At 41.9% G+C, this 72,089-nt stretch overlaps 2 protein-coding genes across 2 annotated transcripts; both read right to left on the reverse strand.

The window, feature by feature from the left end:
* Positions 1–31,998: 31,998 nt before the first annotated feature.
* On the reverse strand, positions 31,999–34,657 carry LOC131218416 (probable receptor-like protein kinase At5g61350). The gene has a single exon (XM_058212995.1). It carries the CDS (start codon positions 34,646–34,648, stop codon positions 32,072–32,074), a length of 2,577 nt encoding a protein of 858 aa, XP_058068978.1. The 5' UTR covers positions 34,649–34,657; the 3' UTR covers positions 31,999–32,071.
* Positions 34,658–43,023: 8,366 nt separating this feature from the next.
* On the reverse strand, positions 43,024–53,588 carry LOC131219275 (uncharacterized). Its single transcript, XM_058214336.1, has 5 exons — positions 53,413–53,588; positions 53,277–53,326; positions 53,061–53,166; positions 52,826–52,884; positions 43,024–43,314 (listed from the first exon to the last, which is right to left on the reverse strand). Exons 1-5 carry the CDS (start codon positions 53,530–53,532, stop codon positions 43,263–43,265), a joined length of 387 nt encoding a protein of 128 aa, XP_058070319.1. The 5' UTR covers positions 53,533–53,588; the 3' UTR covers positions 43,024–43,262.
* Positions 53,589–72,089: the final 18,501 nt, after the last annotated feature.

Below are 72,089 nucleotides of genomic sequence, written 5' to 3' on the forward strand. Positions count from 1 at the left end.
ATAAAATTGGCTTGACATGCCTCTATTGAGAACATGTCCAACCTTCCTCGAACAGGACACCATTGAAATTTATGAAAAGTTATTTGATTGGAAGCTTCATCTGCACCAAAAGTAAGCTTCCTCTAGTAGCGCCTACATCAACACATTCTAACAAAAAGCAGATCTTCTTTAGCAGGTCCTACATCAACACATTCCAACAAAAGACAACTTACACAGCTTATTCCACTTGAAAATACATGTCCTTTATAGCGATGGGCATGAATATAACAACCACCTCTTTTCTTAATTTCTTTCTTTCTTTCTCAATTTCTTTCTTTTCTTATCGCATAATAATTGCATGTCTAGAAATATTATGGTATTTTGACCATCCAATCTTTATGTAGATCATATTCTTCCTATGAAAAAATATTGAATTAAGTAAAATTGGTATTTGGTAGATCATAGAATTGTAATTAATGAACCAGATTCACAACTGATATTGGTCACTTGTACACTTGAATGTCACATGTGAAGGGTGCATATGGATGAACGAGCGTGGATAAAACACATGCATCAATGTGGGGCCAATAGATGTAATGGAATTCAAGTTACAACATTTATTGCCTTGATAGTTTTTGACTTTTTAAGGACAGAGGATTAGAGGATTGATTGTTTTCCATGCATCAATTTGTTGATTGCTACTTTTTGACCTTTTTTTTTTTACTTGCATGCAGGATTTTAATCAATTGTGCTTAAATTTAGGCCCACAAGCACTTCAGCCTTTTGACGCCACTCGTGCTAGGAGTAGACCCACATAGAGGATTTGTGTTTTTTTTTTTATTCAAGACCATTTTCAATTTATTATTGTAAATATTATATATTTTTATTGTGAAGTAATATAAATTTTGTTTAATATTCAATTTTAATTGTATTGCAACATTTTTTATGTTTCAAATATTAAAAAAAAATATAGGTTTCAATTGAAATATATATAATAAAAAAAATTACTAGCCCGTGCTAGGGCCTCTCAAATCTATACAAAGACTTTTATCGGCGCTTGTATAGATTTTTATCGGCGCTTTTCCGTAATTAAAAGTATCCAGAAACCGCGCTTTTAACGGCACTTGGATAGACTTTTGCCAACGCTTTTTTACTTTTATCGGCGCTTCTTTCAGAAATACCAGCAGCCACCAAAAGCGTCGGTGAAGTTAGAGGGGGCGCCGAAAAAGAGTACATAATTACCGGCGCTTGAAGTGGCTTACCGCCTACAAATGTTTTGCCGACATGCCCCTTTAGCTAGCGCCGATAAAGGCAATGCTGGCAGTTTTTAGGGCTTTTATTGGTGCTTTTGACCGCCAGTAAAAGTCCCTTTTTCTTGTAGTGATGGTTCAAACTTCAGCGCTATAAATAATGTGCAGATGCTAGGATGAAATATAAGCAATAAGCATAACAAGTTCAAAATACGCGATAACAACCAAAGATAGCAACTAAAGTTACAAATAATATTTGAGTCAAAATAGTTACCAGCTTGCAAATATTATTTATACTATCACAAAATATCCAACAGTCAACCACCATCAAGCAAAACAACATGTTTGACAAAAAAACCCAAATATAAAACTGTCTATTTTACAAAGAAAAAGCAAACATTGAGCAATCAAACATCTAAGAGGCATGCTACAATAATCCATGTAAATTTTTTATTATGGGGTATTATGTGAGTATTGCAAAGAATCATGCAACAAAAAGTTATGTGGGCCAACAAAAAGTCCTCATTGCCATTGTTTCTTGTGGTGACTGGTGTGGCTCACTTGGGGTTTATATCAACATGATTTTTAACTCACTTCCTAAAATGATCTGCATCAACTAATAGACAGAGAGAATTGCACATGGATTTCATGGTGGGTCCCTCGAATATTTTTATGCCAGTCTCTTTATAAGAGAAATAAATATTCTGGCTTTGAAAGTGTAGATAGGGTGACACTCTCATTACTCTAACTTCAATAATGACATTTGGTCTGTGGAATTGAATGGTATTGGATGGGATTAACATCATAATTGCACAATGATTGCATGTCTGGAAATACCATGATATTGTAGCCATCCAATCCCATGTTTGGGATAAAATTTTTGCTACGGGAAAACACCGGATTAAGCAAAATCATGTTTGGTGGACCATGGACTTGTAATCAACGGACCAAATTCACAATGGATGTCATTCACTTGTACACATATATAACAAGAATGTCACGTGTAAACGGTGTATATGGATGGACGGCATGGATAAACGCGTGCATCAATGTGGGGCCCACGTGTAGTGGATTTCAAAATCCATGGAAGTCCTGCATGGGACCAAATGCAATTCCATCCCACCTAATCCCGACCTTTTCCATCCTCTCCAAATGTTAGATGGAATTGCACAGGACCAAATGCAATTCTATCCCATCTAATACCCTGCGCCAAACGCCCCTAAGAGAATAGGAAGATCGGATATAAATATAACTTCCAGTCCATAGTTCTTGAATCAACTAAATTTGAAATATTTCATTGCAGAATCCACATTGAATTGTCCATATAAAATGAAAAGAAAAAGTAAAGATAAGAAAAAGAATCATGTGATATGATGGAATGGACTCGGTAAAGGTGATGCAGACATCTGATTTTATAGAACTAACAAAATTTTACTTGCAGCTCACATGGAAATGGAGATTGTATCATATAAAACTAAATGGAACTTTGTATCTAAGATTGACAAAAACATTTGAGCTATTTACATCAGGTGTTACGGGTTGCACTTACACAGGAGAAAAACGATGGAAGAATGTATATAATATTGGAAAATTTCCATACTAGCCAAGAGTAAATTAAGAATCGCCAAAAAGTTTTAGAAATAGAGTTGTGTGTAAATCCACAATGCCAACATACTCAAAGCACAACATATGGGAGTAGGTTTGTTGGACAAAAGAGCAACTTCGGGCCGGATTCTCAATTAGCTACAGAAACATTTCGGTGTGTAAAACAGTGACTAGTCTATCATCAAATTGGGCTATTTTGTGTACCATAGTTATCTTTACTTACAGTTTTGGCAAACCGTCAATGCATCTACATAATTTGTAAACAAAATGGTTTTTATTGTCATTTCAACTTTTTTCCAAGAACATTACATCTTACCAAGTTTGAAGTTAGGACCTCAAAGGTAACTGAAATGTAAAAGGCCAACATGCAAAAATAGTGTTAGGTTGTAAAGGTAAATGTTAATGAATTATCATATACAAAATGTGACGAAATTGCTTCACTGAAGTTACACCATAGTTCATATATTCTAGGTGACTAAGACAAAAGCATCCAAGAGATTATAGTGAATATAGTCCGACACACATTCTTCTTCTTTTTTTCTTTTTTTCTTTTTTCTTTTTAGACACCCACACCGATGCACGCCGTAGTGGGATTTCACCACCTAAACATGAAATATATTAACCCATTATATTGCCTAAAGAATGTCTTATGTTCTAATTTTAAGCTCCTCTATTCATACATTATTTATGTCCTGATTCTACATAAAAGAAAAAATAAAACAAGGCATCTTGTATTATGTTATAACCAGACAAAATACATGCAAGAGAAGAACTAGTCCCCATTTTCTACTTGAACAAAATAAATAAGATACATAATTTAATAATAAATATAAATATTAAAAAAACTAGTGGGAGACATTAATCCAAATTCTACACGGATCTTAAACATCTTAATTGCATTAAGAAAATAAGCAAATCCCATGTTGAAGCATCCAAAGCCAAGAGTTCAAAAGTTGAGATTTATATAATTTCAATTAATTAGTATTTTTTTTTTCTTTTTGAGAAATACAATTTCGATCGTATCGAAATGAAGAATAAAAGCGTAGAAAGAATCTCTTACTTGGTCTTGCTATTTTCTAATACAAACAAGGAGCCTTATTTTTACGATCCAAAAAAGTACATACCTCATACACTAAACAAAACCACAATATAGCTAAGACATGTATTGAGACTGTGAGTTCGCCATGCAAGGGCATAATAACTCATCATACCATGGTAGTTTGCTTAATGATTCTGATTCCGTTATGTGAGTTGTACGAAACTGAAAGGTTTGATTTCAAGCATTATTCAAAGTATCCTTGATATATCTGTATTTCCAGCTCAGTGATTCCGATAACATTGGTAGTGATACCAATAACATTGGTAGTGTAAAAAATTCTAAGTTTTAGTGATGTATCGCTAAGTGTCACAAATGTATCAATATCGTCAATGATCGCCAACATTGTTTGAAGTATCCCCGATATTATCTGCATCTCTAAATCAACGATACCGATAACACTGGTAGTGATACCGATAACATTGATAGTCTAAAAAATTTCAAGTATCGGTGATGTATCACTAAGAATCACTAATGTATCGATATTGTCAATTTATTGCCAATATTTTCGACTATATAAATTCTAGGTGCTTCTTATATCACAATGTATAGATATTGCCAATATTTTTTACTATGAAAATTCCATATGTCCCTTGTATCGCCAGTGTATTGGCGATATTTCGATAATACTGCCAAAATTTTGTTTATTAAAAAATGTCCATTTCAATTTTTTTATGGGCGCATGGTTGTATGCAATGTTCAAATTGTCAATGATATATCGTGATATTATCATTATTGTACCATGGACGATATCGAGGTCACGGTCTTTCGTTTCCTTTCCAATTGTCAACGATTTCTCGACTAAATATCGTGTGTCGACGATATTTGAAAATATTGATGGATGTTTGGATGGATAAATGAGATGGATGAGATGATTGGACTGATTTCTTATGACAACACATGCTTTAAGCCCCCATTAGATGGAAACATATTACATATGCCATTTTTTGTAATTTTTTTTATTCATAAATATGCAAATGTGTGTTTTTTAGCAACTCCTAAAGTTTCACTGAAAAAATTATTATTTTCCCCATGTTTCCCTAATTTTTCATCGCATTTCCGATTATCAGTAATATTATCGGCGATATCGATATTGTTTTCGTATCCCCGGCCGACAAAACTTGTAGCGATACCAATACTTCGAACACTGATCGCCAATATTTTTTAATTGTCGATACCACTTTTGTGCTACTCCTAACAAAGTCAGGGAGAAGGCTCGATACATAACTGAGCTCGATGCGCCGTAGAGCTTCATCCATGCCCTGAACAATTCCAAATGCTCGGCTGGGTCATCGAACCCGAAGTAGGGGACGATCTGCGGCATTCGGAATTTGGGTGGGAGCTGGGCTCCCATGATATCATCAATGAACGACGGTTCGATCTCCTCCAGCATGGCTTTGATGGAGGTCGAAACTTGTGCACAGTAGGCTTAGCGGATGTCACCAATCTTACCTGGCAGCTCCTTCAGCTCGGCTTCCGAGGGGACCTCGTTCTCTCCTATCTCTATCTTAGGAAGTGCTTCGGGAGCCTTTCAACATCTCTGGTTTTCCAACGTATGGCGCAATTCGGAGTCAGTCCAAGCATACGCTTGATTGTGCTACCCTAGTTGTATTCTGGATCCGTGAGGATTTTGGGGAACTCGCAGGGGTCGGCACTGCTCAGTGGCAGCACCGGCCTCTGCCTCGTGGCCGGGAGGTGGGTTTTGCCTCTCTAGGAATTGCATAAGTCGGTTCATGTTGCCGTTTAAGGCCTCGACCTGGTTTTCTAGGGAAGCAAGTCGACCACCACGGCTACACGATCTGGACGCAAGTACTGCGGGAGCAGAACCCGCCTGATGCTGAGAAGATAAATTTCGAATGTCGACAGACAGATCAACAGAGGCCGGTGGGGGTGCTATTTCAATGTCTAAAGTTTAGGTATATATATATATATACAGGCTCCACAGTTTGTGCGTGCGTGCAAGCGTATGGAGCATCACACTCTGCCAGAATATCAAAGATTGTCTCAATACATATATATGTATTACAATTTGGTTATTTCCACTTTACAATACTAATAAATCACAATTCAATTCGATAGTGCATGTAAACACACTTACCATTGCTTATAATGGCTAAAAAAAGAAGGAAAATCTTCAAATTTTTAAAAAATTAACGAAAAAACTGAAATGGGTTATTCGCCTCTTCTATGATTTTCACTGCCACTCTATCTTTCACGCTGCCTCCGGGGTTCAAGAACTCGGCTTTTGCCAGAATCTGAAAGAATATACACAGAAATTCAGTGTTAATCCAACAACCAAACTCTATTTTTCCAATTTTCTTCTTGTGGGTATTGAATTAAGCGACAGCCCATGAAATTTCAGAATCCATTGAAATTGAAGGAAAAAAAAAAAAAAAAATTTATTTGGTTTTTTTTTTTTTTTCTTTTGAAAAGAGGACTTACTTCACAGCCAGTGGCATCTGAAAGGCTATTGATTCTGATCAAAGGGGTATTGCCGATGGGGTCAATCAGGCCTTTTCTAGCTTCGGTTTTTGAGATGCGTCTTTGGAATTTTCTCATTGATAGATTGTAGAGAGACTGCAGAGGAAGATGGATAGTATAGACATGGAAATTGCTGCAGCAGCCGCTCCTATGTCTTTCACAGGCGCCATTGCTCCTTCACTCTCTGCGCAGGGACTCGTTCTCAGAGTTCTATTTTAAGTGGTGGTGAAGGTATTTTGGTCATTTGAAATCCAAACCCGACATGTCGAAACTCGAAATAGATTCCCTTACTCGGGTCTAGATTCGGATACGGCCCTACTGATACGGCTGGTGATGGGCCCAATCAAATTCCAACCCATGAGTGAAATCCCTGCACTCAGGCCTGGCCCATCTAAACCATCTAACCCAAATAGGGCCTGACGCACCAAACCATCTAGATAGTTAGGCATGGCCCTGACCCACCAAGCCATCACAAAGCCCAGCTGATGGTCTATCATATTGGGCCTTTGCATTGTTGATCAGGCCAAGCAAAATCAGTTATCATTAGCCAAAATCATGAATAAGTCCAGCCCTTGTTGGTTCAGACCAAGCCCAAATCTGTCCTGGCCCACTTGGATAGGATTAAGGGTGTCAAGTGTCAATTGGTCGAACTGGCCCGCAGGTCGTGGGCCCAGCATGTGCAATACATGGGCTTGGATTCAATTTAGAGCTGTACAAGCCAAGCCAAACCGAATTTGACATAAGTTTCATTTGGCTTGTTTATGTGATACCTCTGATCAAGCTTTTATATGAGCCATGCTTTGAGCCTATTCCTACTGTTTGAGCTTGGTTTGGTCCAAAACTATGTGAGCTCAACTTGGTTTAGTTTGGTCCAAATATCCAAGTTGAGCTGAGCCGAACTGAGCCAAATTTAAACAGAGGCTAGTTCTTTTTTCTTTTTCTTTTTTAATAAACAATATATATAATATGAACTTTTTTTTTTTTTTACAAAGATAATACTATAACTTAATATTAAAAAAAAACTAATACAAAAGTAACAACATGAAAAATATAACCTAAAGTTTAATATCCTCCGTATGATAATAATCACGCAACAAAATGTTTTTATGCCTACTAGCCAATTCAAATCCCACTTCAGTGTACTAAGTAAATTTTGTGGGCTCATCGTGATGTATATGTATTATGCACGCTATCCATCAGTTTTTACATAATATTTGAGGACATGATCCAAAATTGAATCACATCCAAAGCTCAAGTGGACCAAAGCATAAGAAACAATGTACATTTTCATGCTATCCATCCATTTTTACATATCATTTTAAGGCATGATCTCAAAATTGAATCATATCCAAAGCTCAAGTAAATCACACCACAGGAAACAATGTGCATACAATCTATGGGCCAAAGCGAACTGAGCTGAATCAAGCGCATACTGTATTGATTTGAACCTGGTTTGTTTTTTAAAGGGGTTCGACTAGCTTTTTCAAACCATTCTAAGCCGAGCTTTTCAAGCGGGCTTGGTTCGTGTCCAGCCCTTCGATTCATAGGCCAGTCTCAAAGTTCAGGCCAGATTGCTCATCAGTGACTTGGGTCAAGGTGGGCAGCCCATTGGATTAATTAACATACAGGTGTGGTCAACCTATTGAGCGGATCAGCTTGATGGTCGAGAAGGGTCATCTTCATGGTGGGGCCTACCATTGCCATGGTATTGATGTTCTACATGTGTAGCATGTGAGCGGGAAAGATTGTAATGTGATCAATTCTCCTAAAATTTTGGAAGGTTCCAACTCCTCTTCAGTCCACAATCATAAATTCATGGTTATATATGGGAAATCACAGTTATTATTAGAATTTAGAAGTGACAGGAATATTTACTCCAAAATCCTCAAGAATTCTGATTTTAGCAAACAATGACCTGACTGATTGAAATGAACAAAAAGTACTTTTGGGAGGTAAAATGACAAAAATGACCTTCATTTTTTAAAAACTTAAAAATTAGTGAAGTGGACCATTGTGGGGCCCTTGTGATATGTGTATGACATCCATCCTATGCAAGAGGTGCATCCCACTGTGATGATCATACAAACTGAAAAGTAAGCTAATCCAATCATTGGTTGTCCCACACCATTAAAAAAAAAAAACCAACTTACACCCCTCAAGAACCTCCAAACTCATGTGTGGCCCGCCTGGTGATTGCATCTGCCTTTTTTTTTTCCGACTAATCATAACAGTGGGTTGTACCTAGTGGATTTCATGCACACACTAAGTGGGCCTCACAACAATCTATTTCACCATTTTTTTAGGAAAAAAGTTGACAAGCATTTTGGTCATTTGAGCATCTAAAAACACTTTTTGGGCATTTCAATTAGTCAAGGCTTTGTTTGGTAGAATTAAAATTTAAGGGAAATTCCAGTAGAATTTCAAAATGAAAAATAGTTCTCTTTTTTTTTTCATCATTTTAAAGATTACATGCATCCAAATGACCCGTTAGTCTGATGTTGGGTGCAACCAATTTTATATAATTCATGACATCTTTTGCAACTACCCGGGTGTATGTGTTTGGGTGTCCATCGATGAATTGGATTGTGTTCCTATAGGGACCAACTTTGCAAAATTACATTGATTTCCTACAGAATGGAAAGTAGAATTAGGATCGAATACATAGCATGGTAATGTAGACCGGGTCATGAACAATTTTATGGCCAAGATGGTCTAGAAAAGACCCGGTAAGCAACAGAAGTGATCCAGACAATCAGAACCTTAAAACGAGCATATCTCACAAACCGGGATGAATTATCCAATATGCCATATATGATTTTAGGGTAGGAGAAGCTACTTTAGCCACCCAAGCCACTGCCGGATTACCAATGCCAGTTGAAGTCCCAATTTATTTTAGTTTTTATTATTTTTAGTAAGTTTTGGATTGATTGTACTCTTCATCCGTTTGGCTTTAAGAGATGGGTTCAATATGAAAAGTTCTTTAAAAATTTAGAAGAATAATATGGTTGAGCCAAATAGGACATTTATTATTTTTGGCTGAAAACCATCAAGTCTAGTAGAAATCATGACCGTCTATAAATAGCAAGTTTACTATTTATAGTAAGTCACAATTTCTAGGAGTTTTATTTTTGGTTTGATTATGAAACTCCTCCCTACGATTCATAACATTATTTAAAGGGTTGTAAATTCATTTTTGAGTATCAAGCAATTTATTTTGAATTTTAGAAAATTGTTTTCTTATTTTCCTCGTGGATTTGAGGTCTCTCTGTGAGGAGTCCAGAGAAGCTCTGTAGATTTAGAGTAGTTATCCCCCTAAGAAAGACGGTCCTCGACCTCGTCATGTCCTTCCCTGTGTCAGTTTGGTATCAGAGCAAGGACTCTCATCGGACTGATGGAAAATAACAAAGGTATGGGCTAAAACCATGTGGACAGCGATCTAGGAATTCACTATCTTCTGGAAAGAATGAAAGCTTTCCACCAGGAGAGTTAGTTGACCATGGATGGGCTACAACAACCTTCGACCATATTACAGATGTTCTAATTCCACCCCGAGCTTAAGGCGATGCTCAACCGCCCGTGATTGTTGTACGATATAATCATGATTTTCGTAGAGCACTACCATTGGTGAATTGTAGGGCTATTCCAAATGATTTGAGCTCTAGTGACGAGGACCTCGATGACGGCTTTGCCCGACGACCAACACATGGAGGCGATCGACTAGATCATGCTGAGAGGGATTATTGAGGTAAGGCCAAACTTCCTAGCTTTAATGGCTTATTACGTATGGAAGATTTCCTTGACCGGCTAGCCGAAGTAGAATGATACTTTGATTACATGAACGTACTGAAACATAAAAAGGTAAAATTAATAGTGTTCAAATTAAAATCTGGTGCTTCTGTAGGGTGGGAACAGTTACAACTTCCACGTACCCGACAAAACAGAGAGCCCATCCGATCATGGCCATGGATGAGACGCCTTCTACGATCACGATTCATCCCTACTAATTACGAGCAGGTATTGTTTCAGCAATACCAAAATTGATGTCAGGGGAATCAGACTGTCATAGATAACACCGAAGAATTTCAACGGTTAGTAATGCAAAACAACCTGTCAGAGACTGAATCACAGAAAGTATAGCACGATTCATAGGTGGGTTACGACCGATGATTTAGGACCGAGTTCAGATGCACCTAGTCAGAACCATGAATGAAGCGGTTCAGTTGGCAGGTAGGGCAGAAACGTAGCTTGCAAGAGTCCCCACTCGGCCTTATCCTTCAACTCGACCCCCTATGGCGGTTCTCACATAAGAATTGGTACTGATACAAGGAAAAGAGCCTATAGGAGAAACTCCTTAACCTTCTATGACCGCGAACGGTGACATGGGGAGCGGCCCATCTAGGCCTCAACGTGTAACACCCACAACTGTAAATCCGAGTAAGATTCCAAACCCTTATGGTTGGCCAAGACCAAACAATTGTTATTACTCCGGCCAACCAAGCCACTTATCAAACATATGCCCTTAACGCCCCGCGGCCCACTTGACCATCAACGAATGGGGCATTGAAGGTGATGCAGCGGAAGAAGACTTTGGATCTTATAAAGATAAACAAACCATTGAGGAAGTAGCTGCTGAAGTGGTATGGGTTCCGTAGGACCATGGCAAGTCATTCGTTGTGAGGCGATTATTGTATGCACCATGAAAAGAAGTACACCCACAACAGCATAACATCTTTCCAAACTAGGTGTACGGTAAATCGAAATGTTTGTGATGTGATCATCGATAGCAGGAGTAGCGAGAACATCGTATCCAAGGTCATGGTGGAAAAGTTGCAATTAAAGACCAAGCGTCACCCTTCCCCATACACGATCGGTTAGATTAAGAAAGTCAGTAAGACAAAGGTAACCGACCAGTACGCTATATCTTTTCCAATTGGTAAGCATTATAAGGACGAAGTACTATATGATGTAGTTGACATGAAGGTCTGTCAAATGCTACTCGGTCGACCTGACGTCATTCATAAAGGGCGAGATAATGTGTATATTTTCATCAAAGACGGCCAAAAAATTATATTAGCCCCTATAGATCCAAAGGAGCCACCCAAAACTTTCAAAGTAGAGGGTTATTCTCTCTTAACCATATGGGACTTCATGGAGTAATCCAAAGAAACAGGGCAGGCATATGCATTATTTATAAAGGGGAAGGAACTTAAGCCCACCATCATCCCTAAGAAAATAAAACCCTTGCTGCATAAATCTAAAGAAAATTTGATCCAATGACCTTCTCGATGGATTGTCTCCCATGCGAGATATTCAGCACCATATCGACTTTATTCCCATGTTCAGCTTACCCAATCGTCATTTGTCATACCCCGAACTCGGAAACCAGGCTCACAAAATTTTTAATCGCCGAATCCGGACCTAACAGCCTCCGTAGTACCCCATTCTCGGCTCCCGGCACCCATACATCAGGTTCCGATCCTGAGATCCTATAAGGAGGATTTCTAATATTAATTTGATTCGTAATGAGCATTAACCCACAAAAAATAACCATAAAAACACCATCACGAAATTCACTATGATCAAAAACTTTGAGTACAATAAATATAAAAGGAAAATACAATATAATGAAAGTAACAAAAAATCTAGAAGCTCGGCTGTACACTCCAACTGCGGCGAGGCTATGGCTACGTCCTGGCGTCACCTGCACGCATTAATCGTGCATAAGCTTATAGAAAGCTTAGAGGGTGGTGTAAGTGTGTGCGTAGTATGTTCATACTCAGAATGCAATGTCAGAGTAATGCAGAATCATGCTAATGGGTACATGAATGCAATCAGCTGTACCAAGGCTATGCGGTGCAAGATATGAATGCTATCGGCTATATCAAGACCTTGTGATGCGAGATGCAAATCAAACATGTCAATCCTCATCCAGATCCTCATACAGCTCATCAAATATCAGTACAGTTCTTATTCTGGATAATCACCGGGGTCTAGTACACTCTATGCCAGCTTGCCACCCCTATCTAGACACACAACTGGGAAAGTGGAAGAGACCTCACTATCCACCTGTCAATATCCGGCCAGGCTCATTGATAGCGGACCGATTCCTCAAGCTGGTCAAACTCAACCTAGAAATTGCCCCCTCACTCAGGTGGGTAAGGTCACACCCCTTTCCAACCAACCACAATACAGTGGGAGACGCGGCCTACTGGTATACCGCCCTCGCGCGCTCATGTATCCACTCGGTCTCGACATTGGAGTCATCCTCTGGTATCATCGGGTTCAGGGATTTTCACCTACGGACATCTATGGCGCCCCGATGCTAGAAACAGTATTTTCGGTATCCAATCCGGCCATCCATGATGTGTCTGTGAAGGCTATGGCCCTAATGTCGTTAGGGCATACAGTAACCACAATCACACAGATGCAAGTGCATGAATCACACTACCAGTCTTGCAACAGTCCTGCGTGTACCACGCGCTCATGTAGGGCAACTTCGCCTATTAGGGAGCTCATAAATAATCTGCCGAGGGCATATGCTATGATCAGTCACTCCTTATATCAAGCATACATATGATGCGTATGATCATGAATTATGGATCTATACTAAACATGTTATATGGTGATGGACTCCATTCATAACGAAGATGGGCTTAAACAGCCTACACGCTACAAGTATGGGCTTAACAATGGGCCCTAGGGAGAGTGACAATGCGGACATTTAACCAACATCATCCTACAATGTGGACGTCAAACCATCATTGCTCCCAAGGTATGGCCGCCAAAACATCATTACATAAACCATGGTGGAATCATACATTGCAATGGGCCTTATATACATCCCATTGGGCCTCGACCCATGGACCTCAGATACATCAAATGGGCCGCATAGCATGGGCCCCATATATACATCAAGGTGGGCCTAATCACATGGGCCTCGCATACATCACAATGGGCCTCATAACATGGGCCCCATATCTATTAAGGCGGGCCCCAACAACGGGCCTTATACAAATCAAGGTGGGCCTCAACAATGGGCCATAAGTATGGTAAGTGGGCCACACCACATGGGCCACGTGAATATCAAATGGGCCACACCCAATTATAAGTGGTGATAAGGATGTCCACCATTAGAATTCCCAAGGGTTTAATGGTAGACGTTCAAACCCACTTTTTCCTGAAATATGGCCCACCTGATCCTAGATCTTTTTTTTCTTTTTTTTCAAGCCTTAAAGTGAGCTTTCAAAATGGTTGGACGGCTTGGATGCAACACATGCATCATGGTGGGTCCGATAGGGATGGATAGCATAGATAATACACATACCTCATGGTGGGGACCACACTGATGGAAGGTGTGGAGCACACACATCAGTGGGTCCTGCGTGGGGCCCACCATAATGTTTATTTTCCACCCAAACCTGTTGATAAGGTCATACAGACCTGGGGTCCACTGTAATGTTTATTTCCACCCAACCTGCTGGTAAGGTCACACGGACCTGGGGCCCACCATAATGTTTATTTCCACCCAACCTGTTGGTAAGATCATACAGCCACGTGGGGCCCACCATAATGTCTATTTTCCATCCAAACCGTTGATAAGGTCACGTGGACCAGATGAAGAGGAAAAATAAATTTTATAACGATCCAAAACTTCTGGTACCAAAAAAAAGTTTCAATGACAGTCGTTCAATCCCACAATGTTTCCTGTGATGTGGGCCGCCTGAGCTATATATATGGCTGATTCTTAGGGGGCCCCACTGTCTAAATGGGGCCCCCCCAAATGCACGGTGTTGATGACACACAGATCACGGTGGGGCCCACGGTTGGGACCCCTGCCTCCAACGCCCACGTAACAGGACGCTGCTGGCATCCTTGGGCTGTCAGCGGCAACAAAGTCTACTGCTGCTATTGTGTTTTTTTTTTTTGAAAAAAATATTTTTCTGAGGAATTTCCTAGGTGGGGCCCTCATCAGGCAGATCCACTCCATCCATTGGATCTTACAGCTCATTACAGGATAAATGAGCCCAATATCCAAGGTATTTTGGCGTATAGAAGACTTCAAAGTATATTTTAACGATAAGAACTACTATTTTCTATACTATGGCCCGCCAAATAATCGGATTGGCTTCATTTTTCGACTTAACGCCTAAAATGAGCTGGGGAAAGGGATAGACGGCGTGGATCAGCCCCATACATCAAGGTGGGGCCTGCATCAGCCTCCCTCCCAAAACTTTAAATATATAGATTTATTATTATTATTATTCATTTTACTGGTAGCATGTCCCACTGCCTGTGTACACTTTACTGAACCCTCCAGCGTCCAGGGACGCTGGACGGTCAGCGTGAATATATTCTCAAGGTGGGGCCCACCGTCCAAGCACGACATCACATGCATCACGGTGTGGTCCGTCTAATGGATGGACGGCGTGTATGGGTCCCACGGACCCCACTACCAGTTCACACTCCACTGTCAGCCACACTTCACTGTTAGCCACCACCCATGCGTCAGTACAGGCCTCATGGTCAATCCACACTTCACAGTTAGCTACAGTTTGGTACAACACAGTCATCACAGTGGGTCCCACGTGGACGTGGCCCACCTGTTCGGATTAACCTGTTGTTTGTGTTTTTCCTTCCGTCCAGGCCCACCAACAGACTGGATAGTGTGGAGCCATCACACCCATCAGATGGGTCCCACATGAAATATATGCTTCATGGTGGGACTCACACACACCAGATGGGCCACACACCCCTTCATCATCATCATATAAAGAGAGAGAGAGATACACGTGAAGGGGAGGGACCCCGCCACTATTGGGTCCTCCCAAATACGATGCATACATCAAGTGGGTCCCACAATAAGTGGGACCTAAAAATGGAATTCAACGGTTGATCACCCACCTCTTGCACTCCTCCTTAATCTCTTAGCCTCCTTAACTCCTTGTCTTCACTTTTAATAGTGGTTAATGGACTTTTGATGGTGGGGATGAGAGATGAGAGGGTAGGGAAAGTGGGCCACACTTGGCTTTGGGGAAGAGCTTGGACGTATGGAATTTTGGTTGCTTAGGATTGAGTTGTGAGAAATGAGGAAAAATGAGAAATGATGGATTAAAGGGCTGGATGGAATGGTGTTTGTAAGGAGAGGTATGGGTTGGGTTGAAATCTTGTAAAAGAGGGATGGGTAGGGGAGAGAGAGAGAGAGAGTTGACTTGTGAAAAGGGATGGATGGGTGATGTACCTAGGGTATGGCTTGTAATTGACATTTATTGATTGATTGATTGATGGGACATGTTGTGGAGATTCCCTCAAAATTTGTAACGTGCGACATTTTCTTTGAAATGAACGTGGGCCTACATCTTCTACCCTAGGTATCGGATCAGTGCGCGAGTCGCGGCGTTGAAACCGCGGCGACGGCGCGGTCGCTAAAATACAAGTTTCAGGTCGAGCCGACTTTGGTATACAGGACTCGGCTTAGGATCACGCGCAAACATTAGATATGGGTCAAGGATTGCCAGAATTTGACTGAAAGGACCGTGAAAGCCTATGGAACGGTAAGGTCTAGGATACGGGTCTTACAGCTCTCCCCTCTAAATAAAAATTTCATCCTCAAAATTTACACAATCATCGCAACTAGACATAACTCATAATAGAAGAGGAAACAAGGCATCGTCATATAAAATCAAAGACAGCATACAAGATACAACATATACTCAATCATCAAAGAGATGGGGATAGTGCTCTCGAATCTCGACCTCGCACTCCCAAGACGCCTCATCAACAGAATAGTGACCCCACTGAATTTTCACCAAGGGAATGACCTTGGTTCGAAGGACTTGCTCCTTCCAATCAAGGATACGAAATGGCTGCTCAATGTAAGAAGTGTCTTCACGAACCTCCAACGACTGCCAATCAATAACAGGAACGATATCTGACCCACACTTCCTCAGCATAGAGACATGGAAAACGTTATGGATGCCAAACAACTGAGATGGTAAGGTAAGCCGATAGGCCATGACACCAACGCGCCCAGTGATCTCAAAAGGTCCTATGAACCTCAAGGCAAGCTTACCCTTCGTTCCAAATCAAACTATGGCCTTCATGGGCGAGACCTTGAGATGCACATGGTCCCCTACATCAAACTCCAAGGAACGACGCCAACGATCAGCAAAACTCCTCTACCGGCTCTGAGCTATGCGCATCCTTTGCCCGATGATGTCGATAACCTCTGACGTCTGCTCACAAGCTCGGGACCTAGGAGACGCCTCTCTCCAACTTCGGTCCAACAACTCGGTGGTCTGCATGGTCTGTCATATAGTGCCTCAAAAGGAGTCATGCCAATGGTCGCCTGATAATTGTTGTTGTATGCGAACTCAGCCAATCACAGATGCTCGTCCCAGCAACCCCCGAAATCAATCGCACAGGCCCGAAGCATATTCTCAAGGATTTGGTTGACCCTATCGGTCTGGCCATCGGTCTGCGGATGATACGTAGTGCTGAGCTGTAAATCAGACTCCATCGCTCTCTGAAAGCTCCTCTAGAATTGAGACGTGAACCTCGGGTCTCGGTCAGAAACGATCGAGACTGGAATGTCGTGCAGTCTCACGATCTCCTTAGTGAATAACCTCGCAAGTCGGTCCAAAGGCCAAGTCACACGAATCACAAGAAAATGTGCCGACTTCGTCAAATGATCAATGACAACTCAAATGATGTCATGACCGCGCTGAGTCCTCGGCAAACCCATAATGAAATCTGTCGATACGTGCTCCCATTTTCACATCAGGACGCTCAACGGCTGCAATAGACCAGGGAGTCTCTGATGATTGGCCTTGACAAGCTGGCATGTGTCACACTCAGCCACAAAACTGGCGATCTGGCGCTTCATCCCCTCTCAAAAATATTGTCGCCTCATGTCATGGTACATCTTCGTCGAGCTAGGGTGGATAGAAAATCACGATCGATGTGCCTCGGTCATAAGATCTTTACGTAACTCAGGAATATTCGAGATACACAATCGGCATTTGAACCGAAGTCCACCATCAGAACTAATCTGTCAATCTGTCTGACTCTCAGATGCTACCTCTGCTCGGTAATTCTGTAATAACTCATCTGTCTGCTGAGTCTCAATCACCCTTGTGACAAGCGAGGGTTAAATCGACAGGCTCGATAGCTGAATGATAAAAGACTACAGACCAAAATCAAAGTCATACTCTGTTATATCCTCGAGCATCCTCCACTCCTGAATCATCATATGTGCCACCAGGCCTCGTGGCTGACAGCTGAGGACATCTGCCACCACATTCACCTTACCTGGGTGGTACTGGAGGTCAAAATCATAGTCCTTCAGGAGCTCCATCCAGCGTCTTTGCCTCATGTTCAGCTCGGACTGAGAGAATAGATACTTCAAGCTCTTGTGGTCAGAGAAGAGCTCGAACCTGACCCCATATAAATAGTGTCTCCACACCTTTAGTGCGAAAACGACTACTGCCAGCTCCAAATCGTGCGTAGGGTAATTCAGCTCATGGACCTTGAGCTGACGAGATGCATAAGCCACTAGTCTCCTATGCTGCATCAGGACAACACCCAAACCAATACGTGAAGCATCGGTAAATACAATAAATCCATCACTTCCAGAGGGAAGAGTGAGGACAGGAATGGATGTGAGGCAGTCCTTCAGCTCCATAAATGTTCGCTCATAGGCGTCGCTCCAAACAAACTCTACGCTCTTCTGAGTCAACCTGGTCAACGGGGCCGCGGTACGGGACAAGCCCTCAATGAAATGCTGATAGTATCCCGCCAAACTAAGAAAACTGCGAATCTCGGATGTAGTCGTAGGCTGGCCCCACAGACGCACTGCCTTAACCTTCGAGGGGTCCACTGCGACACCCTCCCTCATCACCACATGACCGAAAAATCTTACCTCCTCCTGCCAGAACTCGCACTTCTCCAGCTTCGCATATGGCCGGTGGGCACGGAGGGTCTGCAAAGCGATCTCCAGATGTCGCATATGGTCCTCACGGGTCCTCGAATATGTCAGAATGTCGTCAATAAAGACCATAATAAACTGATCGAGATATGGATGGAAGACCTCATTCATTAACTGCATGAAGACCGCGGGTGCATTGGTCAGTCCGAAGGACATGACCTAAAACTCAAAATGACCATAACGCGTCCTGAAAGCTGTCTTCAGGATATCCTCCTCTCGGACATGAATCTGGTGATAACCGGAACGCAGGTCAATCTTCGAAAAGAACTGTATACCCTGCAGCTAATCAAACAAATCATCGATCCTCGAGAGCGGGTACTTGTTCTTAATCGTGACCCGATTGAGCTCGCGGTAGTCGACGTAGAGCCTTAACAAGCCATCCTTCTTCTTGACAAAGAGTACCAGTGCTCCCTACAAAGAACCCGTCGGACGGATGAATCCCAACTCATACAACTCGTCCAACTGCCGCTGTAGCTCATGCAACTCCATCGGTGCCATACGGTACGGGGCTTTCAAGATAGGCGCAGTACCAGGCACAAGATCAATCTGGAACTCAATATGACGGCGTGGCGGTGTTGAGGGTCAAATATTGCACATTAAACCCTAGTTATTACTTGGATCTACAAGCATAATTCCGTTTGACGGCCTGATGTAATCATGTTTGTGATGCAGGGTGTATTCATGAGCTTGGACTGGAAAATGGTACTAAAAGCATGGATTTAACAGTCTGAAGTCACCAAGGCAAGCGACGGACCCTAGGAGACCAAGATCGACAGATTTGCATACCAGGGATCCAAGAAAATCGAGGAATTGAAGCTCAAGCGGCCTGAAAAGTGTCCAGAATGCAAGATCATAGGGTTCCCACCATCCAATCAGTTCGAAACTCCATATGTGGCTTGAAGACCATAAATGAACCGTACACCTAAAATTTCATCCATTGGATCGCTGTGGAATTGGCCCAACGGACAGATCAGCCCATAAACCATTGATTTTGGGGCCCGCACGATATCTGAATATGCCTCAATTTTGGTATTAGCTATTTAAATGAGATGATAAAGGGGAAGGATGGATTGGATTTTGCATAACCATCATTGAGGGGCCACACGAGTGCTGCACGAGCACTGCAGTAAGTGCACTTGCAGTACACTGCACCGGAGCAAAATTTCAAACACACGCGCCCATCAGCTTCCTTTCCAGAGACGGAAGCTCTATTTGCCTTCGCGCACGAACCGTCCGCTACTTCATTAGCGGCCCACTTTCATCATCCAGACGAGTGATCCAATCCATCCATCATGCAGAGGATATCGAAAAAATCAAAACCACGTTGACCGTGGGCAGCCATACATACGTGCGTGTCTGTTACAGTGGTCATAAGGAGATTGTTTTAAAACGTTCAAAGCAGGTGCAACTGATTTAATTCCGTGGGCCGCATCAACGGACAACCAAAACCGTCCATCTCCAACCAAAATTCCGAGGGAAATCGAACGGACGGACTGGATTTCAAAACCGAAATCGATCATGGACCCCACCAACTTCGACAGCGAGCTCCACGTACGCAAGCCCTGTTTCCGCGTCCGGTCGAGGCCGGGATTTGCGGGGGATAGTGGGCCACGGTCATCAATAATTTGAGTGATCCATACTGTCCAATGTGTCCACAGGGAGGCCAATATTCTAGCCAAGATCTCAAAAATGACGGATAGTTTGGTATCACGCCATAAATACAACCCAAACGCAAGATATTTTGCGTTTTCACTGCGAATGCGAACGCGGCTGCGTAAATAGCTATCCTTCTCTCCCTACGCAACAACTGAGACTTCGGCATGAAGTCTTTGATTCGCAGGGGACCAGGATATAAGGGAAAACAGAAAGAGGAACTGGGGAGTTCTGGTTTGGGACGATTGAAGGGGTTTTTTTTTCTGCTATAACGTGAGGGAGTTTGGCTGCTGTAACAGTTTGGGGGATGGAAGAAAAAAGGAAGAAACGTGAGGACTTGGACGACTGCACAAGGGGAAACGAGAGGCTGGAATGGGAGAGAGAGAGCTCAGTTGGAGTTTGGCAGGGACGTGGGCAGAGGCAGACGTGAGGAGCAAGACAGGAAGGAAAGTTTTCTTATTTCCTTGGATTATTTTTCTTTTCTTTCTTTCCCTTATGTCTTCTAAGGATTTAGCCTAATCATGCTTGGCTAAACCTCTTAGCTAGGGCTAAGAGGTGAAGCCTGTAGCGAGATGGGAGATACCGTTTCATGCGTTTAAGTTAAAATTTCTGAACTGAACTTGGTTTTAAGTTGATTATTAAAGGAATATTCTTTTCAGTCTTTAATGGTCTGTTGTGACTGAAATTACAATGGGTTTGCAATGGCTTTGAATATTTCTTTTTCCTCTTTTTTGTTATGTTTATGAAGTCAGGAAGCCCTGTTGTTCATCATTGTTCCATGGGCATGGTAGGATGACAGTACTCTTCCTGATCTTCATACATTGTTGGTTGGTTGGTAATTAGTTTAATTCTGTTGTTTACTTTGTCTCCTGGGCATGGTTTGGTGATGGAATCCATTCTAATTCATATACTTTTCATCTCTTGAAAACCAGATCAAGTAAGTTCAGTTTGAATTCCATAATCCTTGATGCAGGCATAAGATCTCCCTGATCTCTACAAGTGGATCCTCTGAAACCCTAGTTTCCTTCCTCTGAATTTCTTAAGTTTTAGATAATTATTCCACAATTATTCCTTAAATTCTATTTGGTTTAGATCACATCTTAGTCTAGTTCTAGTTCTACTTGGTTTCAGATAACGTACAGGTATTAGTCCCTGTGGATTCGACCTCGGTCTTACCGAGTTTATTACTACATCACAACCCTATACTTGGGGAGTGAACAAGTTTTGGCGGCAACCCCGGAATCTCCTGGAATATGTCGGGAAAGTCACAGACAATCGGTAACTGGTAAATACATGCTGCAACAGGATCCTCGATGGCGTAGGATATCAAACATGACATTGGCTCTCCTCTAGGCTCTGCGACAAACTGAAACTGCGGTAAGCCTGGTATGTAGAATGTGACTGTCCTCGCGGAACAATCCAAGATAGTGTGGTACTCGGCAAGTCAATCCATGCCCAAGATAACGTCGAAATCTGACATCGGCAGCACAAATAAGTCAGCGAGCAAAAAGATATCACTGACCAAAACAGGGCAAGACGAACAAAAATGGCCTAATAATGTAGTCTTCCCCAAGGGCGTCGATACGATCAATCCCTCACTAGCAGACTCTGTCGGCAAACCAGTCGATCGGCAGAAATCCTCAGACATGAATGAGTGCAAAACACCGGAATCAAACAATCCTCAGACATGCAGAGACTGGAAGTATACCCTCAACGACTCCTCCGGAGGTCGCGGGTCCTACTAAGCCGCATAGAATCTAGCCTGAGCTGGCTTGGGAGTTGTCTGTCCCCTCGGAGGATGCTGCTGTTGCTAATGTCGCTGAGGTGCTCGAAACTATTGCCTTTGCTGCTGCGGTCTCAGAGGCTGGTGCTGATGCTGCTGCTGAGGGAGCCTTGGTGGTGAAATCTAATGTCGCTACTGCTGCGGAGGCTGCTGCAGTGCTCTCGGCTACTATGGAGGCTGTTATGGTGCTCTCGACTGCTGCTGCTGAGGTCGGGGACACACCCACCTACGATGTCCTATCCCACCTCATCCATAATGGTATCAGAAAGCTGTCTCTGAGGTGGTGCGGCTAGAGGTGCCGATGGTGCTGCTGGTGCCCTGGCGGATGGGTGGCTCCTGTACATCTACGGTCGTCGATGCTGCTGGGAACTATTAGAGGGAGCCTATCTCTTCCGACCTCTCCTCTGATCTTGATCGCTTTGCATGCCGGCCCACTCGGCCTCATAAATCTGAGCCCTTCATATTACCGCTTGAAAAGTCGAAAGCTCATGTCCAATAACACAGCCTCGAAGACCGTAACTAAGCCGTTCTCGAAACGGTGGGCCTTCCGCCCCTCATCATCAACCAAATATGGCGCGAACCTCGATAGCGCCACAAAACGGGTTGCGTATTGCGCCACGGTCATGTCCCTCTGCACCAGAGTCTCAAACTCCAGTGCTCTCTGACGTCGAATGTGATGAGAGAAGTACTGCTCCTCGAATCGGTCGATAAAGTCCTCCCATGTCCAGACATAATTAGGTCCTGCGATGCGAGTAATAGAGGTCCACCAGTGCTCTGCCTCACCCTGGAGAAGGAATAAAGCCATAGTATCAAAAATCTTCTCCACATCGGAGCGCCACCTCTCAGCTGCTGTCGGATCTAGCTCGCCCTGGAAATGCGGAGGATCGAGCTGTCTGAACTCTCAAAGAAGGGCGCTCGCGCGCTCCTGCTCTGCTTGGGTTGGAGAAACAACTGGGAGTCTGCCCTGTTCCTAAAGTGTAGCCGTCACAGCCTGCAATATCTGCTATGACTGAGAGGCACTCACAGGTACGGTCGGATCCGCACCTGTCTCGGGTGGAGGAACGACATCCTCAAGCTGGGGAGCAGGGATCTCTGGGGGTGGAGCGAGAGCCTCAGGTGGTAAAGCGGGAGCCTCAGGTTATGGAGTGGGAGTCGATCAGGTCACTCTCCTCCACGGCATGTCCTATGGAAAGAATAAGGACGTCAATCAACCTTGAGAATTGCACGTTAGGGAACTCAATCGAAAGGTTATGCACTTGGAACCTAATCGCCTAAACTCATAGCAAACATGTGAAGCTATTCTCGGTTATTCCTAAGTTATGCTCTGATACTAACTTCTGTCACGCCTGAACTCAGAAACTGGGCTCACAAAATTTTCAATCACCGAATCTAGCGCCGACAGCCTCCGTAGTACCCCATTCTCAGCTCCTGGCACCCATACACCAGGTTTCGATCCTGGGATCCTACAAGGAGGATTTCTAATATCAATTTGATTCATAATAAGCATAACCATAAGCATAACCCAAGAACAATAACCACAAGAACACTATCACAAAATCCAGTATGATAAAAAACTTTGAGTACAATACATATGAAAGGGAAATACAATATAATGAAAGTAACAAAAACTCCAGAAGCTCGGCTGCACACTCTAACTGCAGTGAGGCTATGGCTGCGTCTTGGCGTCACCTGCACGCATCAATCGTACATAAGCTTATAGAAAGCTTAGAGGGTGGTGTAAGTGTGTGCGTAGTATGAACATGCTCAGAATGTAATATCAGAGTAATGCAGAATCATGCTGATGGGTACATGAATGCAATCAGCCATACCAAGGTTATGTGGTGCAAGATATGAATATTATTGGCCATATCAAGACCATGCGATGCGAGATGCAACTCAAGCATGCCAATCCACATCCAGATCCTCATACAGCTCATCAAATATCAGTACAGTTCTCATTCTGGATAATCACTGGGGTCTAATACACTCTACGCCAACTTGCTACCCCTATCCGGACGTACAACTGGGAGAGTGGAAGAGACATCACTATCCGCCTGCCAATATCGAGCCCGGCTCGTCGATAGCGGACCGATTCTTCAAGCTGATCAAACTCAACCTAGAAATTACCCCCTCACTCAGGCGGGTAAGGTCACACCCATTTTCAACCGACCATGACACAGTGGAAGACGCGGCCTACTGGTATACCGCCATCGCGCGCTCATGTATCAACTCGATCTCGACGTTGGAGTTATCCTCTGATTCCATCGGGTTTAGAAATTTTCACCCAGGGACATCTATGGCGCCCCGATGCTAGAAACAGTATTTTCGGTATCCAATCCGGCCACCCACGATGTGTCTGTAGAGGCTATAGCCCTGATGTTGCTAGGGCATACAGTAACCACAATCACACAAATGCAAGTGCATGAATCACACTACCAGTCATGCAACAGTCCTGCGTGTACCACGCGCTCATGTAGGGTAACTCCGCCTATCAGGGAGCCCATAAACAATCTGCCCAAGGGCATATGCTATGATCAGTCATTCCTTATATCAAGCATACATATGATACATATGATCATGAATTATGGATCTATACTAAACATGTTATATAGTGATGGACTTCATTCATAACGAAGATGGGCCTAGACAGCCTACACACTACAAGTATGGGCTTAACAATGAGCCCTAGGGAGAGTGACAATTCGGACATTTAACCAACATCATCCTGCAATGTGGACGTCAAACCATTATTGCTCCCAAGGTATGGCCGCCAGAACATCATTACATAAACCATGGTGGAATCATACATTGCAATGGGCCTTATATACATCCCATTGGGCCTCGACCCATGGACCTCAGATACATCAAATGGGCCGCATAGTATGGGCCCCATATATACATTAAGGTGGGCGTAATCACATGGGCCTCACATACATCACAATGGGTCTCATAACATGGGCCCCATATCTATTAAGGCGGGCCCCAACAACGGGCCTTATACAAATCAAGGTGGGCCTCAACAATGGGCCATAAGGATGGTAAGTGGGCCACACCACATAGGCCACATAAATATCAAATGGGCCACGCCCAATTATAAGTGGTGATAAGGATGTCCACCATTAGAATTCCCAAGGGTTTAATGGTGGACTTTCAAACCCACTTTTTCCTGAAATATGGCCCACCTGATCCTAGATCTGTTATTATTTTTTTTATTTCAAGCCTTAAAGTGAGCTTTCAAAATGGTTGGACGGCTTGGATGCAACACATGCATCATGGTGGGTCCGATAGGATGGATAGCATAGATAATACACATACCTCATGGTGGGGACCACATTGATGGAAGGTGTGGAACACACACATCAGTGGGTCCCGCGTGGGGCCCACCATAATTTCTATTTTCCATCCAAACCATTGATAAGGTCACATGGACTAGATGAAGAGGAAAAATAAATTTTATAATGATCCAAAACTTCTGATACCAAAAAAAAAGTTTCAATGATAGTCGTTCAATCCCACATTGTTTCCTATGATGTGGGCCGCCTAAGCTATCTATATGGCTGATTCTTAGGGGGGGGCCACTGTCTAAATGGGGCCCGCCCAAATGCACGGTGTTGATGACACAGATTTCGATGGGGCCCACGGTTGGGACCCCTGCCTCCAACACCCACGCAGCAGGACGCTGCTGGCGTCCTTGGGCTGTCAGCGGCAGCAGTGTCTGCTGCTGCTGCTATGTTTTTTTTTTTGAAAAAAAAAACATTTTTCTAAAGAATTTCCTAGGTGGGGCCCTCATCAGGCAGATCCACTCCATCCATTGGATCCTTTAGCTCATTATAGGCTAAATGAGCCCAATATCCAAGGTATTTTGGCGTATAGAAGACTTTAAAGTGCATTTTAATGGTAAGAACTACTATTTTCTATACTATGGCCTGCCAGATAATCGGATTGGCTTCATTTTTTGGCTCAACGCCTAAAATGAGTTGGGGAACGGGATAGACGGCGTGGATTAGCCCCATACATCAAGGTGGGGCCTGCATAAGCGTCCCTCCCAAAACTTTAAATATATAGATTTATTATTATTATTATTCATTTTACTGGTTGCACGTCCCACTGCCTGTGTACATTTCACTAAACCCTCCAGCATCCAGGGACGCTAGACGGTCAGCATGAATATATTCTCAAGGTGGGGCCCACCGTCGAAGCACGACATCACATGCATCACGGTGTGGTCCGTCTAATGGATGGACGGCGTGTATGGGTCCCACAGACCCCACTACTAGTTCACACTCCACTGTCAGCCACACTTCACTGTTAGCCACCACCCATGCGTCAGTACACACCTCCTGGTCAATCCACACTTCACAGTTAGCTACGTCCAGCGTCCCTGTTTGGTACAACACAGTCATCACAGTGGGTCCCACATGGACGTGGCCCACCTGTTCTGGTCAACCTGTTGTTTGTGTTTTTCCTTCCGTCCTGGCCCACCAACAGACTGGATAGTGTGGAGCCATCACACCCATCAGATGGGTCCCACATGAAATATATGCTTCATGGTGGGACACACACACCAGATGGGCCACACACCCCTTCATCATCATCATATAAAGAGAGAGAGAGAGAGAGATACACGTGAAGGGGAGGGACCCCGCCACTATTGGGCCCTCCCAAATACGATGCATACATCAAGTGGGTCCCACAATAAGTGGGACCTAAAAATGGAATTCAACGGTTGATCACCCACCTCTTGCACTCCTCCTTGATCCCTTAGCCTCCTTAGCTCCTTGTCTTCACTTTTGATAGTAGTTGATGGACTTTTGATGGTGGGGATGAGAGATGAGAGGGTAGGGAAAGTGGGCCACACTTGGCTTTGGGGAAGAGCTTGGACGTATGGAATTTTGGTTGCTTGGGATTGAGTTGTGAGAAATGAGAGAAAATGAGAAATGATGGATTAAAGGGATGGATGGAGTGGTGTTTGTAAGGAGAGGTATGGGTTGGGTTGAAATCTTGTAAAAGAGGGATGGGTAGGAGAGAGAGAGAGAGTTGACTTGTGAAAAGGGAGGGATGGGTGATGTACTTGGGGTATGGCTTGTACTTGACATTGATTGATTGATTGATTGATGGGACATGTTGTAGAGATTCTCTCAAAATTCACAACACGCGGCGTTTTCTTTAAAATGAACGTGGGCCTACATCTTCTACCCTGGGTATTGGATCAGTGAGCGAGTCGTGGCGACGGCGCGGTTGTTAAGATACAAGTTTCGGGTCGAGCCGACTTTGGTATGAAGGACTCGGCTTAGGATCGCGCGTAAATGTTGGATACGGGTCGAGGATTGCCGGAATTCGACCGGAAGGACCGTGGAAGCCTATGAAACGGTATGGTCTAGGATACGGGTCTTACATCATCACTGTCAGATGAGTCCGAAAGAATCTGATATTCTGCAAGGGCAAGTGGAGGAACTGATTTGTAAAGGTCTTATCCAAGAAAACATGAGCCCGTGCACCATACCGGATCTATTAACTCCTAAAAAAAAAAGGAGCTGGCACATGTGTCAACAATCGGGTCATCAAAAAGATTACCATAAAGTATAGATTTTCCATACCAAGTCTGAATGATATGTTGGACATGCTTGAGGGTGTAAAATTATTTTTTAAATTGAATTTAAGGAGCGGTTACCATCAGATTCGAATACAGCCGAGTGATGAGTGGAAAACGGCCTTTAAGACTAAGGAAGGGGTGTTTGAATAGATGGTCATGCCCTTCGGTCTTTCGAACACGCTTAGGACATTCATGAGGTTAATGAACCAAGTTTTGAAATCGTTTATTAGTCGATTCTTTGTAATCTACTTCGATAATATTTTGATATACAGTCAAGACGAAGCAAGCCATATGGAACACTTTAAGAAAGTCCTGCAAGTGCTCAATGAAAATAAGTTGTATCTTAATTTTTAAAATATGCAACTTTTTAATAGATAACCTATTATTTTTTGGCTTTGTTGTGACATCTACGAGCATTCGAGTGGACGATGAAAAAGTGAGAGCCATTAGGGAGTGGTTGATTCCAACAGACATCCATGAGGTACGAAGTTTTCATGAATTGGAGACATTCTATCGCCAGTTCGTGAAGAATTTTAGCACCATTATGTCACCAATTACAAACCGCATGAAGCATGGAATATTTCAATGGACTGACGAAGCTGACAGGAGCTTTGCCGAAATTAAGCACAGGTTGTTCACAACCCCGATTCTTGTACATCCTAACTTCAATAAACTATTTGAAGTATATTGTCTTAAGAAGGTAGGTCGGTAGCCTTTTACAGTGAAAAACTTAGCGATGCACGCAAAAAATGGTTAACCTATGAGCTCGAATTGTACGCAGTAGTCTAGGCACCATGGCATTGATGACATTACTTAATTCAAATGGAGCTTATTGTTTACACAGACTATTAAACTCTCAAATTCATTAATAGTCAAACTAATGTGAATCGTGCACATGCTAGGTGGATTTCATTTTTATAAGAATTCACGTTTGTGCTGAAACATAAGTCGGAGCAGCAAAACAAAGTGGTTGATGCACTGAGCCATCGTGCAACTTCGTTAGTCACTATTAGTAATGAGGTTGTCGGGTTCAAGCGCCTCAAGGACATATATGCTGATGATGATGACTTCAATAACGCATGTGTTAGATGCGAAGAAGGTCACCCTAGTGACCTACATATGCAAGACGGGTTCCTTTTTAAAGGGAATCGACTATGCATTCCCAAAAGCTCTCTGAGAGAGCAGATCATCCAAGAGCTATATATATCGAAGTGTCCTTAATAGACACCTTGGACGGGACATAACGTGAGATCTTATTAAAGAACGGTACTACTAGCCACAGTTAGTACGTGACATGGGTAGAGCAGTGCAACGTTGTCATGTTTGTCATGTCTCCAAGAGGCATTCTCAGAATACGGGTCTCTACACCCTGTTAGTTGTACCTGACAACCCTTGAGAGGACCTATCTATGGAATTCGTGTTGATTCTCCCACGAGCACACATGGTGAACCTATTCATCAGAGAGGTCGTGTGGCTACACGGGGTTCCCAAGACCATTATTCTGACCGGAATATGAAGTTCATTAGCCACTTCTGGTGGACTTTGTGGAATCGATTCAGTACACGACTTCAGTTCAGTAGTGCCTACCACCCATAGATCGATGGGAAAAATGAAGTTATGAATCGCACGTTGGGGAACTTCCTTCGATATATTTCAAGGAATACCGAAGCTCTAGGATTTAATCTTGTCTCAAGCGAAGTTTGTATTCAACAACATGGTGAACCGCTCGACAGAGAAGTCCTCATTCCAAGTTATTTACGGTCAAGTGTCTCACACACTTGAGTTGGTCCCTTTGCCCAAGCTCCCAGGCATGAGCGTTGCAGTGAAAAACATGGCAAACAGGATCATGGGCATTCATGCTAAGGTGCAAGCTAAGTTGCATGCCTCGAATAACAAGTACAAGGAGCAAGCCGACAAGCATTGACAATAAAAGGTGTTCGAAGTGGGTAACCAAATTATGGTCCATCTACGTAAGGAGAGACTTCCGACCGGGATGTATAACAAGTTGAAGAACAAGAAAATTGAGCCGGTACTGATCCTCCGAAAGATCAATGACAACACTTACATTGTTAAGCTTCCAGATGACATGGAGATCTCGCGCACTTTCAACATCGTGAACCTAACAGAGTATCATGAACCAAAGCAGGATGGGTTCTTTTAAAATGGAGGGGACTAATGTAGAGCACGCCGCGGACAATTTCATGGCCAAGAAGAGTGGTTGAAGATGTGTTGGTCCAAGTTGACAAGTTCTACTACCGGGTAGACTTTATCGTTTTGGATATGCACCTAGTTATAAATGCGAGCACTCAAATCCCTATTATTCTGGGTCAACCATTCCTAACTACTAATAACGCTATCATCAATTAGCAGAATGGAACTATAAAGACATCCTTTAAGAATATGTCCTTAAAACTGAATGTGTTTAATTTGCATAAGCTGCAAGAGGATGAGGATGAGATCCACGAGGTTAATTTGATTGATACATTTCTGGAAGAGAAGTCTTTCCTTACTGAATTTTCCAAACCTTTAGAAGTACACTTGGCACATTTTGCATATTCAGAAGATTTTATTATTAGAGTCATAGTAAATGCCTTGTGGGGTTATACCCCAATTCCTGACACTAATTGAAAAGAACATTGTTCTGAAGTGCTTCATTCCATCAATTTTGAAGGTTTATCATCAAACGTGGAGGAGTTGAAAGTTGACCCTAAGACTGAAACTTCGGATTTTATTCAGATTACGCTGGTTAAAGTTAATTTTACTGAATTTCAAGTATTTGTAATCTCTTATTCACCATAGTCCACTGACACAATTTTTCTGCCATGGGTGAATTTTTTACTCATTGGAAACCTCACGATAATTTTTTTTAATGAGACTTGTAGATTTCTCAAGATATTTTTGTTCCAAGACATCCAAACTTACTATAAAATAGGTTTGTGGATAATCTTGTTAAAAAGTTTATTCAGAAATTTACCAAGATACTTGTTAGATGAGGAACCCGTACCTTGGGATAATCACGTTTATTCATAATTGATCAATTTAGATTTATGATTTTAATTGCTTTCTTAGTATTATTTTACTTTGTTAGTTTAGTTTAGGGGGTGTTTGATTTTTAATTTCCCACAGTAAATACACGGAAATACGTAATTATTACTTATTCCACCCGTTTGAAATTAGCCAGGAATTACGTACATTTCGAAAATCGGTCCATACAAACCCTTTTATTACTGATATATATTAGTTATCCACACCATCCATCCTTTTAAAAAATACATTTTAAGGCACGAGCCCAAAAATGAGGAAAATAAAAAGCTCAGGTGGACCACACCATAGGAAACAATGATCATTAAGACGTCAATGGTTGAAAGTTGTCTTCTCCATTGGGCCCACATTGATGTTTAATTGTCATTCAACCTGTTCATAAGGTCACACAGTCATGGATAAAGTGGAAACAAAAATATCACTTTGATTTAAAACTTATGGGGTCCTTAAGAATCTTTCAATAGTAGGAGTTCAATTCCAATTGTTTCCTGTGGTGTGGTCCACTTGATCTTTGGATTTGCCTCATTTTTCAGCTCATGCCCTAAAATGAATTGGCTAAAGGGATGAACGGTGTGGATAAGACACAAACATCATGGTGGGCCCCACAATTTAATATTTTTCTCCTCGGGTGACGTGAGGAGTGCTATAAATGAAAGGTGGCAGTCTACATTACCTTGGAAATCCAACTGGAAATACAAGGGTAAATAATTATTACCCATTTACCATGAATTACCTCTGTAATTAGAAAATCAAATAGGCCCTTGGTTGTTGAAGCACCAACTGAGAAAAAGTTGGCACTAGAATTTATATATCCATTGTCTATCTGGTACTTTCTATTCTCTACTTGCTTATAATTTAATTATTCTCGTATTGCTCTTATTACATATATTTATATATGTAACCTTTGGAAAAACATTTCAATTATGCTGAATTGTCGAAATATTTGGTTAAAATTTTTCAGAATTTTTAAACTTTTTCCGTGAATTTAAGTGAATTTGAAAATAATTCAGAGATTTATTTCGAAGCTTGGGTCGAATTCATCGGTTTGGATCAAGCTGATTTATCGATTCTAGCGCGCGCGCGCACATTACACGTAACAGAAACGACTAACGAGTCAATTCACTCTAACCTCATGCCTTTTACATGTTTAGACAGTATCGGCAATGGTTGGTTTAAGAGCTGGTTAAGGTAGGCCCATGAAATTTGACAGGATTAATTTGGTTCCAGACGTCTGATTCGAGCAATCTTCAGACAAAAAACAAAGCATGTGAGGTATAAAGAAGGATGTGGGAAACAACAGTGCAGTAGATTTATTAATGGAGAGTGGAGTAGAGAAGTGAGCGAACAAAAGTGTGTTGACAATGAATTACAATTTATGAGGATCAAAAGTAACATTTTTTTTTTTTTGGAAAGAAAAAACTCTACACAATGCATATGAGTCTATGCCATCATTTAGACCGAAAGTGAAGAGAGAATGACATCCGCGCGCTCCTCTTCGTAGCCTACATATAAAAGTCCCCAAGTTTTCCCTCAAAAAAGAATGGAGATGTAATGAATGCCCCTTGATTGTTTTGTTTTCTTTTTTATTACCTCCCTTGAGATCCTACTACCTGGTCGACGTGGGAGCAGCAGCTGTAGATCCAGATTCTGCCATAACAATAAGCTTGGAGCTGTTAGCTTCAGTTGGATCATCATCATCATCAACCCTCCCCCAAGCCTCTTGGAGTTGCAGAGCATACTCCAAATTCCACAACACATCTCCCATAGAAGGTCTATCAACTCCATAATCTGCCAGACATTTCTCAGCTGCCTCAACAAATTTCTTCAGCGAAGCAGGACATATTGTACCGACGAGATGTGGGTCTATGATCTTCTCCAAGAGTCCTTTCCTATTCCTCTGCATTGCCCATTCAGCTAAGTTCACCTGCTCTCTTGGGAGTGCTGGATTTATGGCAGGCCTACAACACAACACCTCAAAAAGCACGACCCCAAATGAATACACATCCGATTTCTCTGTCAGTTGTTGCATCCTGAAGTATTCTGGATCCAGGTATCCAAAACTCCCTTTCACAGCTGTGCTCACATGAGTCTGTTCCAAGCTGGGACCTGCTTTAGATAGCCCGAAATCCGCAACCTTCGCTACTAGTTTCTCATCGAGTAGGATATTAGTGGTCTTGACATCTCGATGGATTATACCTTGTGCTGCACCTGTGTGGAGATAATGCAATCCACGTGCAGCACCAATGCAAATCTCGAGCCGACGCTTCCATGAGAGAGGAGGAAGGTTGGAATCATAGAGATGGTCGCGAAGTGGGCCATTGGACATGTACTCATATACTAAAATCATCTCCGACTGTTCGTCGCAATATCCAATGAGAGAGACAAGGTGTCTATGTCTGAGCTTTGAAAGCATCTGTATCTCTGTCTGAAACTCATTGATCCCTTGTTCTGATTGAGGATTTCCTCTCTTCACCGCTAGCTGCGTCTTATCTTCGAGCTCGCCAAGGTAGACCTTCCCAAACCCTCCAACTCCAATTACTGCCTTCTCGTCGAAGTTGTGAGTTGCTTCTTGTAATTCTGCGAAGCTGAAGCAGCGGCCAATCCCGAGTGTGGAGGAGAAGAAGCCCGAGTAGCCACTCTTGCTCTTGTGAGAGCCAAAGGGATTGCGGTGCGATCCAGCCTTAGTCATGAAACTGGAGTGGCTAACGTGAAGTGGGAGTAGCCAAGAAGAGAAACTGTTTCTCTTCTCCCAGTCATGAGGCCGCTTCTGCCAACGGCAGAAAACAACAGCTAGCATTATCAACCCACCTACAGACATGATTAGCCCGATAACTGCAATCAATCTCTTCTTACTGCTGATACCAGAGTTGGGATCTCGATATATAATCCTCGACCCCTCCACAGAGAAAAAACCATCCAAACTTCCCACTGAATTACTCATCTTCATCACTTCCAACCCATTGAGGATGGCATTAACCGTGCCCGAATCAACCTCAGAAGCTGGTCCCACCTGCACAAGAACTGTTTGGTTGGAAATAGAAGAAGCATTTACAACAAAATCCTGGTAATAGGGGACTGCCAGCCCGGAAGTGATGGTCGAGAGATCGAATTGAGAAATGCCAATCATCTCGTTGATGTAGACGTTGAAGTAGAGATCATTGAGGTGCTTGCTAACAATGTCGCAGAAATGCATCCGGATGAGGTAAGAGAAGTTGGGATCTACATTAAATTCCCAGGTGATGTTGAAATTGGGGTCGATGACATTTGAATCAGCCGTCTCGACTGCTGATGCATAAACCAAGGTAGGAGCAATTAGTGGGGTGGCGTGGCCTCCTACATTGCTATCATCAGGTAAGTAATTGACTGATTTGGGTGAGATTGAAACGTTCTGTGCCATGGGAGCGAATTTCAGGAAAGAGGAATCGGGCCGCCAGGTTCTTCCCAAGGTGTCATTATCAGTGACGATGAGATCGCCGCCTACATTGAGACGGTATAAGATCTCTAATGCAAATTTAGATACGCCTGTGAATTCAGCGATTTCACCTGTAGGGGAGAATGCAGTGGCTGTATCGGTCATGAGGGTGTCGGGAGCGGAGACGAGTTCGATAGCATTAATGAATGCGAATGAATCCTTGAGGGGTAAGAATCTGAGGGAGAATCTGTTGGAGACGATGTTGAGGAGGTATTCTTTGAAGACGACAGATGAGTCGAGAGGAATGGAGAAGTCATGTAGGAGGACGGTGGTGTCGGTGGCTACGGTGAAGATTGCATTGGTGAGGTTGAATAAGGTGTGGGGGAGAGGATAAAAGTAGAGGCGGAGCCAGTGACGGCCTGGTTGAGAAATGAAAAATGTATAGGTGGATCTTTCGGGGAAGATGCGTGCGGTGAGGTAGAGAGGGGAAGATGATATGTTTGTGGAAATGTTGGAGGTAGCTGCTTGGACATTTTCAGCGGTGGAGAGGAAGGAAGAGGATTGAGGATCAGATCGGAAGGTGCGTCCATCAGGAAGGTCGGTTGTTTTGGGTGCACCGCAGTCGAGGAGGTAGTTGTCTGGTGGTTTGAAAGTTGGAGGAGATGGTGCGGATAGGGATGTTTGGGGTGAAGAGAAGAAGAGAAGGAAGAGGAGAAGGGAGAGAGAAAGCAGTCGTGGGTGACCCATTTCATGTTTTTCGAGTACTGTCATATTAGATAGATGGAGGGGAGAGGGAGATGGAAGGAGGAGGAGGAGGAGGAGGAGGAGGCGGCAGGGGAGCCATGCCAGCCAACCTCCACGGAGAGGAGAAAGGAGAGGGTGTGATTGGGGTGTAATTCGACGTGAGTTTCGGAGGGATTTGTGTGTATCTCCGGAAAAATAGAGAAGGATGGATTAAGGGAGCGGCTGTTGTTGAACTTTTCCCTCTTAAGATGGGGGGAGAGGGAGAATTTGTTTACGTGCAAGCACGATAGAAAAGTGAGGAATTTCATGGATGGGAATGTCTCTCTGTTGGCAGAAATAAAAAATGGCAATTAATGAAGTAAAGAGTGATGAATAAATAAAAACTGAATTAATGGAAGGAAAGAAGAAAGACAAAATAAATAGATAAAATGAAGGGATTTTTACGTATGCACGCCTGACTTTTGGGGTATGGACCTAAAACCATTCTCACCGTTATGTATTGCACCGCTTGCTGTTAGTTACCTGTGAGAATAGATTTTCATATTTTCGTATCAACGAAACTGTCCCGCACTTACAATATCCCATCTTCTATACACGATTACCTGCGAACCTGATATTGGTATTTCCCTCGTTTTTATCCCATAGCATAAAATGAGCTGAGAAAACAGATAGACAAGGTGGATTTGTCGTAAGCATTCCACAAATGTTTGAACGGTGGGCATTCAATCCCCATTATTTCATGTTGGTTGTCCCACTTGAGCTTTATTAGGCCATGCCCTAAAATGAGATGAAAAATCCGGTGGATAAAATGGATTTATGATCACAAACATAATGGTGGGCCTCACTTACGGCCAACCAACTCTCACCCTTACTAGAATTTCCTCCGAACCTCCGAATGGCCCATTGATTGACATGGATGGTCATGCTAACCTAATCTCGACCATACCTGGAGCCACCTTGATGTTTTTTAGAAATCCACCCCATCCATCTGTTTTCTAGCTTATTTTAAGCATCAGCAAAGAAATGAGCCACATCCATAGTTTAAAGTGGCCCCTTAATGGCCCCAATATGTTTCAACTGTCAGTGTTCAATCCCATTGTTTCTTATCGTGTGGCCACTTAAGCTTTGGATTTACGTCATTTTTGGCCCATGCGGTAAAATGATTTGGAAACACAAATGGACAAGGTAGATTTGTCACAAACAATCTATTAGCCCGAGAATGTTTTAGCGATAGGCGTTCAATCCTCACTTTTTCTAATCATTTGGCCCACCTAAGTTTTGAATCAGCCTCATTTTTGGGTGCATGTCCTAAAATGATATGGAAAATCCAATGGACGGAGTGGATTTGTCACAAACATCATGGTGGGCCCCACCTAATGGGGGAAAACCGTGTGGGCCGTTGTGAGAAATCCACACCACCCATTTGTTTTGCTAGCTCACTTTAGGACATGGGCCGAAAAAATGAGAGAGATCCAATGCTCAAAGTGAGCCCCATGGTCGCCCCAAAAGGTTTTAACCGTGAGTATTCAATCCCACTATTCCCTTACGTGTTGCCCTTGATGTTAGCCTCATTTTTGGGTCCATGCCATAAAATGAGCTGTCAAAACTGATGGACCAGGTGAATTTCTCACAAACATCCCATGCCCTATAAATTTTTCAACGGTGGACATTCAATCCCCACTATTTCTTGTCATGTAACTCAGTTGAACTCTGGATCTACTTCATTTGTAGCCATCAATAGTGAATGGCAGCAACCATGAGATCATTGGTATAGAGAATTGTACAAAATGGGTATAAAGATGGCATGCATGGTGCCTTTGGCTCCCACTAGTGAATATGTAGAAACAACACACACAAGTCCTAGTGAGTGAAATTTTCTATTATTATCCATACATGATTAAATCATAAATTTGTACAGATTGGATCAATTATCCAAGAAACATGATATGTAAATAGTTTGATAGGTGTACATGTGTAGACCAATACACTCCACCAAGCACCTAAATCCACTTCCCTCCTCCTTTATTTTGCCTATAGCTAGGCATTGGCGAACAATGGAAGCTGATTGCGTTCAACCGAGAAGATACGCGGCCGGAAGATATGCGGGGGGCCACCGAGAAGGTTTCAATGTTGGGTGTCATTATCCCATTGTTTCCTTTAGTGTGACTGAGATACGCTTCAATTTTAGGCTGTGACCGCCACCCATTAAGAATCTGTTAGTGGAGGTGGCAGTAGGACCTATTTGAAATAGGTAAGTGGGTTGTGGAAAATACTTTAAAAGGAGGAGGTTTTCGGTCCATAGCTAAAAAGCTAACAAATAATACCATTAGTGCGTCAATTTTCTCCAACATCTCATCACTTGAGAGAATTTTTCTATATGCAAAACCATTTTAAACATAAATGAGTAATTAAATAAATAATTAGATTTTTATTTATAATAATCATATTTGGGAGGATTTATACAAATGAAAATCATACTTGATAAATACAAACCAACATAAACAAAATTTCTTCATACGCTCTGCTTTTGTAAGAAAATACCATGCTAATTGAATGACTTAAAATGTCCTATCAAATACAAACCACCTATTAAATATCAATGGTTTTTTAAAAAATAATAAAAATGAAAATTCAAATTTTTCAAATTTTTAGGATTTTTCCGCCAAAACGCTTTTTGAATTTTTTGAATTAAAAAGTGCGGTGTGTGTGCTTTGTCCCACATCAGAAATGAGAAGAAAACTTTTGTGGTTTATATGTGGACTTGTAAAAAGTATTCTTACTTGGAGTTTTTGGAGGAGATGAAACACGGGTTGTGTGTTCCAGTATTATGCACATGCGAGCGCTCGAGCTCGGGCACGAGCGTGAGCAGTGAGGTAGTGTGGCTGTAGTGACGCTAGATGGCGCACTTCGCACGTGCATCGTGTCGCAGAGTGGTCGCTCCCTCATGACCTTACGCGAACCGGCACGAGACGGTGTGACCTCGATGCGATCGCGGTGAGATGGGTCTGGTCAGAGCCTTAGGGCGGTATGGATCTGAAAATCTGAAATGAGCCTGAGTTTTATAGGTAACTGAGAACGGTCGGATCTTAAATCCAAAACGTGCAGCTCAAAAACAGACAGGTTAGAATGATCCAACGGTCAGATCTTCTGATCTGACAACTGGAAACGTTTAGAATTAATGGACAACGGCCAGAAATATTTTTCAAACGTTCTGAACCATTGAATACCACACAGCAATGGTGTTATACCTGATGCCTATATAAACTGGACCATTCCAATCCAATTTTATCATCTCAACACACCATCTCTCCCATCAAATCAGATATGATTCATAGCTCCATTCTAAAATACTTAGAACATCTCCACTGTCTGAGTCTGCCAGAAGGAATCTGCTGTGTTAAAATTGTTCCACACTGGACCTATCGTAATTGTTGCACACTGGATCCAGATAAGGCTTGTCTTATCCTGGAAGCAATTCGCCTGTAACCCATCAGTAGTTGATAAGGGGGCGAATCACGCTTTAAGGACAGCATATTTTATACATGATTCAGCCTAGTGAAGTATTTTATTTCTATTTATTTTTTATATTTTCAGTGTATCCAAACGTAAATAAACAATACCACCATATAAAAAAAAATGATTCATATGCTTGCTTTTTGTAAGAAACTACCATGTTAAATGAAAGACTTAAAATGTCCTATCACACATAAGGACATTATGTACACACTCATTTTGTTTTTTGTTTTTTGATTTTTAAATTTCTTGAAACCTTACCCTGCATGTAAAATCATTAAACCAAAGGAAAAGGCTAAGATAAAATGAGGTGTGCCATAGTAACCTGTGGAGATGAGCACCTAATCCACTCTAATCTTCTAATGTATCATTGAATGGAAGCATGGACGATTGAGCTGTTTTAGTACGTTCAAGAGTGGCAATATTTTTCATTTTTTTATTTATAATTGGTTGTCAACGGGCTGCGCTTGGGCTGGTTTCAGTATGGATTTTGAATTGTTTGGGTTGGGTGTAACGAGCCAGGTCTATTTTAAATTTGATTTTGCCTACTTTGAGCCCAGCCCAATGACAGCCCTATTTATAGTTCGATGAATAACATTCTAATTTCTACATGGCCAAAATTTTCTTATTAATCTAAGAGGGCGTTTGGATTGTAAGTTACATTCTAATTTCTACATGGCCAAAATTTTCTTATTAATCTAAGAGGGCATTTGGATTGTAAGTTACGATAAGTTACTTGTGCCTTAAGTATCTTATTTTAATTTCTACTTAGTAAACTAAAGTAATTAAGTAACTTTAAATAAAAAATCTACTTATAATTCATTATAAACTAAACTTATGTGTCTCAAACAAGTTATTTATAGCTGTAAGTATAGAAAAGTAACTTATTTGCTGGTATCCAAACGGGCCCTACATGACAAAACTCTACCCTTAACTCGGTAAGGGCTAAACATGCACCCATACCTCCCAAATCACATGTGCATGTCTCTACCCATGAGCCAACCCGGCAAATGCATGCAAGATCCAAACCATCCACAAACTCTTCAACCGTACACATGGCATAGTTCCACAGCAATCAAGACAATCATAACCCAATTTTGAATGGCCTAAAATGAAAAATCGTACTAATGGGATCTTCTCACTTTACGGTCCATCATAATATGTAACGCCTCGTCACTTCGGTGTTCCTGCGAGCACATATATGCAACTTTCTATGTAAAACTTTTCAATACTTCTTTGGGTCATCCAACGTTTCCCACAAGACCTGAATCAAGCACGCACTTAGACACCCAAGTGATCGAAACCTACGTCGTAGTGGCCGCCCTGTCGCCACAAGCATAGAGGTACCTTACATTAGTTGATGCAATAAACCATTAAGGCGGTGCGGCGCAGAAAACTTAGTGTTGTACATGTGCACGATTATCTCACATTTATGTCCCCAAAATAATATGATAATTGATGTTACCTTTTCTAGAAAATATTAGGCTAATTAAACTACTCCAAATAGCCTTAAACCGCATGATTAAACTTCCTAATCAATCAACATTTTAAAAGTCAAAGGAGAATCTCCATTTTCCTTAAATTAATGAGAGATGAGGCACTTCTTTTTATCTAGAAGTAGTTAGGTGCATTATAAGCACCATTATTTCACATAACACACTAATTAATTAATATAAATATTGTTTAAAGTAAGTTAATAAAGTAAAGACATAAAAGTTAAAAACATATTTCTTTAAAATAATAAGGTGCTGGCCATATACCCCTTTGCATTTATATAAAAGTTGCAAAGTATTAATGGCATCATCATTTACCATCTTAATCCCTAATTAAGATAGATAAATATTACTTGAAATAATAAAAGCTCTCCACCTATGCTAAAGGTATTCTTATTGACATTTTCACCTGTAGGAAAGTAAATTTGGACAACTCAGTGCTAAAATTTCAGCCACATTTTTGAACAGAGAAAGAGAGAGAGAGAGAGTTACATGCCACACACACATTAGTGCCAATCCGTTTCCAATCGAACAGGGATTCGGTGGGTCCGAGACAACCGTAACGCGACGGAGATTTTCTGCCAAAGCCTTGAAGTTGCTGTGCTTGGATGCGAGGTGGGTCCCCGATGCTAGGTGGGTCCCACTGAGATGTTCGTGGGAAATCTACATCGTTCATCCGTTTTGGGAGCTCATTTTAGGGCATGCGTGCAAAAATGAAGTGTATACAAAACTCAATTAGGCCATACGAGAAGAAAGAGTATAGATTCAGTGACCACCGTTTGAAACTTTGTATCGCCACAAATTTTCATATCAGGCGAATTATTTTTGGTTTTTTTACTTCATCCGAGTGGAAATGGCCTTATAAACGGTTCGGATGTCATATACATATCAAGGTAGATCCCAGGAAGGTCTCAACGGTAGAAAACTATTTCCCCGGTTTTTACTCTCGTCCAGCCCATTTGAGTTTTCGATACAACTCATTTTTAGTAGCATGTCCTAAAATGAGCTCCCACAACGGATGGACGGTGTCGATTTCTCACAAGCATTAATGTGGGCGCCGCCTAGCATCCCAGCGCAGTAACTTCCGTGTCCTTCGCAACGGAAGAAGAAAGTTGAAGAGGAAGAGACGCTTTTTGACACGGATTGCGTGGTGTGCCACCGTCATGTGTTAACGTGGGAAACTGCTGTGGTCCCCAACATGTTGTATTTGTTATATCCAGACCGTACATCCATTTTATGAGACTTATTTAGGCCTTAAACGCAAATATAAGGAAGATTCAAATCTCAAGTGGACCACACCAAAGAGATTAGTGGAAACAATGAAACCACCGTTGAAACTTTTCTAGGGCCAATCGTGATGCTTTTTTGGCATCCAACCTGTTCACGAGATCTCACAAACAAGGATGAAGGGGAAGTTTTCAACGGTAGGCCTCATTGTCCCAGTGCTTTCTGTGGTGTGGCCCACTTGAATCTGGATCTGCCTCATATTTTCGTTCATATTCTAAAATGATCTAGAAAAATGGATGGACGGTGTGGATATAACACATACATTATTGTGGGCCCACATAAGTTTGCCACGTCAACCCAACACGGAGGTCGGTGTTGTGTCGCACACCACACTACATTGCTATAGTTTCATGTCTTTTTTTTTCTTCCAACTATTTTTTTTTTCTATTGTGGGCCTACTGCTCGAGAGAAATACATCCCAACCAACCGTTTAGCCAAATCATGATAGGCCATGGGCCTTTTATATGAGGCAAATCCAAAACTTAGGTGGGCCACACGACGTTGAGGATGGAGGGGCGTTGAAACCATCCTTTTCATAATGTTGCTGTCATTTTTTTTATATATATACAGTAATATTATTATTATAATCACCGGACGTGTCTCTGTACACAGACGTCACATTCGGTTTCTCATCTCTTTTTTTTTTAATTAAAAAAATTCAAATGCCTATAATATTTATTCCAATTTTTTTTAATTAAAAAAATTCAAATGCCTATAATGTTTATTCCAACTATTGGATCGGGGCGAAACTCAGCATCTTTTGTTTGGTTGGTTGGGCAGAAACATATGTAAACTAAAGATGGATCTTTAGAAAAGATCGATGATTTTTTTGCAAGGGTGATGCCGAGTCTATAGATCATCTATTCATTCATTACTCATTTGTGCAACGATTGTGGTCCACCTTATGGATCTCCAGCGTGGTATGGGTGATTCCATTGTTAGTGGATGGCCTGCTATGAATGGGGCATGGAATTCTATCTTCGGAGTAGTGTTCTGGCATCTTCTTTAGTTTTGCCTTGCTTTGGAATATATAGGGAGCACAATAGGTGGTGCTTTCTTGACAGACAAGGTCCGTCGGAAGAGATAGCGTGGAAAGCAGAGAGGAATGTCATAGAATGGACTTCATGGATTCAAAAGGTAAATGTACATGATTTTTCTTCTTTGTTTGGGATGTAGTACTATATACTGTTTGGGATGTAACACCTTGTGTATTTTTTGTTGCTTTGATTTTTTTTTTCAAGCAATCTTTCAACAAATCAGATCCTAGATCTATTATCCTTCCAAAAGAAAAAAGAGAGGATCTTTTTGCATATTCCTGCAACAGTTTTGTACTAAGCCCTAGTGCAGATTTTTGTTATATAGGATCACAATTTCAAGAAAACAAGGTAATTTGAATTAATTACAGCATTTTCTTCAATATCTCCATATCACTTGGCTTATGAAATAGCATTTTTTGACACACACGCAGTAGATAAGTGACTTATTTCGAGAAGTTTGGTTTATGATAGTATGTGGTCATGGGCTCGAGTACCCATTGCACTGAAATCCCACTAGTGTGGGTGCATGTGTATCGAAAAAAAAAAAAAAGGCCCTTCATCTCCTAGCACGGATGCTTGCACATATGGGCACTTAAAGGTGATTGGTGCACGCGTTGCATATATCTCATGAGCATGTGTTGCGCATGTGAAATGCTTAAGATGGATGGCAGCCATACGGCACATGTGACTCAATAGCATATGCAGCAAACATAGGGCATTTGAAGATAAGGATGGCACATTTTGCACATGGCCAGCTAGGGTGTGTGACACACTTAAGCGTGAGTCACAAAAGATGGGCGAACACACATATTGCACATGGAAAAATGGCACAATCTAATGCTTTAAGGTGGATGGACGATGGTACATGCTGCACATATAGCACACTAGCACATGTGAGGCACTTAAAGATGGATGGTGAGACAAGCGACTACCACTTAAGAGTAGGAGTCATCTTTTCTCGTTTCCCTCAATTTTTTGAAAATAGGTTTCATAAGTCTGAGTGAGGAAATGGTATTTTTAAGGAAATGAGAGGATTAAAAAAAAAAATGATTACATGAAATTTACAAAAACAAACAACAAAAATACCATTTTCATGAAATAGACGTTTCCTCAATTAACAAATCCAAACATGCCCTAAATGTAATCACAACAAGAGAACGAAAGAAGCAAAAAATATGTATCCTTGAACTATACACAATAATAGCAAAACCATGGTAGTTTACATGAACACCAGAATATGTATAAAAAAAAATATAAAAGAAGAAGAAGAAGCAGAAATTTGTGCTCTGGTTTTTGATGCCCCGTGATCGACTAGTAGTCAAAAACCCCCTTTACTCCTTCAAGGTCCTCTCCCACTGACACCCTGATATGAGCAAATCAAAACCCAACGAATGAAGCAGTGTCAAACTAAAATACCCAACAAGCATTAGCTCTCCGTGAAGGTGATCCCATTCAGTTCTTCAGAAAAATCATAAGATAGTTGTTTTCATACATAGCAGGTGATTTTACATCTCAACATCCAGTAGCAAGATTCATGATAGAACGGTGGGTCGGTGTAAAAAGTCAGACCAAAAACATGTAGTTAAGGGCTTGTTTGCACACAACGACGCAAAAGGGGGTTCCTGGAAATGGGAGTCTCCTTGTTTTGCCAGTCGACTCCACAACCGGTGAGTAGACTTTTAGCACCTATTTCATGAGTGGGGAATCAGACAGGGTTTGTGAAAAGTGCATCCAAACACACGATATGAAGTGTTTAGCTCTACAGTGTTGAAGCATTAAACGTGCGTCATAATGGTGTGTTCAAACAGGCCCTAGGTCATGCAGCTAAGTCAAACAACAACATGCAGCTGTGACAGTGGTTAGCTCTCATTGAATTTTGGGGTGTTTTTAGCATAACAATAGCCAAAAATGTTGGCAATCAATGACATCCCAATTCGATGATTTCAACTCATAAGGATTATATCAGGTGTCCGCAACGATGACATGGGCACATCCATGGTTTCATACTTGAACTTGGTGAAGGCCGATCTGGTTTAGCACCAGGAATCATATACCATGGGCCTGACTCGGTGATTTGGCTGATCAGGCCAAGTCACCCCGTGCAACTTGTCCAACTGAAGGTTACATGAAACAGTCAGCTGCCAATGCATCCACCGTGCAGACACCATGCACGCGAGTGGCACCCATGGTTGGAAAATCTAGACCGTTGATATATTATGGATCATTCTGGATGGACCATGCTCCAAATAATTTCCATATTGGTGGCTATAGATACTAAGATGGTTAAGAACAACATTACACATTCACCTGAAATCATATAGGTCACTGAATTACTCGTTTTTTTTTTAAAAAGGACACTGAAAAGTCCCAAGCTGGAATTTTTTTGGGGCATGCTCCATGCAATATACCAATCAGCAGATCAATGGTCAGGATTACTGGGCCATGGGCTCTATTTGTCGGAATTGGAAAGAGGGTGATATAGCCAAATTGCCCCTGACTCATCCAGGACAACTCAACTCAAAACCGGACAAGTTGGCCCGAGTCACTTTGACTGAAAACCATGGGCATATCAAACAAATTCATAATAGATTTAAACAGTGAATTGTAGTAAATAATAGTTTAGACTATCAAGTCACCATAAATTGTTGTTGCTGCTGCTGCTGTTATTTTAATGAATTTTAGTTGAGTTCACAGATTTTCATCATTTGATGAAGTAGACCAAGAAAAGCGGGGTAAACTAGTTAAGGCCTGGATCTGCTGCTTGGGACCCAAGTTAGCAAGGCACACTGCTTCTTGAGGGAAGAGCCCAGCTTGAGTCATGAATCCTAATGTAACAGTTACAGTCTGTGTGAACTGATTATGTGATACATTGAAAGAAAACTAATGCAGATGGCCAGTACTGTAACTGCAGACAGCTTATCATTGGGTTACCTCCGTTTTGATGTGTCTTGCCCTGAAATTAAGCTTGTGTAACGTGATAATTGGATATGAAAAACATTGCATAGGGAAGTGATACCTACAGGCAAGGTACCATAACTTGTGGTACCATGCCCTCTTTCCTGCCAACATGCCACTTGTGCAGGACATCAGTACAATGAAAACAGTAGGCCATGCCATGAAGATCACCTGACACAAAAATAGGCTAGTCTGGTCATCAGTTGGGCCACACCATTGGAATCAGTGCACAACAGTGGTCTGACCCAACATTGAGGTGTGGCCCACTACGGATAATTTACTGCTGAACCTGCTAACCATGAGGGCCTGCAAACCATCTCTCTCACCGGTAGTTACTGAATTGGAGAAGCATAAGCAAATCACTTGGGTCAAGAAGAGAAGAGAATCATAATAATATGAACTTTCCTAGGAAATAACAAAAATGGCGTCAAAAAGAAATAAAATCAAAAGGAGGCATTGGACTTCTCAACATGCATACCGGTTGGATTTAATAAGTGAATACTAGTGGGACCTCCAGTAATGCCGAGGGTGAATGAAAAGGGTGACAAATCAAGCTCATGTCCTATCACACGTGAACCCCCCACAGTATACATGAGACATGACATACATGAACCCCATGTCACATTCTTTAGTCAAACCTTGTTTTATTGCTATATCCCCCAAAAATTAAGAAGAAGAAGAAGAAGAAAAGAAAAAGAAAAAGAAAAATATCATTATGACTATCCTTATCATCTGATCCACATCCATAAAATTGACGCTTAAACAATATGACTCGTTGACACAAAACATTCTATACCTACAGGCTACGACTCATGTTTTAGGGCCTGTTTGGATAATGGACTACCGCGGTAATGTGGTGTAAAAAATCACATCATTGCATCATGTCTTTAATTGGATATTGCCAAGTGTCAAATCATGCTAATATTCCAGAATCACAGCAGAAAACGGATGGGCGGAGGTGTGTTCACATGGCATAGTTTCGTGGGCCTCACCATGATGTGTGTTATATCCACACCATCCATCCTTATTGGGTGATCATTTTATGGAATGAGACAAAAAATGAGGTGGATCCAAACCAGAAATGGACCACACCACAGAAGGCAATGGAATTGAGTGCCTGCCATTGCAAGCTTCTTGGGGCCACAAAAGTGCTGGATCTTCGGCATTTTTAGGGACATGCCTTAAAATGATATTGCAAAATGGATGGACGGTGTGGATATAATATGTATTAATGAAAGTACATCCATGCATATCTAACCACCGAGAATACTATACGGATGGAAAGTGTAGCTAGCTGTAGGAGTATTGCATACAAGTACAACCACTATCATGGTTTACCTTTGACTACTGTGGTAATAATAATCATTACTCATTTACCATATATTACAGCCCATTACTGTGGTAATCAGTAATCCAAACAGGCCCTTAGTGGTTCAACAATAGATCTGATGGAACACAGGTTGGATGGATGATCCTATCAAATACTCTAGACATAACTATCCTGACCCTTCAACAAATGGCATAAAAATGGATATTTGATCAAAACAGAGCATGAGTCACATGCCCATACAATAAGAAAAACCAAAAACATAACTATCCTATCAAATATTTCTCTGTTTACTTTCTTTGTTAGTATTTTAGAGAGCAAGAGCTCCAATTAGTGTCCCCTCTCCTTTTTGAGGCACTTTGTTTGGGATTTATTTTGTGACTAATTTACGAAATCCATCTTTTTGCTTCCATCCCTGATAGCATAAAAACTTAATCATGCCCATGGGTGTATGAGGCCCACTTTGTCTCAAGTATGAGGGACGCAAAATGCATTAGGCCCAAGGGTTTTATGTTTGGTTCACATGCTCCACCAGTGTTCATCTAACCACCCAAGCTTGACCCCTCCTAGGTAGTATAGCAATGGGGAGGGTGACCCAACCTTGTAGGGCCAAGGCTCAGGCCCCTAAACTTGGCCTCAAGGGTCTTTTGCCAAGTCATGCTTGGGCCAATGATCTAGTTCACCATCACATAGGTCATCATTATACGAAAAGAATGCATGGTTTAAAGACAAGTGTGAGTTGTTCCCCATTCACCACACATGTATAGTTTAAATACTTTTTGGATCCAAGTCATGTCTCAATTATCCAAACTATTTATATGATGGGACTCGTCGTAAATGGAGGATACCTAAAAAATCTTAAATTGGATGACTTTCAAACCTTTAGTCACTTGAATAATTTCCTTACAATGGCAGACCCTGTAGGGCAAGTCTAGGGCCAAGGCCTTTCAACCTGATTAGGATCAAGGCTAAGCTAGGGCAACCTCATCCCTGCCCTAGCCCAGCCCATTGCCACCCTTATTTCTAGGATGGCTACTCTCTAAACTCGGTCACCCTCTTGGATACCTTGGTAGTACTCCCCAAATACGACCAACCTCCTTTCATACAATGTTCGAGTTGTCAGTGTCGCTACAAGTTTCGCTGACCAGAGATAGAGATATAATATCTTTATCGCCGATAATATCGCCGATAACTGGAAATTCGGGAAAAAAAGGGAATAACACGAGGAAAACGGTGGAATTTTTTAGTGAAACTTCATGACAAGCCTGAATACACATATTTGCATATTTAGAAATTATATATATATATATATATATATATATATATATATATATATATATATATACAAAAAATTTGCATTACATAACTGTAGGGCCCATTGTGATGTATGTGCCTTATATCCACATCGCCCATCAAATATGACAGCTCCTTTTAAGGCATGATCAGAAAAATGAACAAGATCCAAATCTTAAGTGGACCATACCACATGAAACAAACCATTGTGATTAAATCACCACCACTGAAAACTTCATGGGGTCCACCGAAATGTTTATTTGCCATCCAATCTATTGATATGGTCACAAAGACATGGATGAAGAGACCACACAAATATCAGCATAACCAAAACTTTCATGGCCCATGATAAATTTGATTGGTTGATTACCACTGTTTCCTATATTATGGTCCACCTACTATTAAGATCTACTTGTTTTTTTTGGAGCATGCCCTAAAATGAGTTTTCAAAACAAATAGACGAAGTGGATATAAGGTACATGAATCACAGTGGGCCCCGCGGTTAGGGATTCCACCCACCTCAGTGGATACATACCCATTAAAGCTGTGCCCGGCTTGGGTGCAACCCCAGAATATCAAAGTGAGTGGGACGCTGGGCCCACCTTAATGCATACATTGTATATCCATGCCGTTCATCTGTTTTTCCAGCCTAACTTAGAGTGTGGTCTAATAAATGAAGAAGCAATTTCCGGCGGAGCATACCACAACAAACAATTTGTTGATTATCCAACCTATTGATAAGGCCAAACAGACCTAGATGAAAGAAAAGCAAATATCTATTTGATCTAAAACTTTTCTAATGTTTTTAATAGCCAATAATCATTGTTTCTGATCGTGTGATCTACATGAAAATTATATCTGCTTCAATTTTTGGAGGACCATGGCCTAATTTAATTTGAAAAAACAGATGGACGGCATGGATATACAATGAATGCATAGATGTGAGCCCTACGATGAGGGTCCCACCCACATCGTTGGTTCCAGGTCTCACCCAACTCTCCCTCCAAAATCGGGGCAAATTGCATGTTTGCCACACCACCGATTTCTTTGGTGTGTTGATGTCACCAAGTTTTGTGGCCGCCACCATGACGTATGTGTTGTATCCACACCGTCCATTCATTTGGAGAGATCATTTTAGGGTACGAGACAAAGAATGAGGCGGATTCAGAGCAGTAGTGGACCCACCATAGAAAACAATGGGGAGAGTGACGCCACCGTTGAAACCTTCCTAAGGTCCACCATGATGTTTATTTGAGATCCAACCCTTTCATAAGTTAACACAGGCACGACATAAGGGAAAAAACAAATATCAGCTTGATCTAAAATTTTTGTAGCCATTAGAAGTCTTTAATGGTGGGCGGCACTCTCCCCACTATTTTCTGTGGTGGGGTACACTGGAACTTTGGATCTAAATCATTCTTTGTATCATGCTTTAAAATGATCTCTTCAAATGTATGGACGGTGTGGATACAACACATACATCATGGTGGGGCCCACTTAACTTGGTGACATAACTTCGGTAAGGACTAGGGAGTCTCGCTGCTCAATGGCTGGACGCAGATTTCTTGCGAAAGCCTTTGTAGGATGTTCCAGCACTAGGATGCTAGGTGGGGCCTACCATGATGTTTGCTATAAATCCACACCGTTAATCTATTTTGGGAGGTCATTTTAGGGCATGATACAAAAATGAGATGTATCCAAGACTCAAGTGGTCCGTACGAGAGGAAACAATTTAGATTTAATAACCACCATTTGAACCATTCGTATGGCCACAAAGGTTCATATCAAGTGATATTTTTGGCGATATTTTTGGTGTTTTCAATTCATCCGAGTGGGAATGACTTATAAACGGTTTGGATGGCATATAAATATAAAGGAAGATGCCAGGAAGTTTTCAACGGTAGGAAACTCTTTTCCTGGTTTTCCCTCTCGTCCGACCCACTTGAGTCTTGGATCCAACTCATTTTTGGTCGCATGTACTAAAATGAACTCCCACAAGGGATGGACAGTTTCGATTTATCACCAAAATCACTGTAGGCCCCACCTTGCATCACAGCGCATGAACCTTTCCCAGGAAATTCGCGTCCTGGGTGCTAATCCACGGAAGCAGATTGGCTGGTGTACCACACACCAGCTATATAGCTGTTGTAGGTACGTGTCGTGCGAAGACGAGCACTGACGCTCCTCGAGCTCCAAGTTGTACGAACGGTTCAAAGGAGATCCAAGTTACATGGGCCCCACAGTGATGTATTTATTATATCTATAGCGTTCATCTATTTTTATAGATTATTTTAGAGCATTATCCAAAAAATGAATCATATCCAAAGATCATCTGGACCACACCGCAAATAGCATCGAAGATAATGATTTTCACCGTTAAAATATTCGTAGGGCCTACCATAACGTTTATTTTCCATCCAATCTGTTCATTAGGCACAAAGACCTGAATGAAGCGGAAAAACAAATTTCATATTTATCCAAAACTTTTGTGACCCCAAAAAGGGTTTCAATGGTAGACGTTCAATCCCCCACTGCTTTTTACAGTGTGGTCCACTTGATAGTTAGATTTGTCTTATTTTTCGTCTCAAGCCTTAAGACGAGCTCGCCAAATGGATGGACGGTTTGGATATAACACACGTCATGATCAGACCCACAAAACTTGCTGACGTCAATGCAGCAGTCCGCTTCCCTAATCCGCATCCGTCAAAATGGCAACTAAAGCCCTTTTTTTTCCGAAACCATATAGGGTTCCGGTTCTTCCTTCCCAGAACCCTAAATCCAAAAATCTCCCTCTCAAATACACTCCGAAATTGAAGGGAATCGAAGATTTTTTCGCACTTCCTACGAACGGCACACCGCTTCAATCGATTGTCCCTCTTCTACAAGTACCGAATGCACTCTTGAAGAGACTCAATCCACCCACATCGGTGAAAAGACTCGATCCCTAAGCTCCTGCTCTGATACCATTCTGATAGCAGACAACCAACCAACACACCAAAAGCTCCAAAGATGTTGAGGAAGAACCGGTTTATCCCTCTATGCAGGCCCTCCTAGGCAAAACTTAGGCGAGACCTCCCTATGGGCAACCCCCGCGTTGCACGAGTCCCTGAATCACATGATCCCACAATGGTCCCTAACTCATGGCCATTTTGCATCTTACAAAACCCACCTTGTGGGCCACCCCACCCCAGCGTAAAAATACGGTGCATCCTTGGAGACACCAAGATGCCCCTACATCATCCCACATCACCAAAAAACCTTTCTCAACACCCTCCATGTTCCTAGTAACTACCAACAAAATTGATGCAGTCCCACGGCCTACATAGGCCCACTATAGGGCCCCGCCCACTTAGGTCCGTATAGGCCCACTGAATGGCCCAACAAGACATACGCAGATAGCCCATAGAGCCCAACATGTGCTAATTTTTGGGCTAATTATTTATAAATTTAGAAATTATTTACTATTTTTGGGAGATATGAGGGCTGATTTAAAGATGTGATGAGGGTGTAATTGATGTGATTGAAATTATGGAGTAGATTTAAATATTTGATGGTTTTCCATGTTTGCTTTTCATTAGACTTTTGTTGTGTGAATAAAGAATAGATTAGTTGTGATAAATTGTGATTGATTCTCTTACTTGTAGAGATTTTAATTAAGGATTCCTTTAGAATCTATAAAAGGGGGGTGGTGGTGTAGGAGTTAGTAGATTTGATTTTATTTTTTTTTCTAGGCGTGTTTTTTCCTTAAGCTCTGTAAGAGAAAACGTTGATATCAATAAAAGATCTCTCCCTCTCTACTCCATTATTCTTTTAAGTATTCTTTTTTAATTTCTTTGCAATTTGGGTATCGAGATCTCATTGATTCAATAACTGGGTTGCACCGAAAATCCACCCCGCGTCTCTCTCTTCTACAACACACCACATTCCTAGTAATTTCTGATAGAAGACATTCTCTCTCGCCTACAAAAAACACATCTCTCCTTCTCCCTCTCCCTCTCCCTCTCCCTCTCCCTCTCCTCTCTCTTTCCCTTAACAAAGAAGATGAAGAAATTGCAAAAAACAAAATATTGATCAATTTCCCATGCATTACATTTCAAAAAATAAATACAAATGGTTCTCTAATCATTGTTGTTTTATCTAGTTGCTTGCAATTTATCATGAGATTTGTAGATAATTTAAGAAATTTTACTTATTTTCAGTTTTTTTAACTCGGTGCCTTTGTCTCTATAAAATACTAATGAAGAAAGTAAAAAATAAATAAATAAATATAAATATAAATAATATTTGAGTACATCAATCTATGGAACAATGGAAGAAAAAAAAGTGTACAGCAATGTATGGAACATAACTCATGCTACGTTTTATCATCGGTTGTGCACTTGTATGCGAGTTTTTTTAAGGTTCATGAGAGTTGTCCATAGAATTTGATAGGAATCATCATCCAACATATGTTCCATTAAATCAACTATTGTGTCATTGAAACTGAGCCATAGGTATAGAATATTTCATATCAGCAAGTCATATTGGTTACGCATCCATTTTATGGATGTTGATCAGATGGTAAGAACATTCATAATGAGAATTTTTTTTGTTTTTGTATGTGGCAATCAAACAAGGTTCGATTTAGAGAAACGTGACATTGGATTCAAGTATGTCATGTGTATCATGGAGAAGTCACATGTGATAAAACATGGGCTTGATTTCCCAACCTCTTTTGCATCCTTGCATCACCAAGGATCCCACTAGTTCGTGCCTTTGTTCTTCTTGGTAACTTCCTTCCATCCCAGTCATCTAACCACACCCAGACTATAAATGCCTACATGGGGCATCCTAGCATATATAACTGTCATATTTACCACCTTGACCCATTTCATCAATGGCACAAAAACCAATCTCATGGATTGGATTCGAATAGTGGGTATAAAAGATATTTCTTGAAAAGTAGTTCTGTCCATGGGTATTGTGTTGTCAATGTGCCAAGCAAAAGCTGAGAAAAATCAAAATTTTGAATAGAACCATTCCAACCACTCCAAAGACCGAACGTAAAGCAATACTGCCCCCCAGCCCGTCACCGGCAGCACTGGTATTATTAGCTTACTATAACAAATCATCTAGTATTGATTCAATCATGATGGGATATGATCAAACGATCAATTTGCAGCTTTTGCTTCATCTAACCTTTCACAAAATTCTAAACATTTTTATTTCTGATTCTAACATTTTCCGACAAAGAATGTGCAAACTAGAAATGAGAACAAGCAAACATCAAATAATAATAATAATTTATTTTTTTCCTTACTTGTGCATACAGTACTTGTACTCCTGGCCCCTAATGTAATCCTTCTCCCCTTCTTCCAGCTGACAAAATAAAATAAATATTTTAAATGAATATCAAAAAAAATTTTAAAAAAATGACGAAAGATAATTCCTCTAATCAGGAAAAGAAAAAGAAAAAAGGAAAAAAAAAAAAAAAAAAGCTCCAAGCGTATGAAAATTATAGAACTGCCCGCTTGAAATAGAAGAGAAGTACACACCGGATCGCTCTCGTAGACGAGCTCGTAACAAACAGGAGAAAGGCACCGCAACGCGCAATTCTCTTTCGCAATCATCGACGACTTGCATTGCCATCCCCACAATCCACTTCACCGCCACAACAGCATAAGATTATAAATAAATAAATAATGAAAAAAATCATTAATATATATATATATATATAGAAAGAGAGATTCTCATGAAATGTTGATGTTTACCTTTCAATGTCTTCATAGCAAGCGTTCTTCTTCTCTCTGATCTCATTGTCCTGATTTTCCAGATGAGAAATATCGATAGAGATTAAAGAAAATCGAGAAAAATCAGAGCCCTAAAGAGAGATGAAGGGATGCTTACAGAAATGGGGCGAGGAGATTTAGCCGATGCCGTAAAAGCAAAAGAGCTGAGAAATCCAGCAATCGCAAGACAGATGAGCGTGGAATTTAGGGTTTTGTGAGGCTTTGCCATGAATGGCATCGATCGAATTCACCAGGGCCCGAGATTTTGGGGGCTCGTATGCTGCGACAAATATCGCCGAGATTATGAAACTCTCGCGATACTTCTATTTTTTCGCGAAATTTTAAGTGAACGCTTCCATCTCGATAATATCGCGAGAATTTTAAAACGCTTGATGTTTCTAATTTATTGCGATTTTACGACGATATTAATCCAAATTTTACTCAAAAATTAAACTTATTCACTATATGTTTATATATTTAATATTTAACATTATTAATTAAAATAAATATTTTTATCATTTTATTATTGGCTAAATTTTCTTAAGAAAACCTTAAAATTTTGAAATCTCAATGAGAATCAATGCTTTCAATATTAGTATTATAGGGGTTATTATATGAAAAACATAAGATTTATTGCACAATGTTTCACTATTTTTTAAATAACATTAAAAAAATAACTAAATTTTTGAACGAAACTTTAAAAAATGTTTTAAAAAAAACTTCATTATAGCCTTGAAAATCAAAATATATATATTTTTTTTAAAGTACTCATGAGTTTCCTTTGTATAAGGTTTTGGGTTATGCATTGTCTACCATGGTTGATGCCATTATATAAAAAATTAAGTAATATAATTTATAAATCATAAAAAACATATATGAAAATATAATTAATTAATTATTTTTACTAATTACACGCCCATGTCTCAAGATCTAAAAATCAAGTTTATTTCCTCATCCGATAATGAGATTGGTGGACATTTCTTGTACAGCTGAGAATAAAAATATAATAAATAATCCAATTTTGGGGCTATGACTTAGTAATAGTGTTTCCACAATATAATTGGTTCAATTTAAGTTAATATATTACTAGGATATAATTTTTGAGAGCATGTTTATTGCATAATGCGCGTCATGCACATACAATTTGTGCATGACTTTAATATAGAATAGGAATCCCGTGGTTCATGTGGAGTTCCACCGTGATGTTTATGTGAAATCCAACTTGTTCACCTAGTGCTTCACCTTATGTTAGGTTTAGGGCCCTAAAAACTAGCCTTGTCCACAATTTAGGTGGATTATATAATTTTTAATGGTGTACATGCAATGTTCACCCTACAAATTATTTTCCTTGGTGTGGCCCATGTGTAATGTTGATGTAGTTTTTCGACAAACCCTTTATAACGTTTCTCCTTAAACCTGCACAGACAAAGTTAAGAGACAAAGGAGGCCCTGGTTCATTCAGGGGACTCTCCGATGCCTGAGTCAGGCTTGAGGTCTTGGAAAAGAGATCTGTTGGGTATTTTCAATTCTTAAGAACGTACCTTACGATGGAAGAAATTCGCCTATTTATAGGGTAGAGGGGATCCCATTATGGAGGGGGATCTTCCCTCATATCTTGGAGATCTGTTACGATCCGAGATCTTCTCGAGATTGCAGGTTCCCTTGATTATTGGGATTTGATTCTATCTTCCGGAGATTTTGGGAGAGATCTTTAAAGATCCTTCGGACCTTGTAGTTCCGCTTTAGGTCGTATCTCGAGGGGGGTGCCGAGTTGGAAACGATCGATATTGTTCTGCTCGATAGATCAGCATTCACCATTTTCAATCGTTAGCTGAGCCAGAAGAATAGTATTTCCCTCGTTCAGATGGTGAGACTTCTCGATTTTGCTAGGAGCGTTGTTTAGTTTACGGCGATCTATGACCGGGTTATGGCCGATTTGTGACTATTCTACAACTGATTTATGATCGATCTATGGCCGATCTATAACTGAGTATGGTCCATCTGTGGTCATCCCGTGATTGATCTATAGTCGACGTATAATCGATCTATGACTGAACTATGGCCAGTCTGCAATCGATCTGTGGCCAAGCTACGGTCGATCCATCATCGACATATGGATGGTCTATAGACGATCCATAACCGTCCTTTAGCTGACCTATGAATAGGTCGGTCTTTCAACCACTTATGTGGGCTTAAAAGTTCTTCGAGTGTCCTTGCATTTGCATTTTCCTTCTTGAAGGTCAACCTGCTTTCGGACGTGGAAACCTTGGTGATTGAGCACTGGTTTGTTCAATAGAGTTGGTCTATTCCATAAGCCGAATTTTGGATTTGCAAATTTTTTCCCCAATAGTGAGCTCCCCTTGCTTTTCGAACGGAATTCAAAAGGCAAGCTCAGTCATCATTAGGTCGGGTTATGAACGGGCCAGGTCGGTCCGCATTGTCATTAATGACTGGTATGGCAATCAGTGCATTAATCAAAGCGTCGTCCGCCTATAATCATGACACATCGTCGCATGGCTCAAGGTCACATGGAGCGTCAAGCCGTCACTTCGGCGCTAGCAGAATGAGATCGCGACACGTGGTGGTGCACTTGATGTCAGGAGCGAGCGGCACGTCGGGTCGTGACACGTGGCAAGCTGGGGTAGTTGGAGAGGCGTTCGTACGGCATGGAGTTAGCGTGCGTGTTAATCCATTGCCACGTGGCGTGGCTATTTAAAGAGAACCTTAACGCCTAAGGCTCTTCTCCCCTGCGCTCCATCTTCTTCCCCCTTTTCTGCTTTCCCCATTATTCTCACTGGTGCTGTGGCGATTGTTTCTGCCGCACTTGGTCCGAAATCCTGCCATTTTTAACTCCGATGAACTCCTCTTTCTTCTTCCTTTCCATTTTTCTATTCAATGACCAGTTCTAGGAGCTCGCGAGAGGGGATTTCTGGTGGCGAAAGTGGTGGCGAAAGTGGGGCAAGCAGTCGAACCCACCTTTGCCACTAGTAGTAATGGTAGATGCCGCTTTCTAGTATTCGTCATCGAGGAGAGTAGAGGAGAGATCTCGAGTGCAGAGGCCGGTGCCCTCTGCCAGGGCATTGGACTTATCTTCCAGGCATGAAAGGGGATTTTTGGTGGCGAAAGTGGTGGTGAAAGTGGGGTGAGCAGTCGAACCCACCTTCGCCACTAGTAGTAATGGTAGATGCCGCTTTCCGGTATTCGTCGTCGAGGAGAGTAAAGGAGAGATATCCAGTGCAGAGGTCGGTGCCCACTGCCAGGGCATTGGACTTATCTTCCATGCACGAAAGGGTGCCTAAGACGCAAGGGCTGAATGTGTCTTTGGCGACCGACCAAGTCGTTGAGGCACGCAACTCGCCTGACGATGATGGAGTGGGCGAGGAGGATCCGAGGGGGCCTGTGCCCTTTACTTTAACCGTGGATGAACTGATCCAGATCAAGCTCGGGTACCACATTCTCGAGTCTGTGATTTTTGGTCTTCCCTCAGCAAATGAACTTCCGGACCGACCTCCCGAAGGGGCAGTGGCGCTTTTCTAGGTCGCCTTCCAATGCGATCTGCGATTTTCGCTCCAGGGGATCGTTCAGCGTCTTTTGACCTGTCTTAGTTTAACCCCAAGACAGCTGACCCCGAATGGGTGGAGGGACTTGTTCAGCTGTGCAATCTTATGGGTTGAGCTTGAGCAGCTCGAGCTATTGGTGGACGAGTTCCTTCGCTTGTATCAGGTGAAGCCAAACACCCTTCAGCCTGGCTACTACTACTTCTCCGCCTGGCAGAACACTGGCAGAGCCTCGATAACCGACTCCCCTTCCTCCAATAAACATTGGAAGGATTAGTGGTTCTGGGTTTATGGATGTTGGGAGATGATTGACCCATAATCGATGTAGTCCTAAATCCCTCGAGCTTTCTCGAACCAGGTTCGTATAACAACGTTAGGTCGTCCTTCGTCGATCGGTTTATACTGTTAACTGACCTTATCCTCTTGGCTTGTTTCAGTCATTCCCAAGAATCCACCTCTGCTTGACAGCGAGTCCTTGGCTCAAATCCGGGATTTGCGAGCCCTTGACGAAGGTCAGCGATATTGGAGGGTCCTTCTCTAACCCAAGCAACTTCTCCTCAGCCGAGCTTCGAAACTTTGAACACTTCCCTGAGTTGATAACTCCTAACGCACTTATTTTTTTTGCAGAGATGCCTGAAGCCTGACTCTACATTCGACCTCCCTCCAAGGTTTGCGCACCTCCTCAGGATGAGGCGGCGACCCCGAGGAAGAAGAAGCAGTTTCGAACTCTATAGGGAAGGTCGGCCCTCCTCGCCCGGTGATCACCGTGGATGAGGGAGAGGGTAGGGAGGTGGAAACCTCCTCTAGAGTGGCAGGGATGGTTGCTTCTGAGCATGCCATCCCTGATGATGCTCAGAGAGGCACTGAGCCTCTGGTCGAGGCATGTCCTTCTGAGGGGGCAAAAGTCGGGGAAAGGTAAGCCGACTTCGTCGGACGGTGGAGGAGATCTTTCCTTAGGTCAATCGCCACACATCTGACGTAGAGTACATCACGTTGTTTGACGCTCCGACAGAGACGGCCCTCGCACACATGACAACCACCTTGCTCGGGGTAGGCATCATATCCTAAAACGAGTTTCTTTTTCCCCATTTACTCATACTTCTCACTTCTTATTCTTCTACAGTTCACTCCGTGCGTACTGAAGTCTCGCGCAGAGTTTGCTCAGATGCGTGAGCGGGCAGAGGGAGCCGAGCAGAGGGCAGATTGGCTGGATGCCAAGCCTGAGGTCTTGAAGGCGGCTTCTGAGGCATTGACTGTTGCGATGACGGCTCAACTGGAGGAGGCCAAACGCGTGCACGACAAGTGTCACGCCGAGCTACTCGAGGCTAAGGGGAAGCTCGACAAGCTGAAGGCAGAGACCAAGGGTGCCATTACCAAGGCTCAAGAGGAGGTTGTCCATCAATTCGTGTCCTCACAGGCGTTCATGGATGAGAGAGATACCCTCTTTCATCAGGGCTACGCCGAGTGTACGAAGGACATGAGGGCTTCCTTCCCCAATCTTGATCCGTCTGCCTTCGACGAGTCGATTTCGAGTTCTGATGGGTCAGGCGATGATGTAACTCCTAGTGTAGTGTTGGAGTCTTAAAGTTAATTTTACAGAGCTGGAGTCCAAGCTTCAAGCACTTCAAGCACATCCAGCGTCATTTTCCTCTTTAAGCACCTTAAACACACCCAGCGTCGTCTTACTCTTTAAGCACTTCAGGCACATCCAACGTCGTCTCTTTAAGCACTTCAAGCACATCCAACATCGTCTCTTTAAGCTTTGGGTCATTATTTGATATACAAAACTTGATGTTATAGTCGATGTAAAGCTGATGTAATTAGACCATCTTGGGTCCTATTAAAGAAAAATATTCCATTTTTGTCGACCTTCGTGTGTTTGAACTGACCTATTAAAGTCATTTTTCCAACTCTACTGTCGTTGATTGGAGTGGTACTGAGCTGTTGCTCGGGCGTCAACCTGGCGCTAGTTAAGGTCGTTATGGCTGGATGAATCTTGATCAGATCTTCCACAGATCTTGATCAGATGTGAATCAGGTGTAGACCAGACGTAGATCGAACATAGATCGAGCAAAGAACAAGCAATTTTATTGACATTATTCTTTGACTAATACAGAAAAATGATCGTCATCTCCATTAGCCTATGGGTAGTAGGTCTTCAAATGCTTGGTGTTCTGAGGGTGTGGGAGTAGCTGGCCACTAAGGTCCTCTAGTCGATACGAGCCGAGTCGACTTGTACGTGACACCACATAGGGCCCTTCCCAATTTGGACCCAAGGCCCCTGTTCCCTCTTCCTTGGTGTTTTAAAATACCTTTCGGATAACCAAATCTCCAACTTGAAATCTTCTGATCTTCACCCAAGCATTGTAGAACTGCGACACCTGCTTCTGACGAACAATGGCCTAAAGTCAAGCTTGCTCCCTTTGCTCTTTCAGGAGGTCGAGACTGAGGGACATAAGATCGTCATTAGTCAGTTCGTCGAACGAGCTTGTCTGAGCCAAGAGTAATCCGATCTCTGCAGGGGTAACTGCCTCTACTCCATATGCCAATAAGAACGGGGTTTCTCCGGTGGCAGTCCGAGCTGTGGTTCAGTAAGCCCATAGAACCTTGGGAAGTTCTTCAGCCTAAGCCCCTTTAACCTTCTCGAGCTTGGTCTGAAGATAGTGTTTAATGATCTTATTGATTGCCTCCACCTGACCGTTCACCTGAGGGTATCGTGGCAATGCATAGATGTTACGAATCCCAAGGTTATCGCACATTCCTTTATATTGCTTATTATCGAACTGTTTTTCATTGTCAGAGACGATAGTCTGAGGAATTTTGAACCTGCATATGATATTTTTTCAAATGAAATCCGTGATCTTTTGCTCGGTAATCTTTGCTAATGACTCGGCTTCCACCCACTTGGTGAAGTAGTCGACCATTACTATGGCGAACTTGGTCCGGCCTTTGCCTGTGGAGAGCGGACCAATCAAATCGATCCCCCATTGGGCAAACGACCAAAGCCCGGTCATTGGCGTGAGCTCTTCTGGTGGCTGCCGAGGAATGTTTACAAATATCTGGCATTTATCACATCTTTGGACGAGCTTTCGGGCATCATGCTGGATGGTCGGCCAGTAATACATCTATCGGATGACTTTGTGTGCCAGTGAGCATCCTCTCAAGTGATTTCCACAAATTCCTTTGTGGATTTCCTTTAGAACATACTCTGCTTCTTCTAGTCAGACACATCTTAAGTAAGGGAGGTAAAACCCTTTCTTATAGAGCATACCATTAAGCATGGTATATCGGGTGGTCTTGATCTTCATTCGTCGTACTTCCATTCGATCTTCGGAGAGTTCGCCACTCTCGACGTATCGGATGATCGGATCCATCCATGTTGGTTCCGAGCTAACTGGAAGGACAAGCGTAGGGTTGACTTCGTCGATGCTCGGTTTAGCTAAGAACTCGATCGGGATGGACCTGGGGATTTCGTCCTCATCTGTTGTAGCGAGCTTTGCTAACATGCTGGCTATGGTGTTTTCCGCCTGTGAAACTAGGGCGATGTTACACTTCTGGAAACTTCCGATCAATTTCCTAACTTTTTGGAGATAGGCCTTCAGACGATCTTTCTTAGCTCAGTAGATGTCGGCTATTTGATTGGCGATCAACTATGAGTCACTGAAGACTTCAAGACGCTGAGCCCCCACGTTCGCTACCAGTTTGAGTCCGATGATCAGGGCTTCATATTCCACTGTATTGTTAGAGGCTTGGAATCCAAATCTCAAGGCATACTGCATGCACGTATGGTCATGAGTATTCGGGACTACCCCGACCTGTTTGCCTTAGAGTTGGATGAGCCATCAACATAGAGCGTTCAGAGTGGTGGGTCGGGGACTGGGTCGTTATTGAGTGGTTCAGCAACGTGATGGTCAGGGGAAGTCCTGATTCGGAAAAGTCAGCCAGGGATCGGTCTTGGATTGGCATTTGCTTTGCCGATTGTGTTAGTTCGACAATAAAATCCGTCATTGCTTGGCCTTTTATCGCGATTCGTGACTAATACTTAATGTCAAACTCACTTAGCTTGATGGCCCACTTGGTCAATCGGCCCGAGGCTTCGATTTTTTATAGGATTTAGCGAAGTGGGTGATCGGTCAGGACGACAATCGAGTGAGCTTAGAAATATGGCCACAGACGTCGGGAGGATGTGACCAAGGTTAAGGCCAATTTTTCCAAGGTCAGATATCTCGTCTTTATTGAAACTAATGCCTTGTTGATGTAGTAGACCAGTAATTGCCTTCCCTCATATTCCCTTATCAATGCCGAGCTAACTGCTGCGTCGAATATGGCTAAATACGGCAACAGTGTCTCACCTGGCTTGGGTTTGGAGAGTAACGGCAGTGATCCCATGTATTTCTTAAGTTGTTGGAAGGCGATCTCACATTCTTCGACCCATTCGATAATCTGCCTTCCCTTCGACAGTTTGAAGAAAGTGAGGCATTTATCAGTACCTCTAGACACGAAGCGGTTGAGGGCAGCTAGTCTCTGTATGTCTCTTCCGATTAGTCCTGTATGTCTTTGATCATTTTTGGAGATTGCATGTCGAGAAGGACCTTTATTTTTTCGGGATTGGCCTTTATCCCTCTCTAGCTAACCAAAAACCCGAGGAACTTTCCCAAACCTACGCCGAAGGCATATTTGTTTGGGTTTAGTTTCATTTGGTATTTTCGGAGAATGAGGAACATTTCCTCTAGGTCGGCCACATGATCGGTGGCTTTTATACTCTTGATGAGCATATCGTTGATATACACCTCTATGGTCCTCCCTATCTGGCTAGCGAAAATTTTGTTGACCAACCTCCAGTAGGTCGCTCCTGCATTCTTTAAATCAAAAGGCATCACAAAGTAACAGTCAAGACTTTTGGCGGTGACAAAGGCGGTCTTAGATCTATCAATTAGGTGCATTACAATCTGATTGTATCCTAAATATGTATCCATAAAACTAAGCAATTCGTGTCCTGCGGTACTGTCGACTAATTGATCGATCCTAGGGAGAGGAAAGTTGTCTTTTAGGCAGGCTTTATTTAGGTCGGTGTAGTCTACACAGACATGCCACTTTCCATTAGATTTCTTAACCAATACGACATTGGCAACCCATTTTGAGTAGTAGATTTTTTCAATGAAGCCGGCCTTGAGGAGCTTGCCGACCTCCTTCCTAATTACCGCTTACCTCTCTGGGCCAAGAGCACTTCGCTTTTATCAAATTAGGTGGTAGGATGGGTCAATGTTCAGCTGATGCATCATAATAACGGGATCAATGTCTGACATGTCCTCATGGGACCACGCAAAAACGTCGGCAAAGCATCAGAGGAGATCTAGTAACTTGTCCTGCAATGGTGGCACCAAGGATGATCTAATCTGCACCGCTTTGGAGGGATCAGACTTGTCCAAAAGAATCGAGACAAGGTCTTCCATGGGTCAGCCACGCGTTTGGGATTCCTCTCATGGGTCCAACGACTCGATCATCATCGTTTCACGGGGAACCCTCAAAGCCATGGTATAACATTGCCAAGCGTACTGTTGGTCGCCCTTGACAATTTTCACACCGTGTTTGGTTGGAAATTTCATAGCAAGGTGGTAGGTCGATACTGCCGCTTGGAGAAGGTACAATGATGGTCGACCAAGGTTTGTATTGTAAATGGATGATTAGTTGACTACCAGGAAGTCAATCATAATGGTGGTCTGATTTTTGTCGTCCCTAGTTGTAAGAGGAAGCTGAATAGCCCCTTCGGGCATGACCTGACCTCCAGAATCCGATTAGGGGAATTTTCATGGCTCGAAGTGAAGCCCGTCCAATACCCATCTTATTAAAGGCCTGGAGGAAAGTACGTCTGTCGACGAGCCTGTGTCGATGAGGATTTGAAAGACCCTTCGATTAGCCATAGTAAATGTGATTTACCAATGCATCGTCATGAGGGTGGTGAACACCCCGTGCATCTTTATCAGTGAAAGTCACACTGTACCTTTCTAATTTTCTCTCTTTCAATAGTCGGGCAAGGACCATAATTTCAGCTTTTGGGCATCCAATGCTCCTTGCATAGTTCTTTCGAGCATTGTTTGAATCACACCCGCCTTTATAGCCTCCAAATATCGTTCAGATCTCCGCAGTAGGTTGGTTATCCTCCCTCTTTGATCTATGTGCTTGCCAAGGTGGCCTTCCTGGATTAACCTTTCAATCTCCTGCTTGAGGTGATAACAATCACTTGTGTTGTGCCCCATGATCACGATGAAAGTAGCAATACTTGTTCGTGCTTCTTCGGTCGGGATTGCCTCGTAGTTTGTTCGGCCATTGAACAAAGTGTTCGTCCTTTATTTCCATCAGCATCTGCTTTAAGGTTTATTCGGTGGGGTGTAAGTGGCGAACTTGCTGTCAGGTTGTTTGCTCGTCTTACAGTCATCGCGAGATCGAACATCCTTTTATTTTCTTCTCGCATTGGTCAACTTTAGTTCTTTCTTTGCCTGCTCTTTAGTAGCAGAACTCTTATTTTGAACGGCGTCTCGCAAGATTTGGGATTTTTTGGTGTTCGCGTACTTCTGCGATTGCATTCAGTGCGATTTCATCCGAGTGTTTCCATACTTGCAATGCTTCCAAAATGAAGTACTTGATATAATCCTTCAGGAGCTCACCATCTTTCTGGACTATGTTCATCAAATGAGCCGGCGCTTTGAGTCTCTTCTTTCCTCAAATGAAATTGATGACAAAGGCCTCGCTGAGCTCGGAAAACGATCTAATTGACCTTGGTTTTAATTGTTTAAACCAAAGTCATGCAGCGTCAACCAAAGTTAGCGAGAAGGCTCGGCACATGACCGCATCAGACGCATTGTGGAGTTCCATGTAGGTTCAGAATGGCTCTATATATTCTGTTAGGTTAGTGCTTCCTGTGTAGGGGGTGATTTGAGGTAGTCGGAACCTATCCAGCAATCGCACCCGCATAATGTCTATTGTAGACGATCCTTTCATACCGTAAATCGGAGGCAGGTAGCGGTACTGTTCTCGACACATGAGATGGAATGGGTTCGGTAGGGGCGGGTTGAGGGTTCTGCTATGAGGCAACATGTATGACCGAGGGTTAAGGAGGGTTAACGCAAGGTTGGACGTAGCTCGACTGTCCTTCCCCTTGGTGATTGGGCTCATGGATGTGTTGTGGCTGCATATTTTCCATCATTTGTTTTAGATAGCCTAGGTCGGCTCTGATCTCTCCAACCTCTCTATCAAGAGCGTCTCATCGACCACCCCTACCATGCCTTTATTGACCACGTCAGCTCGATCCTGAAGTGGCCTGACATTTCGGAGAGCCACAGCAGCTCTTCGGTTGCTCATGGCATTCGACGGGCTGTGTGGCCTGGATAGGCGTAGGCACGATAATGATTGGGGTTTCTATGGGGGGAGATTGGGCTTTCTTCTTCCCTTTTGCCATTATTAAAAATCGTATGTTTGCTAGTAGAATTGGATTGGATTAACTGTATCGTTCCCACAGACGGCGCCAAACTGTTGATATAGTTTTTCGACAAACCCTTTATAACATTTCTCCTTGAACCTGCACGGACGAAGGTAAGAGACAAAGGAAGCCCTGGTTCGTTCAGGAGACTCTCCGATCCCTAAGTCAGGCTTGAGGTCTTCGAAAATAGATTAGTCGGGTATTTTCGGTTCCCGAGAACATACCTTAAGATGGAAGAAATTCGCCTATTTATAGGGTAGAGGGGATCCCGTTATGGAGGGGGGTCTTCCCTCATATCTTGGAGATCTGTTGCGATCTGGGATCTTCCCAAGATTGCAAGTTCCCTTGATTATCGGGATTTGATTTTATCTTCCGAAGATTTTGGGAGAGATCTTTGAAGATCCTTCGGACCTTGTAGTTCGATTTTAGGTCTTATCTCGAGGCGGGTGCTGAGTTGGAAACGATCAATACTGTTCTGCTCGATAGATCAGCATTCACCATTTTCAATCGTTAGCCGAGCCAGAAGGATAGTATTTCCCTCGTTCGGATGCTGAGACTTCTCGATTTTGTTAGGAGCGTTGTTTAGTTTACGGCGATCTATGACCAGGTTATGACCGATCTGTGACCGTTCTACAACTGATTTATGATCGATCTATGGCCGATCTATAACCGAGCTATGGTTGATCTGTGATCATCCTGTGACTGAGTTATGGTCAACCTATGACCGATCTATGACAGAACTATGTCCAGTCTGTAATCAATCTGTGGCCGAGCTATGGTCGATCCGTAATCGACATATTGTTGGTCTGTAGATGATCCATAATCGTCCTTTAGCCTACTTATGGATTAAGTCGGTCTTTCAACCACTTATGTGGGCTTAGAAGCTCTTCAAGTGTCCTTGCATTTGCGTTTTCCTTCTTGAAGGTTAGCCTACTTTCGGACGTGGAAACCTTGGTGATCGAGCTCAGGCTATTTCAATAGAGTTGGTCAATTCCATAAGCTGACTTTTGGACTTGCAGATTTTTGCCCAACAAATAACATGGATGAGTTTTCTTGTGGGCTATAATTTTAAATTTTATTGTTGCATTCGATAGTTTAAATGGATGTTATATAATAATCAAATGGCCCTATAAAAATCAAGGGTGGACACCTTTTTACCAACATTTCCTTTGGCGTGGCTTACCTAAATCACAAGGTAGTCTCTTTTGGGCCTTTGATCTCGTGTGGATTACATATCTCACATACATATCGAGGTAGGCCCCATAAAAAATTACATTGAAAAAATATATACATATGAGTGTGTGAGCGTGCTCAAATCATTGACACCGACCCCTCATTTTTTAAAGCTCACACGTGATGTGATATATGAAATCCATTCCGACCATTAGATGTGTAATCTCACTTTACGCCCAAGGTTATTAAGCCAACCACCTGATTCCGATGGGCCACACCAAAGGAAACAATTGTTAAAGAGATGTTCACCCTAAAATTGGGTTTTTTTTGTATGGCCACCTGACTTTTAAGTTGTTGACTAAAAGCCTCCTACTTTTAAACTATTTCCTATAACCTCGCCTACCTATTTCATACATGTCCTTCCGCTGCTTCCATCAACATAATCTTGATGGTTGTAGCCATTAACTGTAGAAAAGTTTCTCTTTAACTTGATTGACCGTAAATATTATTGTTCGGCCCTTCTCATGTTTTTACCTTTGCCAAATGACAGTACCGCCCTCCCTTTCTTCCCCATTTTAGCTCGTTCATTAATTGCATGAACATCATTACATGTAGACGCATGAGGATATATGGGGTCCACCATGATGTTATGCCTTATCCATGTCATTCATCCATCTTACCATATCATTTTAGGGCATGAGCCTAAAATTGAAGCATATCCAAAGCTCAAGTGAGCCACACCAAAGGAAACAGTGGGGTTAATGGCACCTACAGTTAAAACCTTCCTAGGGCTCACAGTCATGTTTATTTTTTACCTAACATGTTTATAAGGTCACACAGATATGGATGAAGGGAAAACACAAAAATCAGCTTGATCCAAAAAGCTTGTTGTGCTTAATAAGTTTTCAATTGTAGGCATTCAATTCCCATTGTTTCATATAAAGTGGTCTGCTTGAGCTTTAGATATGCTTTAGTTTTGGACTATTGCCTTAAAACGTGATGGCACAGTGGGCTTTACTGAGTTACTCAATAGGCCAACCCGTGTCCACTCACCTAATGGATGGGTTTGATCCAACACACATTGGCCAATCTTATGCATTATTAGTGGGCAAGGCAACCAATGCCTAGCTACACGGAGAGAACATTTGGCACATGGTATTAGATGGGATTAGGTGAGATGGGATTGTAATATCCATTGTTCAATCCACAAGCCTCGTTTGGATGAGATTACCATTAATCGCATTCAAACCCACAATGACTACCAGAATTCTCGAAATCCCATATCAGAACTAGCGCCTGATGCTTCTACATTTCTCGAGCCCATCCCTAGAATCGATGGTGGGATTTGAGAGAGAAAACCAAATCCTTCTCTCTTCCACGGTGAATCTCCCGTATGGAGGTGGGATTGACGCTGATTTAACCCAATGGTCCACCATCTTCATTTCTCTATAGGGAGATGGCAACGAGTTTGGTATATAGGGATGAACGATGGTTGCTCACACTACAGGAAGGAGGTCGCAACACGGGAAGGAGGTTGTCTTCTTCATTGCAAGCGAGCAGGTGCACAATATCCAGCCCTTTTGTTTCGATTTCATCAATTTTTCTCTTTCCAACTTTCAAATTTTCGATGCAATCATCCCTCTTTTAGGTGGTTTGCATGTGGCCTACGATTTTTTCGCTTTAAATATATCCTGATCGTAGCTATCTTCACATATTAGTGACAATCTCTCCTAATCAATGAGCTCCCTTCTCCAGCATTGTGTTTGTGATCCATGGCCTCTACATGAAATTGATTTTGATGTAAGGGCATTTTTCCCACCTCGACCGAAAATACAAGGATTGTCTTTGACCCTTCCAAACTGTCCCAAATGCTCTCCTAGGTTTTCCAATAAATTCTACCAACCATCCAAATATGACCATGCACAAGTCTTAGCAACAATGAATTCACTAGTTCCATTAAAACATGGCTTTTACACAACCATGTTTGTAGTAAATCCATGACAGCCCCTGACATGTAACAATGATGGCTTTTATATAATTCCATCCCATTTAATCCCATTGAATCGACGTGCCAAACAGGCCCATGAGAACGAGGGAAGTGGATTTAGGTGCTCAATGGAGTGTGATGGCATACACATGCACACATCATATTGTACATGTGTCATGGTTGTTGGATAATCCAACTCGTCCAAATCGCTGATTTAATCATGGATGGATCATAACAGAAATTTTCACTCACTGGGACTTGTGTCTGTTATTTCTATATTTCCACTGGTGGGAGCCAAGGGCATTGTGTATGCCATCCTTACAAGTATAACCCATTTTGTACAAGTTTATAGACCGATATTGATCTAACGGGTGTTGTCACACTTGGAAATTCATTACTTAAGTACTGTGACTCTAATCCTGAGTTGTAAGGTGAAACTTAAGTACCGTGACTCTAATCCTGAGTTGCAGGGTGAGAACTAAGTTTAATACATTCTTACATTCATAATGACATGCAAACCATCATCATCACTATTCAAATCATCATTCATCCAAGCCTAACTATGATTTAATCATCCCATACATAATAATTGAATCTAAATTTTAAATTTCAAATTCAAATTTCAACATTCACTACAATTCTGCTACCATCTTCATCTGCTCTCACTTTTCATTCTTAATTCATTACAATTCTTATGATAAAATTAAAGCAAAATAAAATATCCTAAACCTATGCAATAATGAAAGTATCCATCCAAATACTACTCATCTTCAGCTCCTCTCTCATCATATAAACTTGTACGCTATTGTTAATTTGGTGAGCTAGAAGCCTAGTGAGATTTTCCACCACAAGTTTGCTATAGACTCGATAATAGAAATAAAAAATGCGATTTCACGACTTAAACAGTCGAGACAAAATATAGGCAATAGAAGTATGACTCAAGACAAAGATTAAGAATGTCATGAACTCAAGTAAATATGGCAAAGGCAGTAAACTCGTATAACAAAATGCAATGCTACGATACAATACTAATAAGATGTGCATAATGCATAGGATATTTAATACATGTAATGCATGTCATGATCTTTTAGGGAACCCCTGCTAAAATATCCCACCACAAATAATCATCTGTGCCATTTAAGTCAAGGGAAACCTTGCTCAAATATCCCACTATAATCAATCATCCTGGCCATACAGGCTAATGAAACTGCTCGAATATCCCACCGCCATCATATCAAATTAGTTTAAGTTCAATACGTTCCATGATGAGACAAGTAATGTAATCATCAAGCACTTCATGTTTTTAATGCAATTCAATCAACTCCAAACATACAGCTTCAAGCACTACAATCATGATGCAGGCAGACATGAGAATCGACATGCAATGTAAGGTACGCATGTTAGAATACATCAATAGTACTAAAACAATAATTGTAATAAAAATCAACTATGCAAATCAAGCTTCAAGAAATATGCTGATATCCTATCATCAACAATATAAAATCAAAACATATCTCAATACGAAAGAAAATAAAGGATGTGAAGTCGATGGGAATACCTTCGAACCAAAAGAGAGAAAAATGGGCTATTCCCAAATAAATGGTACATATTTAAAGCGACAAAGGGATAGATTTGAGGTAAGAGGGCTAGATCAAATAAATAAAGGAGAATTACGAATACACGTGAATGCAAATTTGGAACAATGGAAGATCACATACCAAGGATCACACAAAGAAGGAAGATGTACGAAATCTAATGAAGGAAAATCAAACAAGTAAAGGATCACTCACCTGGTTGATGGTACTGAGTCTAGATCGTGTTTGGACTTACTTGTGTTCAAATCATCTTGTTGTGGATTCAACTTGGCTTGAACTCTGTTGAATCAATCTTAACTCAACGAGTTGGCGAAATGAGTTAAACGAGACTATTAGGTAAATATAGTAATATGAAAATTGCACTCTAAACATAATTTGGAATTCACTAAGAGCCTGTTTGGGCAATTGCATTAGGGAGGATTACGTGGGATTGAATAAGAAAAATTAATGGTTCAAACTTCATGCATGTTTGGTTATTAGCTTTGGTGATATTGGTTTAAGACTTTGGAAACTAAAACGAATAGAAATTTGAATTCTCCTGGTCCCGTTGGATTTACACCTACCGTGTGAATCCCACATGGATTTAAGAAGAAGAAAAAATTGGTATGTTGCACGGTGGTGTATGGGTGTCACCAAGTTTCGTGGGGCCCACTATAATATATGTATTATATCCATACCGTCCATCCATTCTGAGAGATCATATTAAGCCATAAACCCAAAAATGAGATAGATACAAAGATCTAGTGGACCACACCACATAAAGTAGCAAGGATAATGATTCCCATCGTTGAAACCTTCCTAAGGCCCATCATGATGTTTATTTGTCATCTAAGATGTTCATAAGGTCACACAGACCTGGGTGAAGGTAAAAAACAAATATCAGACTGATTCTAAACTTCTGTGGCCCGCTAGAAGTTTTCAATGGTAGATGTTAAATCTTACTAGTTTATGTGGTGTGGTCCACTTAAGATTCTAATATGCTTCATTTTTGGGCTCGTGCCCTAAAATGATCGTGTAAAATGGATAGACGGTGTGGATGTAATACATACATCGCTGTGGGCCCCATAGAATGTGGTGACATAAACATAAATGTAGTGCGTCTTCGTCACAATCCACGACATCTTATCCGATGCAGCTGGTGAGTTTTCACCATTGCTAGGCAAACACGATAACCATCGTCGTCCCAGGATATTCCAACTTATCCAAACAAACCGTTAAAACATGTCCCGGGATATTGCAATACCGTAGAACTTTAACCCATCCACCGACGACATCATCATTACCTTAAAACTAGTTCCATCCCTTCTAATCCCACCTAATGCAACCGCCAAACACGCCCTAACGATTGTCCTGTCTTGTACACATCTTAGCCTAAATTCGTATTGTCCTGTCTTGCACACATCTTAGTCTTAATTTGTCTCAACTCGCAAGTCCAAAAGACAACCAACTGAGTCAACTCGATTCGACTCAAGTTGATCTAACACAACCTAGTCGTGGGTTGTTGAATGCAGCATGAACCAAAGCCCTGGTGATACAGAAATCCCAAGGCAGTGTCCAGATGCTCTGGACCCTGACCAAACCCCAAACTCAATTTGACTTGATTGAGTCAACTTGGTAGAGCACTGCACTCAGATTGTTGTGTCTCCCTCATTCTTTTTTTATTTCCTTTTAATTTTAATTTTAATTTTTTCCCTTGATTCATGTCCAATAACCTGATTCATGTTTAGGAACCAGACTCAACCTAACCATGATTCATGTACAGAACTGAACTCCACCCAATTAGTAAGTTGGCTCAGGCTGCACCGGGTCTTCTCTCTCGTTTCTCTCATTTTATCTCTCTTGACTTATCTCTGTAATAGGAGTGTTATGATTCCTTTTCTACTATCGGAGAGTCTTTTTATAAGTTGATGAGTTTATAGAACTTGGGTTCGAAGGACTGTGACATCTTATGGTTAGAAGTTTCGAGCATCCTCTTCGTAAGTAACTGATCAAGATGTTGTCTGGATAAAGATTTAAATTTTTTGACCTATATACAGTGATTATATTATAGTTAGAAGGCCCACAAAATGCACTGCCTGGATTTGGTTTCAATAACCGAATAAGAAGTTGCGGCGGTAGTGATTGTTGGACGGGAAAGATGAGCCTGTTTAATGGCGGATTCGAATCCGATGGGGATTTTTCCCCTATGATTCTTCCGAACGGTCTTGGTGAACCTGGGAAGCTTGTGGACCCCGCAAATGGAGCTCCAAGAAGGTTTATACGGTGGATTTGTGGTTGAACCATTTCATCTACACTCTCTTGCAATGGGGAATTCTGGCATGAATATTGGCATAACGACAATGTTCGTTTTTCGTGTAACATAACTGGGTTGATCAAATGAAGCCTTTGTGTGTCTTCAAACAATTGGATCACAGTACAATAAATATAGGGCCCACCGTAATGTGTGTGGCATATCCACACCGTCCATTCATTATGCCAACTAAATTTAGAGCATGAGCCCAAAAATTAGGCAGATCCAAAGCTCAAGTGGACCACACCACACAAAATTGTGAGAATTAAATGCTTACCATAAAAAACATTTTGGAGCCCTACGTGACCCTATGAATGAGTTAGATGATGAATAAACCTCAACGTGGGCTCAGTAAAAGAACTAGCTTTCTATGGTGGACAAATTAAGTCCATTGTTTCCTTTCATGTGGGTCAATTGAGCATTGGATCTGTCTCATTTTTTGGCTCACGTCCCAAAATATTTTAATAAAACAAATGGACGACACAGATATATTATACACATTTAGGTAGGGCCACGGATTTAAGTCAATATTTTTTGAATGGTTTTCTAAGTGGAAATGCTAACCCATTTTCAAATAAGTGAAAATTTAATAACTACTTATTTACAAGGCGAATATGATACGAAATCTAATGGATGGTGAATCTTGTGAATTAGAATATGAAATTAAACGTGTAGGTTCAACTAGACTAATTAGTCATTGTTTGAAATTTCATCAC

Source organism: Magnolia sinica, chromosome 11, assembly GCF_029962835.1.
Source record: "Magnolia sinica isolate HGM2019 chromosome 11, MsV1, whole genome shotgun sequence".
NCBI classification, from domain to species: domain Eukaryota; kingdom Viridiplantae; phylum Streptophyta; class Magnoliopsida; order Magnoliales; family Magnoliaceae; genus Magnolia; species Magnolia sinica.

Coding starts and splice junctions, on each gene's coding strand:
- LOC131218416 (XM_058212995.1), bottom strand. CDS start 34,648: ATGACAGTACTCGAAAAACATGAAATGGGTCACCCACGACTGCTTTCT.
- LOC131219275 (XM_058214336.1), bottom strand. CDS start 53,532: ATGCCATTCATGGCAAAGCCTCACAAAACCCTAAATTCCACGCTCATC. Junction 53,327..53,412: donor AATCTCCTCGCCCCATTTCT/GTAAGCATCCCT, acceptor CTGGAAAATCAG/GACAATGAGATCAGAGAGAA. Junction 52,885..53,060: donor TCGTCTACGAGAGCGATCCG/GTGTGTACTTCT, acceptor TTATTTTGTCAG/CTGGAAGAAGGGGAGAAGGA.